General features: G+C 37.7%; 1 protein-coding gene across 4 annotated transcripts; it reads right to left on the reverse strand.

The window, feature by feature from the left end:
- Positions 1 to 9,814: 9,814 nt before the first annotated feature.
- Positions 9,815 to 31,954, reverse strand: Manea (mannosidase, endo-alpha). 4 transcript variants are annotated; one of them, XR_015687483.1, is made up of 6 exons: positions 31,683 to 31,936; positions 25,017 to 25,598; positions 21,239 to 21,348; positions 14,206 to 14,282; positions 12,434 to 13,418; positions 9,815 to 10,411 (listed from the first exon to the last, which is right to left on the reverse strand). XR_015687483.1 is itself a non-coding variant. In NM_080785.3 (5 exon segments), coding segments are annotated over 4 exon segments (1,389 nt in total). In that variant the 5' UTR covers positions 25,561 to 25,598; positions 31,683 to 31,954; the 3' UTR covers positions 9,815 to 12,760.
- Positions 31,955 to 72,089: the final 40,135 nt, after the last annotated feature.

Consider the following 72,089-nt stretch of genomic DNA (forward strand, 5'->3'; position numbering starts at 1 on the left):
GGAGCCAAAACCATCAAATGGAAAAGAGATAGCATTTTCAGCAAATGGTGCTGGTTCAACTGGAGGTCAACATGTAGAAAAATGCAGATCGATCCATGCTTATCACCCTGTACAAAGCTTAAGTCCAAGTGGATCAAGGACCTCCACATCAAACCAGATACACTCAAACTAATAGAAGAAAAACTAGGGCAACATCTCGAACACATGGGCACTGGAAAAAATTTCCTGAACAAAACACCAATGGCTTATGCTCTAAGATCAAGAATCGACAAATGGGATCTCCTAAACCTGCAAAGCTTCTGTAAGGCAAAGGACACTGTGGTTAGGACAAAACGGCAACCAACAGATTGGGAAAAGATCTTTACCAATCCTACAACAGATAGAGGCCTTATATCCAAAATATACAAAGAACTCAAGAAGTTAGACCGCAGGGAGACAAATAACCCTATTAAAAAATGGGGTTCAGAGCTAAACAAAGAATTCACAGCTGAGGAATGCCGAATGGCTGAGAAACACCTAAAGAAATGTTCAACATCTTTAGTCATAAGGGAAATGCAAATCAAAACAACCCTGAGATTTCACCTCACACCAGTGAGAATGGCTAAGATCAAAAACTCAGGTGACAGCAAATGCTGGCGAGGATGTGGAGAAAGAGGAACACTCCTCCATTGTTGGTGGGATTGCAGACTGGTACAACCATTCTGGAAATCAGTCTGGAGGTTCCTCAGAAAATTGGATTGAACTGTCTGAGGATCCAGCTATACCTCTCTTGGGCATATACCCAAAAGATGCCCCAACATATAATAAAGACACGTACTCCGCTATGTTCATCGCAGCCTTATTTATAATAGCCAGAAGCTGGAAAGAACCCAGATGCCCTTCAACAGAGGAATGGATACAAAAAATGTGGTACATCTACACAGTGGATTATTACTCAGCTATCAAAAACAATGCCTTTATGAAATTCATAGATAAATGGTTGGAACTGGAAAATATCATCCTGAGTGAGGTAACCCAATCACAGAAAAACACACATGGTATGCACTCATTGATAAGTGGCTATTAGTCCAAATGCTTGAATTACCCTAGATGCATAGAACACATGAAACTCAAGACGGATGAGTTGAATGTGAATGGTTCACTCCTTCTGTAAATGGGGAACAAGAATACCCTTGGCAGGGAATAGAGAGGCAAAGATTAAAACAGAGACAGAAGGAACACACATTCAGAGCCTGCCTCACATGAGGCCCATACATATACAGCCACCCAATTAGACAAGATGGATGAAGCAAAGAAGTACAGGCAGACAGGAGCCGGATGTAGATCTCTCCTGAGAGACACAGCCAGAATACAGCAAATACAGAGGCGAATGCCAGCAGCAAACCATTGAACTGAGAACAGGACCCCCGTTGAAGGAATCAGAGAAAGAACTGGAAAGCTTGTAGGGGCTCGAGACCCCATATGAACAACAATGCCAAGCAACCAGAGCTTTCAGGGACTAAGTCACTACCTAAAGACTGTACATGGACTGACCCTGGACTCTGACCTCATAGGTAGCATTGAATATCCTAGTAAGAGCACCAGTGGAAGGGGAAGCCCTGGGTCCTGCTAAGACTGAACCCCCAGTGAACTAGACTGGTGGGGGGAGGGCGGCAATGGGGGGAGGGTTGGGAGGGGAACACCCATAAGGAAGGGGAGGGGGGAGGGGGATGTTTGCCCGGAAACCAAAGAATTATTATTAAGTATTAAATAAATTAAAAAAAAATATAACTCCAACAAACTTACCTGCATTGATCCATAATATGAAATCAAATTAAATCTGGGTAATACACCGGGAAAGGGAATAACACTCGAAATGTATATAAGAAATACTCAAGTTAATAAAAAAAATAAAATGTAAAAAAAAAAATAGAGACGTGAAGCTAATATTTCAAACAAGGTTGACTGAAGTATGTATTCACTCTAACTCTTTCTAGTTGGCTAAGGAGTTAAAAGTATTGTCAACTCTTATAAAAGACCCATGTCCCATTCCTAGCATCTACAAGGCAGCTAACAACTTTACATAACTTCAGCTCCAAAGGATCTGTCCCTTTTTTCATGTCTTCTAATTCACACATGGCACACAGATATAAATGCAGGAAAAATACCTACACAAAGAATCCTGGCACATGTTATTTTAGTAGGTTTGTTAAGGTTTGCAAAAGTTTGAGTAGAGTGGGCACAGGTATAAGGTACATAATTTACAGTGCATGCCTGAATAAAAGTATCTTAAATGGGCCACTTTCAGAATTTATACCATTGTTATCCTAAATTAACACAATTGACTTATTGTTAAGTATGCAATGGCATTAGTGATTTTTATGTTTGCTGGTTTCATTTAGAGTACTTTGGTATTTTGGTATTGACTTTGTATAAAAGGCTCATTAAGAAAACTCATGATATAGAACTACTTGTTTTTTAAAATTTTAGTCAACAGATACAAAAAGAAAAATGTCTGTGCAGTTTAGAGTTTGGCTAGTCCTCTCTTGCTCCTGCTCCTGATTCCTCTTCCTCTCTCTTGCCCCACTGTTCCTTCTCTCCCCATCCCCCTCCCCACCTAGCTTCATGTGCTCATGGCCAGCTACTCCTCTTCTCTTCTCTTCTCTTCTCTTCTCTTCTCTTCTCTTCTCTTCTCTTCTCTTCTCTTCTCTTCTCCTCTTCTCTTCTCTTCTCTCTCTGTCACTCTCTGTCTCTGTCTCTGTCTCTCTGTCTCTCTCTGTCTCTGTCTCTCTCTCTCTCTCTCTCTCTCTCTGTGTGTGTGTGTGTGTGTGTGTGTGTGTGTGTCTGTCTTTTTCTCTCTCTCTCTCTGCCCTCATATTACCCTCTCAAATCTCCTCTCCATGTCCTGAATAAACTCTATTCTATGCTAAAAAGAAGTTGGCTAGAATATTAAATCATGAAACACATAGTGAATACACTTGTAATTGGTTAAAAAACAAAGTAGATAACAGTAAAAATACCCATAAAGAATCCTCTTTATGACACAATTTTATATGTAAAATGTCTTATGATATTTTCTTCAATTCCACACACTTTTAACCTATAATCTGTCCTGTGCATGGAGAATACCACTTATTGTAACCAGGATTTCAAGATGCATTCATTCAAAATTAATGCTAGGTCTTTATGGTTTTAGAAACATATAGATTCTTGTGATGAAGTAGGTAAAGCCATTGACTTTAGGTGTAATGACCCAAGTTTGGTCATTGGAATATATATCATAGAAAGGAGAGAACTAACTTTTGAAAGATGTCCTCTGACTTCTACAAAAGCACAGGACCTTTGTGCCTACACACACACACACACACACACACACACACACACACACACACACACACACATTTAGCCTCCACTAACACATAAAGTATGGTCCAAAAGTAATGATTTTCAGTTAGAGTGTATTTCAGATAGCTATGCCCATATATAATGCGTATTTCACTGCAAAGCACTGCTTTAAAATAGTGTTTAATTTGATTGTCTTTGAGGGACTTGGATGAGGGTAGCTGTAGAAAAACAGAGCTCTCTACATTAATCCTGTTGTAGAAGAATATAATTTGTTCAAATATTGTCTTTCTGAGCCATGATACCTTGGTAAGTTACTGTGTATGGATTCCTTGCCTACAGAATAAACAAAAAGCCTCCCTAATAAAATAAATGTGTATGACAAAAAAACACAGTTTGCTATATATTATTTGTACCTGCTAAAATTCTTATTTAGTTTCTTCCTTTGGCTTATGTCTTACTGTTTATCTCTTTGGAACAGAAATTAACAAAGTGAAGAACAGTGGGAAGGATGCCATGACATGAGATCTTCCTAATGTTATGACTTGAACATGTTGGAAATTCATGCAGAATTGGATACTATTGCTAAAGAGGAAGGAGACTGGTATGTGTGTACAACCATATATAGCATGCTTCCTGAAGCTATTTGCCTTACTCTGTAGGGACTTGGTAGTCATTGAGGATCTTGAAATATGGGGATGATATAGATCCTGAGTTAGAGATGTTTCAATTAGGCAGTCATATAGGTAACATGAACAAATTGAGATATTATAATGGTGAAAAATATATGGCTTCCTAGATTTCATCACAGATATTATGGATGAAGAGTATAATAAATACTTAAGAGGCATACTCAATACTAAATAGAATTTAGGCAGTAGCTGCTGAGAGGGGGAGAATTACTTTTCTTCACTGGCAAACGACACAGCAGGTTATCCAACCTCAAGAGTCTTCTCTGAACACATGAAAAACTCTAACAAGACTCAGTAGGCTTCTAACTCCTGAATGGGGCAGTTGTTGGTGCATGTGTACAGCATGTACAAAAACTTTCGGGATTCAAGTATTTCTTCTGGTGTTTATGAAGTTTATTCAGAATTGGAATATTGTTCCCCATTGCAAATTAAACAAAAGGTATAATGTAAAATATTTTGCATTGTTATAAATTTTTCAACATGATATTCTTTATTTTATTTCAGGTTTTAAATATTTTCTTTAGAAATTCTATTTACTTTCCTTCTAATCTTTATTCTTCTTTCAATCATTCACAGACATTTCTTTTCCATTTAACCCTTTTACCATATTTCTTTCTTCCAATAACCTGTCTTTATATTTTAAGTATTTTTACAAATAATATTTTTTTTCTAAATTTGCTTTACAGGTTGACACAAGTAAAACACAAGCAGTATGTCACATCCGTTTCATAAAACAAACACTTGGTTTTTTGAAAGTTTCACAAGATTGGATAATGATTAGCCAAATTAATAAGGGTACAGAGGACTCAAATTAATAAAAGTGGAGATATCAAAGGAAACATTACAACAGACACTGAGGAAAGTCGGAGAACCATAAAAGCATGTTTTAAATATGTAATTTTACAAAAACTCAAAATCCAGAAGAAATGGATTCATTTCTACAAGTATATGCAAAAAATCTATGTTAATAGGTTTCTCAAATGCTTTGACCCTCCTCTTAGCTCACCACCCAAAGGTAGGGGAGAAAAGACGGTAAATAGGACAGATGTGGACCTATTTAGAAAAATTTCTTTGAGGCAACTCCCACCTGTCTGTCTACCAACAGTCCAGTTCAAAAGTGTTACCAAACAGGAATCAGCAATGGAGGTTCCACCAGAAACCTCCAGTGCTCTTCTGCATCTTCATGAGCAAGGAGGAGTGACCTGGACCAGTTGAGGCACCAGTTCTTGGCCATGCCTGTCTCAATCAAGTGAAGATGAGTGAAAACTTGAGACCAGTGAAGAGCTGCACAGCTAACTATGCAAGCTCCCTACCATTGTTCATGGAGTCCCACTTATACTCTCTCCAAATATCATGTGTCTTCCCATGGGTCTTTTCTCAGCAAAACATCACATGAGTTGGCCTCAGCAAAACACCCCAAGTATCAGAACCTTCCACTTCTGGTATATATAATCGGCCAAAGTTAATTCAAAATTACATAACCCATTTAAACAAACTCGATGTTTAATGAGATAGAACTAGTAATTAAAAATATTGCATCTAAAAGAAGTCCACAGATAGGGGAAAGCAAAGCTGAATTCTATCAAGCTATCAAAGAACAGTAATCCTCAAAATAGTCTCAAAAAAATAAAGGAAAAAAATAACTCTTTTTTAAAATTCAGCTAGTGTTATCATGGTACATAAACCAGATAGACTTAGAACAAAAAGGAATTATCAGTCAATATTTACAAAAAATACACAAAAACTCCTTAACAAACACTTGCAAAATGGAATTCAAGAATATCTTTAAACTATAGAGAAGTTGAGCTGGTGAGTGTATGTAACCTTCATCTCTACATTTTAGCCTCTTTGGCCCAAGAAGGTATTCAGCAGGTTATTGAAAAGGAAATGCAGCCACAAAACCCTGGAGCTACAATATGCCCTGCCTTCAAAATGTGTTACAGTGAAGATGATATAGAACTTGTGGGATTAGCCAACCAATATTTGGATCATCACAAGGCCCATGCCAAAAGGGGGAGCCCATGTCCAACACTGCTTAGATGACTAGAAACCAAACAGGATAGCCTAGTCATCTAGGGTAGAACCAAACATGACCTGTAAAAAACAAAAATAAAACAAAACAAAAACAACAACAAACAAAAATCAAAAAGCAACAAGCAAATAAAATGATTCTTGACGATATTCTGGTACATTAATAGACTGGGGCCTTGTCTAGTCATCATCAAATAGGCTTCCTCTGGCAGCATATGGGAGTGGGTACAGAAAATACCATAGTAATGCGAGGAGATGGAGACCACCAGGAGAACATGGCCCACTAAATAGACTAAACAGAGTTCACATGGTCTCACAGAGACTGAAGTGACAAGCATGGGGCCTGCATTAGTCTAAACCAGGTCCTCTGCATATGTTATGACTGTTGGTGTTTTCAAGGGACTTCTAACAGGGGGAGTGGTGTTTCTCTGACTCCTTTGCCTGCGCTTTAAACTATTTCCTTTTTTTTGAGTTGCCATGTCCAGCCTTGATAGGTTGGCTTTTGACTTGTCTTATTGTATGTTGCTTTGTCCAGTTATACTGTTATCTGTTGAAGGACTGAACTTTTCTGAAAAGGAAATAGAGAAGGAGTAGATCTGGGAAAGGTTGTTGGTGAGGGAAGAGTGATGACGAGTAGACGAAGGGCAAACAGTGGTTGGGTTGTATCATATGAGAGACTAACCTATTTTCAGTGGACTTTTTTTTTAATTAAAAATCAAAAATATTACTGACCATGATGATGCCATCTTGAACCAAGTGATGCAGGGACAGGTTAATGTGAATAAGTCAATAAATATCATATTCTATATAAATGGACCAGTGGGTAGAAACTACAGGATCAACTTACTAGATGCCAAAAAGATCTTTGAGAAATCCAACACCATAGGGTGTTGGTAGCTCACCTTTAATCCAAACTCTCTGGAGGCAGAAGCAGGTACAACCTTTTTCCACTTTGCAAACACCTATGGTTCATCCACATTGTTATGCATCTTACTGGCTTGATACTCATTTATTAAGGGCAAATACAACCAAGTGTGGCACTGAACTTTTTACATAATTGCACTATTAATTTAAGTTTTTTTTAAAAGTATTATCAGGTAAGCACTGAAAAAAGTTATAATAAATTCAGAGCCCTTCCTGAGTTCTGGACTTGTTTTCAATTGTTATGGCTAAATTGCAAATTATTACTTTAAATTTAATTTGGCTATTGGTGATCTATTATCTATAGATGATAAATTTTTTTCTTTAAAAATTTTTTTTATTTTATAGACAAGGACTGCACAGTAACCCTAAGCTTGCACTAATGATACACACCTTCATGGTAACCAACAGCTCTCTAAGGGAATTGAAGATTTGCTCAAAGGGTGGTGGTGGGGGGGACAATGCCTGTTACTGTAAACCTAGCCAAATGATCAGTGCTAGTGAAGTCATTGTTACTGAAGAATCTACAATTACAAACTTAAGATCTTTGCTTGGTCTTCACTTAATTCACTTCAAAAGGAGCAGGCACACACATATGTTCCAGAATATATAATGTAAATTGAATTGTATATGTTATTATCTTCTCTTGGCAATCCTTGCTTTGAACTGTTTATTCGAAAGAATTTTCTAAAGGGTATTTACCTGTATAGTGAATTTTTAACTAATTCCATGTAATCTGTAGAACTTGACATTTGTTATAGATTTTTAAATAAAATATAGGCTATACACTAGAAATATGCCACATTTTGATTTCAGTAAATTTTAGACTCATGATTTGCTTTTGATTACTTTATTTTTATATCACAAGATAAATAGTGACTATGTGACAACAGAATTCTCAGTTGTACTGAAAAATGTCACTCTTCATTATTGCAATATAAAGCAGTAATGCTTATCTCACGATTTGACTAAAGCTGATTCTTTATAAATTATTAAGTGAAAGTACTGCCCTGCACTCTTAAGAACAAAAATAGATTAAGCCCAAGAATAGCATCTAGCTTTTAAATACAAAGAAAGTGGTTTTAAACTTAATTTGAAATACATTTCTCTTTCAATGGAATGTTCTGAAACATAAAGACCTTTCATCTATACCTAAGCAATTTTTTATTCTGAACTGGTATTTATAGTTATACATTTTTACTAGATTTAAGCAAAATGTTGCTTTTTGGTATAATGATATTGAAGCACTTGACTGTTAGTTAAAATACCCCAACATCTCTGTATTTATTAAATCCAGAAGTGTAGTCCTATTTAGCACCACAAGTGAGAAAAACAAAAACATGTACAAATGAGGAATCACACTGCCAGATAGGTACATGAGATGATCTTATGTAGAGAGACGACTCCTTTCCTCCCAACTCTACTCAGAGCTGCTAGAAGGCATAAATTTAGTAAAACTGCAGCACATGACATTTACATACAAACACAGCACAATTTCTAATGGCAATAATGAATTACCTGAAGAGAAATTAAGAAAGTAAGTCAGAGCTGGAAAGAACCCAGATGCCCTTCAACAGAGGAATGGATACAGAAAATGTGGTACATCTACACAATGGAATATTACTCAGCTATCAAAAACAACGGCTTTATGAAATTCGTAGGCAAATGGTTGGAACTGGAAAATATCATCCTGAGTGAGCTAACCCAATCACAGAAAGACATACATGGTATGCACTCATTGATAAGTGGCTATTAGCCCAAATGCTTGAATTACCCTAGATACCTAGAACAAATGAAACTCAAGACGGATGATCAAAATGTGAATGCTTCACTCCTTCTTTAAATGAGGAAAAAGAATACCCTTGGCAGGGAAGAGAGAGGCAAAGATTAAAACAGAGACAGAAGTAACACCTATTCAGAGCCTGCCCCACATGTGGCCCATACATATAGAGCCACCCAATTAGACAAGATGGATGAAGCAAAGAAGTGCAGACCGACAGAAGCCGGATGTAGATCGCTCCTGAAAGACACAGCCAGAATACAGCAAATACAGAGGCGAATGCCAGCAGCAAACCACTGAACTGAGAATAGGACCCCCTGTTGAAGGAATCAGAGAAAGAACTGGAAGAGCTTGAAGGGGCTCGAGACCCCATATGTACAACAATGCCAGGCAACCAGAGCTTCCAGGGACTAAGCCACTACCTAAAGACTATACATGGACTGACCCTGGACTCTGACCTCATAGGTAGCAATGAATATCCTAGTAAGAGCACCAGTGGAAGGGGAAGCCCTGGGTCCTGCTAAGACTGAACCCCCAGTGAACTAGACTGTTGGGGGGAGGGCGGCAATGGGGGGAGGGTTGGGAGGGGAACACCTATAAGGAAGGGGAGGGGGGAGGGGGATGTTTGCCCGGAAACCAAAGAATTATTATTAAGTATTAAATAAATTTTAAAAAAAAGAAAGTAAGTCAGTTTACTAGAGCTGTGATATTTTGACTGTGTCTGCAGCTGTTACTGAGATGGGAAGACATCCTTCTTAAACTGAGTAAACACCACGAGTTTAGAAGGCCAAAGGCTATGAGTGCGGCTACTCGGTTACTCTCTTGAGGCTTCTTACTTCATTATTTTACATGAATTTTCATCAGTGGTTGTATATAATCATACTGAAGCAAAACTATCAGAAAAACCATCTCCAGATTTAAAGAAAAATTGGCATTTATGTGAATATGAAACAATGTTAAGATGTTTACTTTATTGTACTCCATCTCGTGCTGACTACTACCTTTCCTATATTAATAAGAAATTAAATAAAATTGATCACAACAATGAATAGATTTATAGTTATAAACATTTACTTTCATTTATGCTTTTATTAGATAAAATTAACATCATATAATAAAATAAACCATTTCCCAATTTACACACATAAATAAGCAAGTTAATATAAAACTCAAGTAAACATTAAAAGGGTCAGATTTTACAATTAAGTATTAAAAGAAGAAATAAGGATATTGTTCTTTTCTACATTCTAAACAATTCGATGGATTAATCCAAAAAATCAAAACCCTTATAAAAATCTGATTCTAATTCATGCATTACACATATTATACATCTTTAAGTTTACTGGATTCTAACATTTCAGATTTACAAAAGAATGGGATCATTTGTTGAGATTTACTTGTGATCATTGTAATTCTAGCTGTGTTTCCAGTCAGACAGCAGAGGTAAAGGACACTCAGGAAAGAGGCTCTGAAGGCATCCTCTAACAGTCACTAGCAATGTTGGGAATATAGCACTCCGTTGGTATTTGTGTGGAACTGGCTTTAGGGTGCACAGGTAAAAACGGCTGAATATGCTTAGGTTCCTTTAAAAAATGGAACCGGATTGGAATATACCACACAATGATCTTCAGGTATACTTTAAACTCTCTCAGCTTATTTATAATACCTAGAAAAATATAAATGGTAGTTATACTATCTGGCTTATGGGATGGAAACACACTAAACATGTTTGTTATATACAAATGGACTTTTGTTCCCAAGTATTTTGATCCTTAGTTGGCTGAATATTTGGTTGTGGAAACCACAGAGGTGACTATGGTTATTTATATAATTATCAACTAGTAATTCTTATGAAAAGATAGCTCAGTGATTTGTTAGACAGACATTCTTTAAAGATAGCATCTGTCTAATTTTAAGTTCTGACTACTGATGGGGTGGAGAAGTACTGGGAACAGCTAGGGTGAGCTGTCTGCTGTGAAAGTTCTTACTGACAGTTGCTTGATCTTATTTTCGCAGACTGTTTCTTAATATCAGAATTGTTTCATAACATCCACTTTTTGTCATGGTGGACTCAAATATAAAATGCAATATAAAGAATGAAGAAAACAACATATACTATATAACTATGTATTGATAATTAGCTTTAATGTAGTAGCAAAGCAAAGAAAAAAATCTATAGGTTATATTTCTCCTTATTCCAATGGAGATGTGTAATATCAAAATATTACACTTAATCATTCTTACAATTTATCTGGAAAAATCAGACTATTATTCTCATAATTTTTATGTCCTAAGAATTTTCTTACAAATAGAAAATTTTAATTTAATAAAGTTAGTGTAACTCCTGAAAAACACTTTAGTCTACAAGCATTATTTTAAAAATAAGTCTTAAAAAAGCTCTGTGTGGGTATCTGCAAACATTCAAGAGTAAGAGGGAGACTGAATATGACATGAGGTGGGTTTGAATGTCCAAGTGACCTTGCCTGTTGACCTTTGCTTCCCACCATGTTTGAGACAGGATCTCTTCTTTGCTGCTACCTACAGAAGGCTAACTGGTTCCTACACTCCTGGGCTCTGTCTTGTCTACACTGCAGGAGCTGTGGAATAAAACATGTATGCTACTGAGCTCATGTTTATGTGAGTTCTAGGTGTTCAGACTCAGGCCCTCATACTTGCACAACAAGAACTTTTCTCACATATCACTCACCCTTACCATCAAGCTGTGTCCTCTCTGCTCTGTATTTTAAGATAAATTCCAGAACTTACTTGTTTCTCAATGTCTATAGGCTATGAAGACAGGCATGCTTGTTAGTGTTACTTAAATGATTCTCGCTGTAGAACTAAGAAATAACAGTTGTGTAAAATTATGTATACTAGCTGGGCTGTTTTTTTCTATTTTAATTATAAATATTGAATTCAGTCAATTTTTATTTTCACTTTTTACAAAAATTTATTTTTAGCATAGAACTTACCAATTTGTAACCACTTGACAGCTATGGATCACTAACTTAACTTTCTTTTTAAACCAATAGCCACTATATAAGGGTAAGACATTAAAGTGAGGACATTACTGAAATACATGATGTTACTTTAAAAGTATCTCTATTTTTGAAGTGATATGCAAATTTTCTGTATTACAGTAAAATTAAATTAAAATATTGAAAGGAAAACACTTTTGAGTATTAACATTATCCTTTCAAAGTCCGTTCAGTAGTCTCTGGTGAACATTAAATTTTAACCACTCTTAAACAATTATTTTTCTCATATATTAGAAACAGTCATGAACATTTAACAAACTACCTATTGTTTCTAGTTTTTAGTTCAGCAGAACAATCCAGGAGCATTCAACATGCAAAAGCACTTAGCACCATAGGCACCCGAGTCTTCGAACACTGACACTGATGGATGCCTACACAGGCATTCTTCAACAGACCATGGCTAACAGAAACAGAAAAATGTGATAAAAGGACTTTTTACTTAAACAGGTCTGTGTTCACAACAAACTTGAAAAGTGAGCTGGATCACCAGGGGAAGCCAACCAGACTCTGAATATTAACAAACTTCACCAAAGAGTCCAGAAATGAAGCACATTCACTTACTGTCCTTTAGGTCTGAACTTCTGTTGCCAGATGTACCTAACATGTACATACTCCTATGTCTTTGGACCCAGAATACAAGTATGACTTACCTGAACATTAGCTGTTAGCTGCTTTTTGTAATGTAATACAATCATTTTCTTAATGTGAAACAAAAACAAGGCAACTCCATTAAGATTTCAATAATAGTCAGAAATTCAGAAAACTATACCATCAGGAATGTTACTGACAGAACTTATCTTGTTAGATGTTTCTGTAAGGTACTGTCCATTGTAGAAAAATGAATCTTTTAAAAAGTAAAAATGAAATAACTGATAAAGGTTACAGTAGCAAGCACACATTGATTTTGACAGTTTTCATAGCTCATAATATAGTGTGTTGACTGAAGCTAGGAGTCTTGACAGACTATAAGAGGTACATTATGAAGCAGGCAGCTGTTGATCCAATGCATACGTCATTCTTTCCTTACTGTATTTTTCAGACCATTTTCGAGTTATTTCTAGGTAAAGACTTGGCTTATGAGGCCGGTAATCCAGGTATACCGTGTTAGCAGTTCTTTTGGGGACAGCCTTTTCGATTTGAGTCCCTTCATGCCACTCATTGAAAGAGGTGATGGAGATTAAACTGGGCTGGGTCTGGAGTGCAGCGCTTAGTCCAACTTCATAATATTTCCCATTGATTCTGTTCCGGGTGTTCTGAGTGTTCCATGGACGGATGCTTGTATCTATGTATCCTGGGCCTACACTTGGGATAAATATCATGTTGTTCTTTTCACAAAATGATTTCAGTTTATTCCAATTCTGATGAGATGAGCCATATGTAAAGCCATTTGTGGCAAAATATGTGTAAATTCCATCAAAACCACTTTGAAGAATATCGTATTTATGCTTTTCTTCTACTAGAAGTGCAATAAACAAGCCATCATAAGGAGAACCGCGAACACTCTGAGATCCTGAGGGTGTTAATAGATTGGCCCATGTTTTAGGCTTTGTGATATAAGAATCATAGATATAAAACATGGGTAGAGAATGCCCCATCCTGGTCTTGTACCTATAAAAGGCTGGATGGTTTCCATACCTACAATAAAGATACATTACAAAGTAAGATGAGCACTCATAGAATATGTCACAATAAAACTATTCACCAAAATGAGTCTGATCTATGAAACTTGAGCATATGCTTACCAATCTTCAGTGAGAATTTTGTAAGTATAATAATGCAAACATATTTTTAATTTTACATAATATGAGACACTGGGAATTTTACCAGACAGGAGGTTAATTAACTCAATTTCTCAAAGTTAAAAAATGGTGATTAAAAACATAGAAAAACTATTATGATCTCCAAAAACAAACGGTTTTATCAAAACAAAACTGTTTAATCTTATGTGAGATAGGTGTCTGTTTGTTGCTGAGATGATTCTGATAAGAAGATAACATACCTCAGAGAATCATATCAGTAAAATACTTTACCAGAATGAAACTAATTTCAAAATTCTTTAGTCACCCCACATGCAAATGAAGACATGTATGCAGACATTGCTATATAAACTCAGTTTACATCTCATCTGAACCTTCTTTTAAAAGACAAAATGTATATTCATATGATTTTAAAAACAGAAACATAAAATGAGTATAAATGGAAATCATAAATAGCATGAAAAGCATACAAGATACTAAAAATATCAACCTTTAGTCATCAAAAAGTAAACTGTAAGAACCTGTGAATGTTCTTCAGTTTACTTGTGGTAAAATTATCATAAACAACAGGTCATAAACAAACTCTCAGATACCACTTAAATGTACTCATAACAGTAGTTATCACCAGATCACACAGTACACATATGAACATTGAAGAAACTCACTTGTCTATAATATACTTCACATTTTGATGCATGTTTTGGTCATCTCGATTGCTATATGGTTCTATGTGAAAAGTGACCTGAAAAGGAAAAATATCAATTAAAAAAGCATTATCTATGTCAGTACACTTTGCATAATTAATAAGTTGTCAAGTCAACATTAGGGTGAATACTTACAGAATCCAGTGGTTACCAACTAAATCTTCCTAGATGAAACTTCCACTACTATAAGGAAGTGAAGCATGTCATATGCATGAGCTCACTTAGCCTTCATTACTGCACTGGGTAGTCACTGACTCCATTGTCTTAATAAAAAAGTAAAATGTATAGGCCTAGCAAGTTGCCAATAGCCCTGAGTTTGTTGCATACAATGTGGGGTATTTTGCTGAAAGCTTTTGTAGCATAGTATTTTTATGAGGTAGACTGCAAAAGACTATACTCTTTTGAAGACATAAGAATATACTCTACATTCTGTCATAGTTTTCTTTAAGATAAGAATAGGCAAAAAAAATGCCCAGGATTCAAAATACTCTGAATTCGTTTCTTTGGGATTTGACCATTACATTTACACTTAAAGAGAAATAATTGCATATTCTATGAAATCATAGTTTAATTTTATTAACAGGGCATCCTGTGAATATGCACTTATTCTTTTATTATTCAAAGAATAATGTACATAAAAATACTTTTTAGGCAATAATATCTGAAAGCTTCACAGAGCACAGCGATTTTCATATTGCTACTGCTAAGGCCCATAAATCACTATTATAGTAGGAGAAAGCAGAAACTAAAGCTGTCGAATATACACAGATTTAAAATCTCTACCTAAAACTATCAGTTGTACATAGTCAACTTTATAAAATTATGTTAAATGATAAACAAGTTTGTTGCATTATCTCTACCTAGTATGATATATAGAATAAGGAATAAAGTACCTTAAATGATAATCATTAAAATTATTCTTAAATTCACTGATCTATCCAGAGCAAGTACATTTTATTGCCACCTAAAGAAATTATTGTTGGAATTTTACATTGTAAGTGTGACAATGCTTGATGGACAAAAGCCATGTTACTATAGCTTAAATTTTGCTTCTTTTTCAATTGTACAAATGTAGTTTTCTTAATTTTCATAGAGTTAAATTTAAGGTCAGGTTATTTAGTAAATCAATCACTCTTTCCTTATGAGAGCACGATGATGGAAGGTGCCTCTCAGTAACAAAACTCACGTCAAGTCACCCTTGGAATTTGCTTTTAAAATTGCAGACCATAAAAGATCACCTTCTTCCACTAAGTGCAGATCAAGGCACTTCAGTAAAGTCAAAGTCATACATTTATATCCTCTCAACTAATTAATTATATATTTTAAATTAACGACAGGATTTGGTCACTATTTTTCTCTTCCTTTCAGAAAAATATATTATACTAACACTAAAATAAAATCTAAAATGATAGAATTTGACATATAAAATTAAATGTTTGCATTACTTTAAGAGAATGTGAATCCTGTAAGAACTTTATTCCACACTACTGATTTAGGCTTTACCAAACTCCTTTGAGCCCTGTAACCAAAGCACTTTCCCATGTGAGCATCTAACTGTATTCTCACTTTGAAAAGCGGCAGAGTCCTTCAATTGGCTTCACCACGTCTTCTAAAAGCCACTGTTTCAGTTTTTTCCCTTAGCCGGTGTTACACAGAGAAGACTTAGTGAGCAGAAATGTGGCGGAACCTTCCCCTAATATTGTAGAAGACCAATCACTGGGTGAGGAGTAGGCGGGACTTCTGGGTTGGAAAGAGAAAGAGGGGAGGCAGGAGAAAGATACTTCCTTTTGGACAGGAGAGAAGATGGAGAGACAAAATGTAGGTAGGGGGAGGCCCCGGTTCAGGTGGAGGATCTGTTGGGGCATAGTACCAAAGGATTTATAACTTAGAACTGCTTACAAATTAATATGCTAGTTGCTGTGCCTTGCAACTGTCATGGGGTGACTCAGCTGGGTTCCAGAGAGAAAGGTACTATAGCCAGCTGAAAAGCCTGGGTTTGACAGAAGTGCACCCCAGCTAGCCTTGGGAATTGGAAGCATGGGGCTGGTGTGGCAGCCACTTGCCATGGGAGCTTAGTGAGCCAGGTAGACAGATTTCAGAGCTCTGGGTCAGAGAGTCTGCTGGGCTGAGAACAGGCCAGGCTGGCCCGTTCACCAGTGCCTTGCTAGCAGTAGTGTGGGATTCTGATTTATATTTCACCCAACACAGAATGCATTCAGCTTTGATTTTTATAACGGTGGCACACCTACCCTAATGGAATAACAGTTCCAAGTTATAAATGTATGCTATAGAAAATAATACAAATTTATATATTAAAAAATCATCTTTGGAAAAACCACATCACTACTTAGATTTTACTGCCTTATATTTGGTAGAACCATCAACAGTAATGCAAAACAAGTTACTAATTCTTTAAACATTTTTATTAGGTTTGCTTATTTATAATTAAAAACACGCTTCTAAAATGACTTAGTTGAACTAATCAAAAATGCAGTTACAAAGCATTTAGTAACTAATGCTATTAACACATTATGTAATTGAAACTAATAGGCTATAAAAAGCTTAAGCAAAGGGAAAGTCACGAACAGAAACTCTATTTCTAAGCAAGTAATAATAAAAGTCAAAAACAACGTTTTTTAGCCCTCCAAATGCAGAACAGTAAAATCAACCCAATCAGAAACAATTAATATAGGATAATCAATAAACTATTTTCAAATTAAGTTTGTTAAGTTAAAGAGCTACTGAGGGTAAGCAATTAGTATTATGTAATTAGGGAAATCTGAACAGCAGCAAAAATTTTTGTTATTAAATTTAATCTCTTCCTGATTATTCAATATCAAATCTGATATATGGAGAGGTCAAGTATGTAGTTATTGTTTACAGAGGCAATTACTAAGGTCTTTAGTACATAATTTTTCCATATAAGAGCTTTTAGTAGAATTAAAAGCAGTCTATTTTCATGTATCATAAGATTTTAACAACTGTACCTTTAAAAGCTTCATTAATGCTAAAATGTCCATTTCTGTTTCCTCTCAACACAGAATTGGGGCACTGACTGGACAGATCAGGGGCCATGGATTTACTTTGCATAAAAAAAAAATCACTGAGTAATTCAACCTCAGCTGTAATTCCAGAACTTGAAGACTTAACTATCTGCAGACTCCAAATGCATAGAACTTGCTGAATGGCTCTAGGAAGCACATTTTGTGGCAGCTCCTGTCATTTAGAGATACTATCTCAAGGCTTTCTTTAGGGCTACAGAAATATATGCTGGACTGAAAACTAAACTAAACAAACAAACAAAAACAAACAAACAACAACAACAACAACAAAGAACAGACAAACAGAGACATACAAAGAGTATGAAGCAGATGCTGGGAAATTACCCTCAGCCTCTAATCTAAAATATCACATATTATGTTGGTACAAGGGGAAACTGCAATCAAATACATTCCTCTGAAGTATAGAAAACAGTACATACTCCAACCCCAAGAGAGGAGACCCAGAGAATCCCAGAACCCTTCATGGGAGTTCATCTCAACTAAAACTCTGTGGTACAAGGAAGGTCATATTAAGACCACGGGCTCAGGCAAGCTGAACCTCAGCAGGACTAAAATTGTTAGCTGCCAAGATCCACAGGGATGGGATAGTACAGCCATTATGCAGGTCTCAGCGAGTATCTCCTGCATAATCAGGTTTGAACTGCACACATAGGTCAGCAGCTCTCTGACCAGCAAATTGAAATGCACAAAACTTCTCAGGCAGATGAGGGCTTTCCTTGATGCTTTCTAATCAAAGAAGAAATTTTAACTGGATTTTTTTATTTTAATTTTTTAAAATCTTCATTTGTACACAAATATTTGTTATCTTCATATTGCTTTATTAGATTTAACATCTGTTTCTATTGTTTCCTCTTATGTATTTCTCTAACCTATAAACCACGTACTTTTGCATTTTCACTTTATTTTATCTTCTCTGTCCCCACCCCTTCCTCTACTTTTAATTGCACTTTTTTAATCTTTAGGGTCTGTTTTCCCTAACAATTTCCCAGTTCCTCCCTGATATTTACTACTTTATATGAATTCTTTTTCATATTCAACTTACTATCTTTCCATGCATCCCCTTAGTAGGTAATATCTTAGCAAATACGATCCTTGTGCCTATATTCACTATGGTCCTTAAACTTAAAGGAGCTAGTTGTTTTTCCCTATTACTGAGTTTTCATAATAGGTCTAGCCATCAGTGAAATTTTTCCTGCAATGCTCTATTATTAAAGTTATGCTGGATATTATAACTGATGCTCCCTGAGGACAGGAGCTATACTACATGCCTAATACAGGAGCTCTGGGGGAAAGGCATCTTAACCCTGTTACAAGCTAGTCCAAGGAGAAAATTTCCAATAGAATTTCAAACTTCAATGCAAACAATAAAGGAGATACAACACACACCCACAATGATCTAATATCAGTTACACAAATACTGACAAAGAAACAAGAACCAGGAAAAGTGAAGGTAACAAGACCCCACTCAAATTCAGTTTCACAGTGTTAGATTTTCTAAAAAGAGAAACCAGAATGAAATACCAGATGAGGAATTCAAATAAATGATACAAAAAAAATTGAACAAAATCTAAAGGGACAAGAATAAGCTCTCGAAAGAATTAAAAAAGAATGCAAATGAACATCTGGATGAAATAAGGAAGTCAATGAATGAGATGAACACAAATTCAATGAAGACAAAGAAATACTAAAACAAATGATAGAAAAAAAGCAAATGAAAACCTTGGAAAAGCTCACTCGAACAAATTTAATGGAAAACTATTGCTGAAGAAAACATTGGCATAATTCACTGAACGTGGAAAATCATGAAGAAGTTGAGCTGGTGCCTAACTAGAAGCTTTACCCTTCAATCCTAATGTTTATTGCACTGGAAGGCATTCTGTAAACTATCAGAGGGAAAAGCTAAAAGCCCACATAGCTATAAACCCTGCAATCTACAATGGTGACCATCTGCAAGGGTGACCATCTGCAAGATATACTAGTACAATCGTGGACACAAACACTGTAGAAGTAACCAACTATTCTGACTGGATTCAACATGCACTCCCTGACATGGAACCCATGTCTGGCAACAAAATTAGACAAAAGAAAACGTAAGAGATGTATAGGCAAATATCTGAAGAAAACCAGAGCCAGGCAGCAGTGCATGCCTTTAAGTTAAGGACTTGTGAGTCAGAGGCAAGTGGATCTCTGTGAGTTAAAAGCTAACCTGTTCTACACACCGAATTCTAGGACACGCAGACTACACAAAAACACTTGTCTGAAAAAAGCAGAGAGAGAAAGAGAGAGAAAGAGGGGGGGCCAGGTGACAGAGACAGAGAGGTGGTGGGGAGAAAAAAACAGAAAAATCTTTTAAAAATATTGATCTATTAACAATGCTTTTCCTTATTACCCAGACTTGATTACAATACTGTACTATTGAAGACACTACTAGCTTGAGTTGTACAATATAGAGAAATCAAGCTGGTATTGAAAGCTTTGCCCCTTCTAGATAATAGTGCTGAAAGTTGCTATGCACACTAGTGGTTGAGGCAACAAACAACAAATCTTACCCAGCTATGAACCCTGTGAGCTATAATAATAACCAGTCTGAAAAAACATACCCACTGGTGCAATAACGACATAAATGCCATGAGAGAACCAACAACTCTTCTGATTTAAAGCCCACTCTTTAAGATGAAACCCTTACTAGGAACTTTATAGGACCAAGAACTTAGGGTTGAATAAGCCATAGTCTCTGATGGAGAACATACTACCATTATTCTGCTAAGTAGGCATAATATTAAACCAAACTCCTCATGACTTCTTATTATACCCATAGATTAGTTCATCTGTAACCTTCAGAGATGTTTATTTCTACAGTATATGGTGAACTGGTCAAGACCCAGAGAATAAGACACTATAAAATGCTGAGCCTTACTTGAGACATCTATGTCATTCATCTCTTTACTGGAAGAAAGGATCAATGCAGAAGAAAAGGTAGGAAGACTCTAAGAATCAGAGGCACAAAACAACTAAAGGAGTACTTTGTGGTTACAACAGAAATATGAATTGGATACAATATGTAGGCACCCATGAGATCTGTGCAAGCTCACGCTGAAGATAATTAAGGCATTGAGAGGGAGCTGGACGTCAAGTCCTATATATGGCTGAAGAAGTATTGGTAACTATTAGCTTCTGAGAGAGCTGCAATCAGTTTTCATTAAGAGTATGCACCCTAGTAGGTCAATCAAAGTCCAGTTGAAGGCCAAACATCGAAGAACATCAAGAAGTTGACTTGACAAGATAATTAAACTGGGAGGAGGAGGGAGTTGAGTGGGTGGAAACGGGATAGATCTGATAAGAGATAGGGTGAATATTAACAAAATGCACTATATAAAATTTAAAACTTTATATAGAATTTTATTTTCTAACCATTTTATAAAGTGTAAAGTTATACTTTTAAACATAGTAATTTTGGGTATTTAGGGACTATTCAGACATGAATTTTACTAATTTCTATATTTTCTTCACAAAGAAACCTGTCCCTCGTCACTCCTTCTGTTCCTTTTAAAACACATAGTACAGGGCAAACAAAGTAGTGCATGTCTTTAATCATAGCACAAGAGAGCCAGAAAGCAGGATTACTGTGAGCACCAGATCAACCTGGTCTATAGGTTTCAAGCAAGCAAGAGCTACATAGGGAGTCCCTGTTTAAAAATAAAACAAAATCTAACACATGAGTACAAAACATGGTTAGAAAGTTAGTAAGAAGTATACTATAATTGGATATGTTCTGAGATTTAAATTATTAAAACAACCCTTTAAGGCACAGTAATCTGTGAAAACATTTCTACATATATCAAATTTTAATTAAAATGAGCACATAAAATATTACTATCATGAAGACAAGAGGATTAACAATGATACTGATAGTTTGAAAATAAATTAAATACCTTCAGATTATATTTATGAGCTTTATCCAAAATAGTTGGTACCAAGTAATCAGTAGCTTCTCCATTCTCGTCACTTGCATCAGGTGGGTACCAAGACAGGGCCAGTACTCCTAATGGGAAAACATAACAAAGAACAAAAGCAGCAGTGATGCAGGTATCAAAAGCTAGCAACATGACTTCTGAGTACACTCAAAAGCATGATGCAGTTATTTGCTTACTTTATCAAATATGTATGAACAATTTTAAGCAATGGTATCTTCTAAAATTATTATACTACACAGTTTAGAATAATGAAGGCTCTCAGCAAGAAAGTATGTGGTGGTCCTTATATATTATCTCCATCAGTTCCCCACCATCTTCCCAAGACCTCCACATTCACACTTTCACTCCTATACAATATTTACTATATTTGATGGGCAGGTATCATCACAGTGTTATTAACTAATGACTGCAGCTTTTATTAATACTGTGAAGTTCAGTGGACTTTAACAAAAATGTAAGGTTATAAACTAACCATTACAGTGTCAGACAGACTAGTTTACTATAAACATTAGTCTTCCTGCCTGTTTACCCCTTGTCCCTTCCATTTACACCCAGCAACACTGATTTTTCACTCTATAATCCTGTTTTGTCCAGAATGTTCAAATAGCTTGAATCACAAGGTACATCGCCCTCTATAACTGGACTCATTTGCGTAACTACTTCTGTTTTAGCTCTTTCATGTTTTTTATGACTCAGATTATCTTACTGCTGAGTACCCATTGAGTGGATGTTTATCCACTTTCCTACTAAAGGACACACTAGTAGCGTTTCAATTTTGGGTAATTATGAATAAAACTTCTATAACTATCCACATGCTGTTTTAATACATAAATATCACTTATAAGATTTTATAAAAACAAAATGGAGTGTTTCCCTATAGTATCTACTTATTTCTATGCTAAGAAATTACAATATAAGTATTAGAAAAACTAGTCTACAGAGAAATCATTAACAGTGGAGAAACTACTTAAGACAAATACTTCAAAGCTTCAAATATAAAAAAAGATATAGTAGAAATTATGCATACCTCAATGAATTAATATATTTTTAATATAGGGGAAGAAATAATAATATATAAAGGAAAGCTTATGCAAATTAAGAAATCAAGATTAGAAATGGCTCAAAATCCAGTCAGCCAAAATCCAGTACCACCATTAGCTGAGGAGCTAGTAAAATGTTAAGAGTTAGTTTTCTACAGGCATGTGGTTTCCTAAGAGGTTAACCATGTTCCTAGTAGATAGTCCTAGCATGCATATAGAGCAACACTAATTGGACTCAATGAGTTAATTTATAAACAGAATACATAAGGTTGAAAACAAAAAGTAGTGGTGGTTGGAGGGATAGGGGAGGAACTAGAAGGGAAAGAATGGTGAATATATTTGATTAATACACATTAAATGCACCAGTGCAATTCTTAACCAGTAAAGAAAAAGAAACTGCTGGAGAGCTGGCTTTAACACATAATTTTGTTATAGTGAGAGTATGTACTGACAAATTATGAATAGAGGACCAAGGCGACACTCTCGTTAGAGTTGATGGGGAAAAGGCTATCTCGGTCCTCTATCCAAACAATAGCACAAGGATGTAACACAGAATAAAGAACTGATGGTGTTAGGGATCCACGGAAGTTATTGCTATTGAATAAATGAGCTGCAGCTAGATAAGGATGTTGGTGAAAAGAAATGCTGGAAGAAAAGAGATCAACATTTAGGCAGCCCACTAGCCCAACTTGTAACAGCATCAAGAGCAACAATAAACAGTTTCTCAGCATAGAGCCTAGGGAAGAAATTTTCTTCTCAGAAAAGTCAGTGACTGTAATCATACATAAGGGAAATAGTATGTGTCAAAAAGCCACAAAGCATGTGAATGTTGAAAGTAGTGCCTTCTTCCACAGTTCAAACCAAGATTCTATTTATAATAATTATGCAAAATGTTCTAACAGCTACTGATGTAATAGCAGAGCATTACCAAGTATAGACAACAGATAATGTCATGAAGACAAAGACCTACTCCATGAGAAAGAAAGGAAGGTTGTAGCAGAAGGATGACTAAGCTAGTAATGGAAGTGATCACGGAAGTCAGTTTCCTTGAGAATGCCTAGAAGGAGTCAGGCAGCTCTAGGAAGCAGCAGCCTGAAGCCTGGTTCTCAGTGCTCAACTCCCTCTGCTGCACTTTATGCAGATATTTAAGTGAGTCAGCCTCAGCTTTCTTAACAGCAATGTCACTCAAGAACCTGTCTTCTTCCTGAGTCAAACAGCATTGAAGAATAATGAATAAAATGCAAGCAAGCACAATGCACAGAACACAGGAAAGAAGGTTTCAGGCTTTATTAGTGGAACTCAAAAGGACAACAGACCTGGCTATGTGATGTCTTCAGGCTGGCCCTAGAGACTCTAAACCATTTCTCAGGTACCAGATTATATATTGTCATTGTAGGGTTTTATGATTATCTAATGGCATTTACCTGGAAATCCCACAAAGGGCTGAGATGAATGAAGGGCACTGGTGAGAAGAGAATACCTGATCACATTTTCCCAGTTAAATTAAAGGTATACACTGCAATGCTACAGAAAATTAAACAACAAATAAGAACAAAGACAGTATGTACTAGGCCAAAAGAAACTTACGGGAAGAAATAATTCAGATATTCCATGTCATAAGGCACATAAAAGATGAGGAAAGGAGCATAAAAAGAACAGATGGAAAGGCAAAGTAGAACACTAAAAGTCATATTACATTTAATAAAAATAAAATTGAGAAATGATTTGAAATGGGAGAGTGAAAGTCACAATGTCCAGTCCTGTGCTACAGAAAGCATAAAAGAAATGGAAATGTCCATTGTATAGCTGCAGAAGCAAACACCCTCATCATGTAATGAAATGTAATCCCCAGGAAGATGACTAAAACCAACGTTAACAACATCATAAAGTACTGTGCTATGCAAGTTAAGACAAGCAAACAGGACAGCTGACTCATTTTGCCATCATAAAGGAACAATCACAAGCACTTCAAATCAGATCCAGCTGCTGAAGTGGAGTCAGGGTCAGCAGTAAATAGGGCGATGATGATGATGAAATGAGTGCAGGGGACAAGGTCCAGCTGCACTGAACTAACGACCTTTCACCCTCAGCCTTCCAAGTGCTGAATGGCAGGCATGTTCCACCATGCATGGTCAAGGATGAAGCCTTCTGGCTTACAGAGATATGTTATTTCATGGGTACACTGATATAAAAGATAAAATAATTCTTTATATTTTATGTAAGTCATTAAAAATAAAATTGTGAATTCAATAGAAAATAATAAATTAGTATAACAAAAATATGTCAAAATTAATCGATTAAACAAAATATGTGAAAAACCATTAAAAAGTTGTTACCTCAATTTTTAAAAACATATCACCTAGGTCTGGTAGTGTACGGCCATAACCTCAGCTACCTGAAAGGTTAAAATAGGAGGATCGGGCTTCAGTCCTAAAAGACCCTGCCTCACAGTACGGTCAGGTGTAGAGGGTTGCATAGCACATATGAAGTCATCAGTTCAAGTCCCAGTACTCCAAAAAATTAACAAAACAGAACAACAACTCAAAGGACAACAAAAAACATGAACAGGACACACATGCAGTTTAATCAAGGGGTGTTAGCTAAGGCTGTAATTAATAAAAGAATGATACTCATTAATACTTTGATTCTCCACCCAAATTATTTATATATGCAAATAAAGTAAACTAATTACCAACCAATGGAGGCTGAGCGCATTTGTTTCATGTGAGTTTCTATGACAGAAGGGTCTCGGGAGCTGTAACTTCCTAACTCAGGATAAAAACTGGAGCCAATGTCATCTGGAGGACTATGTCTTCCTTGTGGATAGTTCTTGGCTATTCTAGGGTCCCAGTGTTCCAGGACTGGATGGTTCCAGTGTACGTATTTACCATCGAACTGTGGGTTTCCATACCAACTGTAATAAAATGCATGTACAAAATAGTTCAGTGGAGGCAGTTCTTCCAGGTTCACCTCAGAGGCTCTGGGTGGGTGCACAGTCACACCAGCCCCTTTCAAATCCTTGGTGTTTGTTTCCATGTCGATTCGATCACTCCTTTGGAAGTCGGCTTTGTTTTCCAAGTGGGTATTCGGTGGACGGAGTTCTGGAAGGAGGTCAAGTCCAAACGGAGGTCCAAAGGATGCTGCGTTTGGCCACAGCATCTTTAAGCCCATCATCAGAGAGAAAATAAATACAATAAAAAGTGACAAAATGATGCAGGTCCTTCTTCGGAATTTTGCCATGATGACATACTTTACACTCCAATCTAGTAAACGCTTTGCTGTAATTCATTGAGAAAAGGATCATTAGTAATTGATATCAACGATGTTTTCTAAGGAATTTAAAAGAACTAAAATACAGTTACAATTTAAAAATATATTACAATTAAAAAATAAAATTTAATAATTATTAAATACTGTCAAATAAAAGAAGATGCACACGTGGACACTCAGAGATGTACACACACACACACACACACATATATATATATGTATATATATATATATATATGTATATATATATATATATGAAGTACTGACTGGGAAATATACATCCTTGCCAATAATACTTAGATAAAACTATACGAATCTGTTTAATAAAATTAATTATATGTTCATCATGTGAATAAATAAATATTGTGCATATATAATACACAAAGTGAATAATCGTATATATGAATAAATTTTAACTAGCAGTTAAGTAAAAAAAGTACTTTTGAGTCATTTAAATAAAAACAATAAAGTCCAGTGACAACGTTTAAAAAGATGATCCTTAAGATAAAAAAAAGGTAAAAATTACAAGAAAGGAATAATTATATATTTTAAATTTTATTTGTGAAGGGAATAGAATCAGAAAAAAAAAGATCTTAATGACAGTAGTGGGAAAAAATTAGATATTCTGGCAACAAACAATGACTATGTCCCTCAAAACCCACGAGTCAGAAACATAACCCCTAATTCAACACTGATGAGAGGCACACTCAGTTGGAGATGATGTTTCCATCTATCATAAATATTTTTATCAAACTTTTATCAAAAGTTTTAAATTTTACATTACTGTTTTAGGTTTCCTGATGGCACTTTCAAGTGGATTTCTTTTTGGTGGATCTCTTCCTTTCTTGTACCCCAGCCGCTGTTCAAACCCCTTGCATCCCTGAATCCCTGACACCCCAGGTTCCTTTCTTTACCTCCTTCTTCAACACCTTTCCATTCTTGAATTTTCCTTTGAAGTTCTATTTCCTATATCCACTTATCCCACTTGTTTACATACATACAAACATACAAACATACACACATACACACATACATACATACAAACATACATATAAACATACACACATACAAACATACAAACAAGTATATTTTACAGATATGCATACAAGAATGTGAGATTTTTGAATTGAGTTATATCATTAAATACTTTCCAAATACTTCAATTTTCCTGCAAATTTCCTCATTTCATGTTTCTTAAAGACTTCATAAATTCAACTGCATACATGCACCACACCATGAATAAATTAATAGTGCTATGGGTTGATTTCTATCCTGAGCATTTCCCATTCAAGGATACAGCATCTAGATGTGACCAGACAGAGTTCCTCCCTAGAAAGCTGATCCTACCTGATTTTAGACTTCCCAGTGTCAAGAGCTGTGCAAAATGAATTTCTCTTCTATATAAATGATCAAGTTTTCTGAAACCTTTTGTAGCAGTACAAAATGGACTAATATACAACATAACAGATGAGAAATATGTAGAAGTTTGATGGGACAAAGGATTGATGAGTATTTCATTAACATATACTGAATTCATAAAATGGAAAAGATGATAGTTGACCTACTACCATACACCATTATAAACAAGTGATCAAAATAGATTAATTTGGGACATATTTGACAATGGTTCTCTAAAGAAGATGCACTAAAAAAATGAAATAATCACTGCTGTGAAATTTTGTTCAAAAATTAACTTCATGAAGAAATTTCTAAAAGTATATTAAGCACATTCACAAACAGACACATGCACACACATGCACACACACACACACACACACACATGCACACACACACACACACACTCATCCATGTTACACAATGTGTATAGTCTGTTGTCTATATTGGAGTTCAATATCCATCATTCAATTAACCACAGATCCCTACTGACAACGAAATTCATATGTGTCGAAAATGTACAGAATTTTTCTTGTCATTATTTTCTAAACATAGAATATTGACTATTTCGACAACATTGATAGTGATTTTTATCATCTAGACATGATTAAAAATTTGCTGGAGGAAACATGTAAGTTATATTTAGTTTCTTATATAAACTTAAACATCCATGAATTTTGTTCTCCAGAAAATTCCTAGAACCAATCTCTTCAACTTCAGGAGACAGCTGTGCATATATATGACAACACAAAGGAATTATATAATTGCACATATGATTGAAACTGCAGGAAAAAATATAAGAATTGAATTGTTTTCACTATTTTGGCAACTTTTTTTTAATGGTGAAAACAATTTTTAAAGGAAGGGAAAAAAGAATGCCAGTAGGCAAGTATAGAGTATGAGAACTTAACATAAACTCTGCTTACTTCTGGAAAGAATCAGTTCTATACAGTCCTTCAAGCTCAGCACTGCATGACACCAGGAATGCTGTGGGAATGTGACAGGCCTATTCGTTGGACAGCAATGATGGAAGAACACAACCACGTTGGTTTGCTGTTACAACGTGGTGTCCTGAATTTATAAACTATAAATGTAATGACATATCCTTCCTTCCCTTTGATTAAAGAAGATAATTTTGATGAGGCATGAAGCAGAAAAAAATTATTTTGGGATATGATCTTGACTATTTTAATCAAACACAAAATATAAATATGCTTAAAGTATGTACAGTTGCTATCTCTAAGTGAGGAAATATAGTAATCCCTTCTGTGTCTTCTAAATTTAAAATATAACACTTAAAAAAGAACTGTGTGTTGGAGTTAAGTATTTTCTAAGTAGGTAAGCAGTGGTATTCAGTGCTGAAGAAACACACAGAGAGAATGAGTGAGTGAATAAATAACGGAGAGCTATAGACTTAGATGTAACTACAGGATTAACTTTAGAAATGCTAACTCAGTAGGCTGGTGAAATGGACTGGTCAGGGTATACCGCAAAAAAACCATTAAGGTTGGAATTTGAAAAACGTGCTAATGATACACTTGTATGACCCTGGATAGCTCACTAAGAGATAGCTCACTCTTTAATAATGTGAAGTGTTTTGTTTTTAGATAAACTTGTTCTGTGGACAATACAAGGCAAAAGAAAACAAAAAAGCGAAGTATTTAAATTATACACCAAATATTCAAGATTCGAAGTAAATGAGGAAAGAAACATAAAAAACACTAAAGATGTATATACGTGTATATGTGTGAGTATGTGTGTGTGTCTGTGTGTGTATGTTTCTAAATTTTTTTACATCCATCGACTTATGTTGCTCTAAATCAGAGAGCAGTTCACAGTAGTCAGTGAGATTCATTACTGTTGCTGGGAATTAACGACTGAGAGCACTTAGCTGGAGATGGTACTTCTCTACTACCTGCCCTTACCACATTGGAATATGGAACACCGCTGAAGAACAGGGAGAACTTAAGAGCCAGAGAATGGAGAGGACGGAGGGAGTGCTGTGAAATGCTATCCTCCGGATATGAACTCATAGCAACTGTAGCTAACTGCACAAGAACAAGAGAATTAAAATTTTCCAGCTTGGAGCAGTGTTCCCAAGGCCTAAAATCTAGCTGAGTACTGCCAGTAATTGATGATGGCTTAGAGAGAGGCAGAGTGACAGATCCTTGGGGGTGTGGCCACTCTTAGGTTGCTCATACCTCAGGGAATGACCCCACACCCATGAGTTCTTGTGCAGCTTTAAATAGAAATCAATTAATTAATTATGGAGGACATAAAGTTGGGAGATGTGATAGCTAAATTCTGGAAAACGTTGGAGTGGGGAGAAGTGGGTAGGTAAGATCGTCATATAAATACACATGAAAAGTTCAAATAAGTAAAAATTACTATTTAATTTTTTGAGCTCTGTAGTTATAAATCCACATGCCTGCCTTTTCCTTGTCTTGCCTGACATTTCTATACTTCTTTATCTGCTCTAGTCTTCTCACTCATCCGATTCCTATCAGGATGAAGGCTTATTTCACATCTGAGAAAGGCTCACTAAGCAGTTATGAGCCATGAGTGATTGCTCATGAGGAAACTATGGTTAGCATGAAAATAATCAGAAACTAGCACATGGGGATGGATGTGCCGACACACTTTATTTCCAGAATCTGTGAAACAGACTGGCAGATCTCTGTGAGTTTCCAGGCCACCCTGGAACTTCCAGGCTAACTGGGGATACATATTGAGGCTCTGCCTATCAACTAATTGATGAAATACAACCACCCCAGCATATGGGATTGAGCATGTAGTTTAGTAGTTAGAGCATTTGCATAGCATGATCGATTACTTGGGTTCTAGGTTTGACCCTTAGATCTCCTACGGAAAGCAAGCAAACAAACAAATACAGCATAGGCCTTATTTTCTAAAATAACATTCAAGGTTCAAGTCAAAACAAAAATCTGTATTTTTCTTCCTGATGTCTCTCCTAAAGACTCCTGAGCAGAAAACTCTTTTGAAGCAACAACGCTCCCCTTTAATGTTGGCATTTCTTACACTGTACACTGCACCAACCTAACTGTGTAAAAGTTTTTGAGTATAAATGCTAGGGTATATATAAATGTATGTAAGTATATATATGTATGTCCTAAATAGAAGCATATATACCATATATATGTATATTTATATATACCCTAGTATATTTATGATCTACTAGATCTCAACAAATATTGCAACCACTGATCATTACTCAGCTTACTTAAGTTTTGGCCCACCCTTTTCTGACACTGGCATGTAATTGAGAAGTATCTCTATAACAGATTCTACTACACAGATGCAGATTAGATTTGGGTGAGGTACATAATAAACAACACCATAAAAAATCATGAAGATTGAATAATTTTGAACCCCATATAAACAACTTAGCATCTTAAAATTTGTGACAACACAATGCCCCTGAAGCGTGAAACGAGCAGTGCTCTTGCAGGAGACAGGCAAAGGAACTTACTTAACATTTAACTAAAGAAAGAGGTTTCCTAAGTTCCTTGTGAGAAAAACTGCCAAATCAAAGTCAGATTCCATTTTAAAATTAACAATTAGATTATAAAGTCTCCTCCTGCCTTTTCTTTTGTGCTGATGCTATTTTCTGTCTAATTTTATGCTAGCGGAAGTACCTAGAGTTAGATAAGCTAAGGCTAAGAACACACAGCTGAAACTTTCATAATCTTGCTCAGGTCAGTTTCATTGCAAGCACTGGTAACCTTTTGTACTAAAGTTCAGTCCGACATAACCTCCTTTTCCATTTTTATCTTCACAACCGTCAAAAAAGCAGAACTTCATGCTGCAGGTGATGAAACTGAGCAGAGAACATCTCCCAAGCTTTTGGGCTAGGAAAGAGCCGAGTACGCTATCACCGAGCACCTTGCAAAGGCAAAATACAGTTTCTGGAACTTAGGCTCCTGGCTCCGGCCTAGTCTATGCGGCCTCAAGTATAGAAAAGCAAACTACCACGACTTTTTTCACCGGGAAGGTGACTTAGAAGAAATGATCATGATCGGTGGTTCCCTTTGCTTCCACTGTGCCTCATACTTAAGGAGAAGGCAGCTAGCTCATTGTGTTTATTTACTGATCACATACTCATTACTTATTATAGGAGAGCAGCAGCTTTATAAGTGTAACTAACGTGAATTAGTTTCATCAAAACCTAGAGTAATTTTGCGGGTTTTTTTTTCCAAGCTGCAGCCTACTCGTTGCAATGTGAAGAAACCAACCAGTCTTATTTGTATTTCTAAGCTCTGACAGACTCACAACAGCTCTCACAAAAGCCTCCTTGTAATTAATTCCTTTTTAGTACTTCTCCTTCTCCCACTCTATTATCTATAAGTCCCTGACGCAACAAAACGAAAGTTTTAAGCGCTCGTACTCCCTAACTTGGTCCTCCGGAAACAGAAGAGAACCTGGCCACATTACAGGGGCAGTGGACAACGCAGAGCCCAGCCTGTTAAAGGAGAAAGGAACAAAGACCTCAGAGGATGCACTTGTCCTGGCGGCCTTCGGGTCGCAAGCTGGGCTAGGAGACGGCCGGGTCCAGAGTCTGCCAGGGGCCTCCACAGCCACTCGCAGGTTTGGGGCTCAGGACCAGGCGTGAGGAACCGCCTCAGGGCAAACTTGGGCAGCCAGGCAAGGGCAGATTCGGGCGGGGTGCAGACACTAACCTAGAGGCGGGGACCGGCGCGGAGCCGGGCTGCTGGGCTGAGCGGGACTGGATTCCTGAAGGCCCGGGGTCAAAGGGTGCCGCAGTCAGGGGGCCCACGATTGGCTGACGGGCAAGCACGCAGGTGATAGCTGCGGAGTCCCTGTGGGCCTTGGCACCGGGACCACCCAACTGCTAACCCGCGTCTGGCGGAAAGAATCGCGAGTTCTGTTATCGCTGACAGTGCTCGCCACAGGCCCCAAAGTCCCGCCTCCCAAAGGACAGCGCGGGGCGTGGCTCCAAGGGGTTGCGGCTCTGAGAGGGAGTGGCTTCTGGGCCGGCCTATGAGAGGCGGGGCTTTCTAGGCGGGGCTTTCTAGGCAGGGCTCCGAATTCCTTCACGGGTTCTGGAGTCTACAACAGGGTCATGGTGGAGGAAGCTGGAAGAGTTAAGTCAGACAGTATGTCTCTGTTTCTCCAAGGGGAAACGAAAGCTCTTTTATAGTTTCGCCTCTCAAGATAAGCCACGAACCTCTAATAGAGGTCAAATGTGTTTTGCGTTTCACTTTTAAAAAATCCATTCAAATGTTGCACCTATTTACAATTCATTTGGTCATTTCCCAAGTTTTAAAGTTGGAAACACGTTTTAGTTTATAAAATAGATATTTATTTCCGAGTCAGAAGTAGGCAAGGATTTCTTAAACTTACAAGTATACTAGGAATCGGTACAACTGTACAGTGCAATTGTGTAGTTGCACAATTATAGACACGGAGAATAAGTCAGATGTAAAACAAAACAAAACAAACAAAATAAAAAACACTTGCAACAAGGCTACATCTGGGGTTTCTATCTTACATCAGCCTCACCTACCAAGAGGATTCCATGTTTTGTTTTTGTTACATGGTAACAAGGCAATCTTGACTCAGGGTATAGAACTTGGAGACCTGCTACTGTGAACAGTATTATAACGGCTCCTTTAAAAAAAGAGCATCAGGATTATAAAAGAGATTTGAAGTATACATGTATAGAATAATGAAAGAAAATACCCTAGTGCTGGCTGCAAAAGCTTAAGCCAAAAGTCTTGTTTTCCTATGACTACCACGCAGTGTGCCGTGTTTTCATTATCTTGCATTTTAAAAATAAGTTTTGAAAATACATAGCTTCTTAAAAATCATATCTTCCTGGCTTTGCATGTTAAATAAGTGAAAATTTTTCTGATTTTGTATGCTAACAGGTTTGCTTCTAAAAAGCTTTAACTTTACTTGTGAGAAACTTTATACACAGTAAAGAATGAACACTACTGACAATAGGTCAGAGCACCTATGCACTAAACTGTATGTACATATAAAATCTGTGACTTCGTTCTTCTTATTGATGTTATTTGAATTATGTTAGCTAAAATTGGGTCTTTATTCATTTTTACAAATTTTAGAAAAAACTAGCTGTTGATATCAGGAACTGCTTTTGCCTTCAGCATGATGTCATCTGTTCACCTGCAGGAGATAGGAGACCTTCACATCCGTTGTCATGGCAACAGCCATACATTCTCAGCATACATTTGGTTCAGCTCCCACCTTCACCTAGGAGCACTTCAAGGTTCAAATAAAAGGCAGATCTTTCTGACCTCTCTCTTTTCTTTTTTCTCTCTTCTTTTTTCTCCATCCTCACCTCCCATGCCCTTTGTTCTTAATAAATCTCCTCAACGTGAGATGAGACCGTATTGGCCTGGAGTGTTCCGTTAAATTTATAGATTTTTACAGTTTAGAGACATACCCTCTGTGAACATGCTATGTTTATAGATTTACATTTGAATCTCGTATTTTCCCTAATGAGTCTTAGTTTATGTTAAGTTTTTGCAGATTTTTATTACACACATTCTTCACATTTTTTGCTAAATTTAAACATAACTTTCTTTAAAATACATATTGTATAATCTGATGCTCTATGGTCAATGGTAAAATGCATAAGACCCTGAGATTAATTCTGAGCACTGAAAACAAAATTCTAGCAGATTATATCATTATTAACCCAAAGGAGCATTGATTTTATCTGTATTTCATATCCATAAAATGTGCTAACATTTTGGTGTGTTTGCTTTCCTTTCTGTTACATATCCAATCAGTGCAGATGATTGTTTAATTTCTAAATGTGAAACTTTTTTTCTTATTTAAATCATCTTTTCCCCTTTAAAACAGATTCACACAATCTTCAGTATACTGTCCCATGGCCCTAGTAACAGCTTTGTTATAGTATTCCTAATTTAATTCAATATCATTTAAAATTTTTCATGAATTGTGAGATGTGGTATGGGCTTTTCATTATATAATTTGACTGCTTCTAAGAAATTGCCTTACTAGATATCCTATTTTACGTTTTTGTATAGCATAAATACTTGCTTAGTTGATCAAATTAATTTTTACCTTATATTGAGATAGTCATAATTTCCTGCTTCTATACATTTATGGTTATATGATGTTGACTCCAAAAAAGGGGCTCTAGTCTATAAATATTTATATGTATGTCCACTTGCTTTTTTAAAAAAAATGTCTTTTATTACTGCCAAATCAAATCAATTAAAGTAGATTCACACTGCATCACCCTGTTTCAGGGGCCAGCCCCGGAGCTTGTTGGTTCTTCTTGAGGCAGGGGAGGGGGAAAAACTTCTTCAGAGGGTAAGACTTTGTCTTGGGAGATACTGGGAGTGGGGGTGGAGGGGTAAGACTTTGTCTTACAAAGTATTTAGGGTTGCTGTATAATAATAAGTTTACTTATCTAAGTTACTATGCTGCTGTAGCTGGCCTGCCTTCTCTGTTCCTCTGAAGCTAGAAACTGCAGTCTCTGGCACTTAGCTCCTCATTCTAAAACAGCAGGAGATAAAATAAAGGATTAATTGCTACAGCCTTTTTCCCTTTTGTCTAGATGCCTCTTGCTTGTCAGGCTAAGGGGAAGATTGGAGCAATAAACTTCTATTGAACCAAGAGGAGTGAATAGGGCTTGTAGAATGAAAAAGCTTTTACATAGGCAAGTATGCATAAACTTATATAAGTTTGTATACAGATTTGTGAATGAATATTTATACATTTCCACTCTCAGAAGTTGGGCCCACTTTACATACATTCTCACAACTACATTCCTACACATACACATGCAAACATTCTCACAATTACATACTTACACACACATCCATCCTTACGTATGCATATGGAGCAAAAGACCAAGCACGAGGGCAGAAAGAGCTCACTCATTCTGAATGAAAAATGAGCTCCAATCTTTATTGCATAAAGAAAGAAAAGGCTTCTACCCTTTAATGCTAAATGAATTAAACCCAAGTTTGTAAGAAAAAAAGCTTGTTCCTTTTAATAAGACTAAGCCTGCCTTGTTATTAAGAAAGGACCTGCTCTGTCCCCTGATAAGGAAAAAGCTGCCTGCTTCTTCTGTTCTCTGCAGCTCCTTTTTCCTTCTTTCCCTCTGCATTCTGCACATTACTCTCTTAGTATTTTTTTGTTACCTATAGTCTCTAAGTTATCCCACTCTGCATTCTCCTTTATACCTTGCTCTCTCTTCCTGCTCTGATGGCCCAATAATGCTCTTACTCTCAATGCCTTTTTTCCCAATGCTATGCCTATACTTCTAAGTTCTTCTTGTTCAGTTCTCTCTAAAAGGTGTTCTTTCTAAAAAGTTCTCCTCAGCTCATTTCCTCTCTCAGCTCAGTTCTGCTCAGCTCAGTTTTTCTTAGCTCAGTTCTGACTCTTCTCTTTGTCCTCAGCACTTAAACGTCTTTCAGAATACACGATCACATATTACAAAGTAAATAGAAGTTTACAACAGAGAGCGTTTACATGCATATCCATTAGGAGTAATATCTGGCTAAACATCTACCACCTGTCTCAGCTCTACAGGTTCACTGAAGGTTTAAAACCATAACTAAGTTATTAATGAAGTTTGTATAGATAAACCCGGTCAATATTTTATTCTCTGTCCTAGCACCTATAATAAATCATTAGTTCCATTTTTATGACCTTTGGTTAATTGTTTTACAACCTCTTACAATGTGCACTGAGTAGGAGAAAGTCGGGTTACCATCTAAGAGCAATTAACTGGTGACACTTGAGAGACTGGCAGAGTTCTTACTGCAGTTTTGACTATCAGAAAAAGACTTAATATCAATTCCATTACAAAAGAGCTTAATAATCACTGTTATAATTTTAGGAATTCTTATAGGATCATACTAAGACTTAAGAAGTTATCTATTTATCTATATAGCATCACTACAAGGCAGTACATCTTCATAGATCTGCAGAGATCAGCTACAAAGGGCTGTGCTTTTATTAAATGATTTTTATATGTGTTTAATAATAACAGGAAAAGCATTTTAATAGCAGGAATCTTTCCTAAAATGAATCCCTTACAGCCTTGCTTAATAAGGGCAAACTGGTCGCAGATTATGTAATAAGCCAAGTCAGGCCATCTCAGAATGGCCACCAGCTAGCTGTTAGCTTACCCTGTTATGGCTCCTGACACCCTGTGTTTTTCAGATTTGTGCAATGCTGTTTTAAAAGGAGTTATAATTGTGGGTAATGTGTTGTCCTGCAACTCTGAGCAATCCTTTCCTCCCCTGCTGTGCTAAGAAGGTTGAGATGGATAGAGCCAACATTGCCAGTAACCTTTTTTTATTCCATAACACTTTTCAACATATTTCATGTAGATGATGTATTTATTTTTCTTTCTGAATCCTTAGTTTGTTTTTATTACCATAAATGAAGTGATATTTATGCCAAATTTTAATATATTCAAATATGCAGTGATCATAGTTACTATAAAGTCTAATTTTCTGTTTCACATAATTTTAAACAGTACAGAATTAGGTGGGTACATTTCTAAATATTAATTATATAAATCTCTAAAATAAGCAAATAACTAATACCTAGTAAATTAATGAAAGTTCTTTAATAGAACTTCTTCATGGAAAGTTTATGTCCGTGTGTTCACATAAACACATAGAGCATGTCTGTGAGGATGAGTTCATTTTGTCCTATTGTGACTTTTGCTCATTGTCCTGTTTTCCTTCCTTCCATTTTTCTTTTTTCTTCCATTTTTTATTAATTAAAACTACAGGACTAAACAAAATGCCGTGCATTGAGTAGGTGAATTACTAGAAGAAAACAGAGCTGTGTGTGCCTTCAGTGTAATATATCAGGAGTGATCCATCATTGAGAGAACCAACAAGTCATAGATAGGCAATATTATTAAAAAATGGAGGATGAAGAGAAACAATCCATACTTTTCCTCATAAATTCTTTTAATGAACTAGCCTAACACAGGAACCCACGAGCGACCTTTGGTACTTAATACTGCCATTTTATTACTATAACAGTTTTAAATACCATAATATAAATACTTGTGGTTTCTCTTATTCCATTACAGAAATGCCAGTAATCATTTTCACTGAGCATCAACAATGAACAGTCTTCTTATTTCCTTCACCTAGCCAAATGCGTACATTTTCTAACATCATTTTCTCATCCCTATTTCAATGAGTCTTACCCTTTCTCCTGAATATCGACACGCCTCTCATCTACTTTGTTTTCCAAAACCTGGCCACAAAGTGTCATTTTAATAACTTTAAACTGTTTTGTTCTTCTGATCTGGAAAGTAAACTCATATATCACAGAGAAGCGTGTAGCCTGAAGTACACTGTGCAGGTGAAGGAGAGTGTTTTAGGCAATGGTAATTGCCAAGAACCAAAAGAGCTACACACAAGAGTACAGTTTGGGTCCTTCCCTTTTATTGTTGACCATTCAACATTGTTCTTACTAACTTAACTTCATCTGCATATTCTGCCTTCTATCCTATTTTATCCCTCTACCTAACCTATTAACCACTACTTCTTTAAATCTCCCAAAGTAAGGAGCCACTTAGGACATATTTCCTAATAAGTAGCAACAAAACAAAGCAAAGCAAAACAAAACAAAACAAAAATCTCCAAGGAAAAGCCTTTTATTATTTATTTATTGGAAATCACAGTGAGCTACTTAATGTCATGTCTAGTTTTGTTTTGTCCTTACGTGTCATGTTACATATTTTTGGGTCTTTCAATTCCAGTTTCATTTATAATTTTGGCATCAATTATATTTTTTTCTGTTCTTTATGTCCTATTTTGCTACATAAATATTTAGAGAGTTATATTACAGAGTTTGGCACATACGACTCTAAGAAGTCCCTGAGTAGAGTTCCACACTTTCCCCTGAGTGACAATGCAGTCCTTCTTACTATTCTAGTCTTTTGTTAAATGTACTAGGAAATCTGGAGGATGACCACTATTCTGGCCACCAGGAATCCAGTTTAACTAAAATAAATGTACTTGCAATTGCTAATGGGACCAAAGAAGATGTTGGCCTTTGAAAACATGACTGAGTCTATAAGTGAGATAAACTCTCAGATTTTACACTGCTCACCTTTAGATAAGTTTTTGACCAAAGGGTTAGGATTTTGTAAGAACAGACTCCCAGCTGAGGAGTAAATTCATTATTGGGAACTCAGAACTGTAAAGGCCAAACCTCTCTAGTAAACATTCTGTGATTCCTGCATTTGATCAGGTCAGGGTTTTTGTGAGGGATGGAAGTTGCAGTGTCACCCTTTTGTCCACAGTGATGAATGACACAAAACCCCTGGCTGGATAATAGATGCAGGTAGAATTGAATGTGCTAATGACTAACAGGCAATTTCTCCCTTGGAGATTGTTCTACTCAGAGATAATGACTGCTCGGTAGGTGCATACTTTCAGTCGGAAGTTGAGCCAGCAGGAAGATATTACATTCTCTGAGTGGGGAGTTACTGTGAACGTCCATGCAGAGCCTCTGAGCATTTTAAGGAATGAAACTTCATGTACTCAGATGCTGCAAAAGTGTCCTGCCACATTCAACCAAGTTGCAAGTGCTGTACCACTTAAAATGTAGACTTTTTCTTCTCAAGGCAATATGACTAGAGTTTCTTCCTTTCCAAGGGATCACAGATTACAGAGTCAAATGACCCTACTGTATCTTCTGTTATGAAAGAGAATGAGATTGTAAAGGCAGAAAATTAAAATAAGCTTCATTATTTCTCAAAATAGATAGCTCTATTGTGATCTGTTTCTATAACAGAGACTCTCAGCCTCTTCAAGATGATTTTCTGAGTCTATTCATTCTAAAAAGGTAGTTTATAATCCCTTTTATTAAAACAGATAAAGAGTGTAGATTTATTTGCTGGAACTTCTTTGTTAAAGAATGTTGTCAAAAGTCACATACGCCTTGCATTGTGTGCCTTTAAAAAAGAATCTATGATGTTAAGCTCCATGAATACATTTCTAGAAACTGATTTACGACTGGGTCTCCAAAAACCAGCTCCTAGTAAGTGTTTATAGTAAGGTGAACAATGACTCCCAATATACACAGCTCATAATCACCTGAGCCTATAAATGTTTATTTACCAAAAGGAACATTGTCCACATGTTTGCCAACCTTCAGATGTGGATTAAGCTCTTAACAGAGAGCCTTCTTTTATGTGCATGAGTATTTTGCCTGCATGTATGTCTGTGCATGGCTGGTGCCCCCAGAAACCAGAGAAAGCATTGGATACACAGTATCCAATGTATATCACAGTCATCTCTCTCCAGCCCCAACCAAAGGATAATTTAAAGAGGAAACAAGGTAACCATTGCTGTGAAACACTATGACCCTGCTTTGAGAACTGGGAACAGGACAAGGAATGTGAAAAATGCAGCTTCCCCTAGCTGTAGCAGGGATGTGAGCACCAGAAGCTTCAAGTAAGCTTTCTAAATGCTGAGGTGTCCCATCAGAGAGCCCAGTCCTCTCAACCCAGCTTTCTGTCCATGTGTCTGTTTGTTCTTTATTAATTCCATCGAATTCTTTGTCAGGCTGAGTCCCTGGTAGTAATGTAATTATTTGGCAAATGGTGCCTAAACAGCAACAGAAACCTTGGACTCTAGCTATGGAGTATCCTCATCGGTCAGATGAGGGAATTTCTTGAGAGTAGCATGATTATTCAGGTAAAAGAACCAATACAGGAAAAGGAAGAAAAACAGGGAAAGGATGAAATAAAGGCAGAGAAGGAAAGAAGGAAGAAGGCACTAATAAAGAAATACAGGAAACAATAAAATATTAGGTGTAAAGCATGGGACAAATGAAGTCCTGGGATAGGTAGAAATGTGCTGGTGCTTTTGGGGAGAGGTGGAAGAGACCTCAGAAGTGTGGTGAAGGCTTTTCAGCTTCATAGGTTTCTGAGCTGTGTTCAGGGGTCACTCCTGTGATCTTTTAGAGAAGAAGTTGTGAATTTGGCTACTTGAAAAATAAATAATAGGAGAAGCATTTAGGGACGCCATATTTGCTTTCAGTTTAACCACTTTCCCATTACATTTGGCAAAAACATGCAGTGCACAGATGGCAGAGGCATAGTGGGGGTCTGGCTGTGTAGGCTATATGCCAGCTCCTCCATTTTCAGAGGCTTATTCACAGGCCTTTCCTAGTAAGTATAATCTCCAGAGCATGAACATGGAGGTGGTGGTGGCCTAGGTAGGCAGGAGAGCCACACTGGTGCCTGTGCCTTTTCTCCTCACTGTTGCTGCAGTGCACCAGCAACTGAACGCCGATAACAAGGAGTTGCTGCAGTTTCTCCTTCAGAGGGTCCAGTTCACTCAGTCCCAGATTGAGTGAACACTTGTCTTTATATTCATTACCTTGCTGCCCTACCTAGTCAGGTCTGTTCCTGGGATGATGTTAGATATAGCAAGTGCTGATGTGGCTTTGGGGAAAGTGGAACATTTCTTCAATGCTGATGAAAGGGAAATTGGGTAAAGGCATTGAGGAAATCACTTTGAAGGTCCTCAAAAAGCTAAAAATAGATAGACCACATGATCCAGCTCTGTAACTCTTGGGCACCCAGCAAAAAATTCTCTATATTATTTGTTCACTGGTGTTTGTTGCTGCCCATGTGCAATAGTTGGAAATGAAAACAACCTTGATGCCCAAAACTGAAGAATTGATAATAAAAATGTGGTACATTCACTCCTGTTCCCCACCCCAGTACCTGATCATGTTCCACTTTTCCCCTCCCTGTTCGCTCTCCAACCCAGGTATTTTCCTCAGCAGAAAGAATGGAAACAGGCAACTTTGGGAGGTAGGAGGTGAGGAGACCCTGCAGAATGTACCAGAGACCTGAGAGGAGAGAGACGCTTAGAACTCAAAGGGCAGGACCATGGATGAAATGCCCTACAGTGGGGTGAGGGAACTTGTAGAGTCCACTTCCAATAGAAAGACAGTGCATCAAGTGGAAGGATGGGGCTTCCATCCAAGAGTCAAAAGAATCTGACCCAGAATTATTCCTGTCTAAAAGAACTGCAGGGACAAAAATGAAGAAGAAACTGAGGGAAAGGAGGTTCTGTGACTGGCCCAAATTAGGATCCAGCTCAAGGGGAGGCTCCAAGGCCTGACACTACTACTGGTGCTATAGTGTGCTTTCAGATAGGAGCCTAGTATGACTAGCCACTGAGAGGCCCAACAAGCAGTTCAAAGTGTTAGATGCAGATTCTACCAACCAATGGACAGAAGCTGGGGACCCCTATGGTTGAATTAGGGAAAAGCTGGAAGAAGCTGAGGAGAAGGGAGACCCCATAGGAAGACCAGCAGCCTCAACTAACCTGGACCCCTGAGATCTCTCAGACACTGAGCCACCAATCAAGCAGCATACACTAACTGATATGAGAGCCCAAACATATATACAACAGAAGACTGCCTGGTCTTGCCTCCGTGGGAGAAGATGCACCTGACTCTTGAGAGACTTGAGGCCACAAGAAGTTGGAGGGAGGTGGTCAGTGAGTGGGAGTGGATGGGGACATCTGCTTGGAGACAAGGAGTAATAGGATGAGTAACAGTCAGATGGTGGACTGGAAGGGGGATAATGACTGCACTGTAAAAAAGACTAAAGAATAATTAATAATAATAATAATAATAATAATAATAATAATAATAAGCTGTAAAAATGTGGTACATTCACATAATGTATTTTTTCAGCTATGAAATAAAAGTTAAATTACAAAATTTCAGGTAAATGGAAAGAAGTAGAAACATCCATCATGAATGAAGTAATTCAGACTCAGAAAGACATTCACATGTTTTCCATAATTTGTGGATATTAACCTTAGCTATATGTGATATATCAAATGAATATATAGCATATGTATGTCAAAGTTAATATATATTCACTTAAAATACCATATAGGTCAGGAAACTAGTAATGAACTAATGAGGGGATTGGAAGTTTACAAGCACGGCAGAAGAACCCAGTCATAAAAAGAGGGGGGTAGAATAATGGGACAGGAAATTTGAATGAAGTGTGAGTTCAGAGGGAATGCTAAAAAGTATTACTGAAGAAACTTCTTAAATATATATATACATACAAATATTCATATATATACATACAAAAAGATTTTAATGGAGTTGCCCTATAAGACAGCAGCAATAAACCCTGTGGGAAAGAGACCTCACCGCCTGGTCAGGTGGGCACTCCTGAGGCTGCAGAGCGGAAGAGACCACCAACACTGCTCACCCCTGCCCACATCCCTGGCCCAAGAGGAAACTGTATAAGGCCTCTGGGCTCCCGTGGGGGAGGGCCCAGGAGCGGCAGGACCCCTGCCTGAGACACCACTGGAACCTGAAGGAAACAGACCTGATAAACAGTTCTCTGCACCCAAATCCCGTGGCAGGGAGAGCTAAACCTTCAGAGAGGCAGACAAGCCTGGGAAACCAGAAGAGACTGCACTCTGCACACACATCTCGGACGCCAGAGGAAAACGCTAAAGGCCATCTGGAACCCTGGTGCACTGAAGCTCCCAGAAGGAGCACAGGTCTTCCTGGTTGCTGCCGCCGCAGAGAGCCCGTGGGCAGCACCCCACGAGCGAACTTGAGCCTCGGGACCACAAGTAAGACCAACTTGTATGCTGCAAGTGACCTGCCTGGTAAACTCAAGACACAGGCCCACAGGAACAGCTGAAGACCTGTACAGAGGAAAAACTACAAGCACGAAAGCAGAACACTCTGTCCCCATAACTGGCTGAAAGAAAACAGTAAAACAGGTCTACAGCACTCCTTACACACAGGCTTATAGGACAGTCTAGCCACTGTCAGAAATAGCAGAACAAAGTAACACTAGAGATAATCTGATGGCGAGAGGCAAGCGCAGGAACCCAAGCAATAGAAACCAAGACTACATGGCATCATCGGAGCCCAATTCTCCCACCAAAACAAACATGGAATGTCCAAACACACCAGAAAAGCAAGATCTAGTTTCAAAATCATATTTGATCATGATGCTGGAGGACTTCAAGAAAGACGTGAAGAACTCCCTTAGAGAAACACAGGAAAACATTAATAAACAAGTAGAAGCCTACAGAGAGGAATCGCAAAAATGCCTGAAAGAATTCCAGTAAAACATAAATAAACAAGTAGAAGCCCATAGAGAGGAGTCACAAAAATCCCTGAAAGAATTCCAGGAAAACACAATCAAACAGTTGAAGGAATTAAAAATGGAAATAGAGGCAATCAAGAAAGAACACATGGAAACAACCCTGGATATAGAAAACCAAAAGAAGAGACAAGGAGCTGTAGATACAAGCTTCACCAACAGAATACAAGAGATGGAAGAGAGAATCTCAGGAGCAGAAGATTCCATAGAAATCATTGACTCAACTGTCAAAGATAATGTAAAGCGGAAAAAGCTACTGGTCCAAAACATACAGGAAATCCAGGACTCAATGAGAAGATCAAATCTAAGGATAATAGGTATAGAAGAGAGTGAAGACTCCCAGCTCAAAGGACCAGTAAATATCTTCAACAAAATCATAGAAGAAAACTTCCCTAACCTAAAAAAAGAGATACCCATAGGCATACAAGAAGCCTACAGAACTCCAAATAGATTGGACCAGAAAAGAAACACCTCCCGTCACATAATAGTCAAAACACCAAACGCACAAAATAAAGAAAGAATATTAAAAGCAGTAAGGGAAAAAGGTCAAGTAACATATAAAGGCAGACCTATCAGAATCACACCAGACTTCTCGCCAGAAACTATGAAGGCCAGAAGATCCTGGACTGATGTCATACAGACCCTAAGAGAACACAAATGCCAGTCCAGGTTACTGTATCCTGCAAAACTCTCAATTGACATAGATGGAGAAACCAAGATATTCCATGACAAAACCAAATTTACACAATATCTTTCTACAAATCCAGCACTACAAAGGATAATAAATGGTAAAGCCCAACATAAGGAGGCAAGCTATACCCTAGAAGAAGCAAGAAACTAATCGTCTTGGCAACAAAACAAAGAGAATGAAAGCACACAAACATAACCTCACATCCAAATATGAATATAACAGGAAGCAATAATCACTATTCCTTAATATCTCTCAACATCAATGGCCTCAACTCCCCAATAAAAAGACATAGATTAACAAACTGGATACGCAACGAGGACCCTGCATTCTACAGGAAACACACCTCAGAGACAAAGACAGACACTACCTCAGAGTGAAAGGCTGGAAAACAATTTTCCAAGCAAATGGTCGGAAGAAGCAAGCTGGAGTAGCCATTCTAATATCAAATAAAATCAATTTTCAACTAAAAGTCATCCAAAAAGATAAGGAAGGACACGTCATATTCATCAAAGGAAAAATCCACCAAGATGAACTCTCAATCCTAAATATCTATGCCCCAAATACAAGGGCACCTACATATGTAAAAGAAACCTTAATAAAGCTCAAAACACACATTGCACCTCACACAATAATAGTGGGAGATTTCAACACCCCACTCTCATCAATGGACAGATCATGGAAACAGAAATTAAACAGAGATGTAGACAGACTAAGAGAAGTCATGAGCCAAATGGACTTAACGGATATTTATAGAACATTCTATCCTAAAGCAAAAGGATATACCTTCTTCTCAGCTCCTCATGGTACTTTCTCCAAAATTGACCATATAATTGGTCAAAAAACAGGCCTCAACAGGTACAGAAAGATAGAAATAATCCCATGCGTGATATCGGACCACCACGGCCTAAAACTGGTCTTCAATAACAATCAAGGAAGAATGCCCACATATACTTGGAAATTGAACAATGCTCTACTCAATGATAACCTGGTCAAGGAAGAAATAAAGAAAGAAATTGAAAACTTTTTAGAATTTAATGAAAATGAAGGTACAACATACCCAAACTTATGGGACACAATGAAAGCTGTGCTAAGAGGAAAACTCATAGCTCTGAGTGCCTGCAGAAAGAAACAGGAAAGAGCATATGTCAGCAGCTTGACAGCACACCTAAAAGCTCTAGAACAAAAAGAAGCAAAAACACCCAGGAGGAGTAGAAGGCAGGAAATAATCAAACTCAGAGCTGAAATCAACCAAGTAGAAACAAATAGGACCATAGAAAGAATCAACAGAACCAAAAGTTGGTTCTTTGAGAAAATCAACAAGATAGATAAACCCTTAGCCAGACTAACGAGAGGACACAGAGAGTGCGTCCAAAATAAAAAAATCAGAAATGAAAAGGGAGACATAACAACAGATTCAGAAGAAATTCAAAAAATCATCAGATCTTACTATAAAAATCTATATTCAACAAGACTTGAAAATCTTCAGGAAATGGACAGTTTCCTAGACAGATACCAGGTACCGAAGTTAAATCAGGAACAGATAAACCAGTTAAACAACCCCATAACTCCTAAGGAAATAGAAGCAGTCATTAAAGGTCTCCCAACCAAAAAGAGCCCAGGTCCAGACAGGTTTAGTGCAGAATTCTATCAAACCTTCATAGAAGACCTCATACCAATATTATCCAAACTATTCCACAAAATTGAAACAGATGGATCACTACCGAATACATTCTACGAAGCCACAATTACTCTTATACCTAAACCACACAAAGACACAACAAAGAAAGAGAACTTCAGACCAATTTCCCTTATGAATATCGATGCAAAAATACTCAACAAAATTCTGGCAAACCGAATCCAAGAGCACATCAAAACAATCATCCACCATGACCAAGTAGGCTTCATCCCAGGCATGCAGGGATGGTTTAATATACAGTAAACCATCAACGTGATCCATTATATAAACAAACTGAAAGAACAAAACCACATGATCATTTCATTAGATGCTGAGAAAGCATTTGACAAAATTCAACACACCTTCATGATAAAAGTCCTGGAAAGAATAGGAATTCAAGGCCCATACCTAAACATAGTAAAAGCCATATACATCAAACCAGCTGCTAACATTAAACTAAATGGAGAGAAACTTGAAGCAATCCCACTAAAATCAGGGACTAGACAAGGCTGCCCACTCTCTCCCTACTTATTCAATATAGTTCTTGAAGTTCTAGCCAGAGCAATCGGACAACAAAAGGAGGTCAAGGGGATACAGATCGGAAAAGAAGAAGTCAAAATATCACTATTTGCAGATGATAGGATAGTATATTTAAGTGATCCCAAAAGTCCCACCAGAGAACTACTAAAGCTGATAAACAAGTTCAGCAAAGTGGCTGGGTATAAAATTAACTCAATTAAATCAGTTGCCTTCCTCTATACAAAAGAGAAACAAGCCGAGAAATTAGGGAAACGACACCCTTCATAATAGACCCAAATAATATAAGTTACCTCGGTGTGACTTTAACAAAGCAAGTAAAAGATCTGTACAATAAGAACTTCAAGACACTGAATAAAGAAATTGAAGAAGACCTCAGAAGATGGATACATCTCCCATGCTCATGGATTGGCAGGATTAATATAGTAAAAATGGCCATTTTACCAAAAGCGATCTACAAATTCAATGCAATCCCCATCAAAATACCAATCCAATTCTTCAAAGAGTTAGACAGAACAATTTGCAAATTCGTCTGGAATAACAAAAAACCTAGGATAGCTAAAGCTATCCTCAACAATAAAAGGACTTCAGGGGGAATCACTATCCCTGAACTCAAGCAGTATTACAGAGCAATAGTGATAAAAACTGCATGGTATTGGTACAGAGACAGACAGATAGACCAATGGAATAGAATTGAAGACCCAGAAATGAACCCACACACCTATGGTCACTTGATTTTTGACAAAGGAGCCAAAACCATCCAATGGAAAAAAGATAGCATTTTCAGCAAATGGTGCTGGTTCAACTGGAGGTCAACATGTAGAAGAATGCAGATCGATCCATGCTTATCACCCTGTACAAAGCTTAAGTCCAAGTGGATCAAGGACCTCCATATCAAACCAGACACACTCAAACTAATAGAAGAAAAACTAGGGAAGCATCTGGAACACATGGGCACTGGAAAAAATTTCCTAAACAAAACACCAATGGCTTACACTCTAAGATCAAGAATCGACAAATGGGATCTCATAAAACTGCAAAGCTTCTGTAAGGCAAAGGACACTGTGGTTAGGACAAAACGGCAACCAACAGATTGGGGAAAGATCTTTACCAATCCTACAAGAGATAGAGGCCTTATATCCAAAATATACAAAGAACTCATGAAGTTAGACCGCAGGGAAACAAATAACCCTATTAAAAAATGGGGTTCAGAGCTAAACAAAGAATTCACAGCTGAGGAATGCCGAATGGCTGAGAAACACCTAAAGAAATGTTCAACATCTTTAGTCATAAGGGAAATGCAAATCAAAACAACCCTGAGAGTTCACCTCACACCAGTGAGAATGGCTAAGATCAAAAACTCACGGGACAGCAGATGCTGGCAAGGATGCGGAGAAAGAGGAGCACTCCTCCATTGTTGGTGGGATTGTATACTGGTACAACCATTCTGGAAATCAGTCTGGAGGATCTTCAGAAAATTGGACATTGAACTGCCTGAGGATCCAGCTATACCTCTCTTGGGCATATACCCAAAAGATTCCCCAACATATAAAAAAGACACGTGCTCCACTATGTTCATCGCAGCCTTATTTTTAATAGCCAGAAGCTGTAAAGAACCCAGATGCCCTTCAACAGAGGAATGGATACAGAAAATGTGGTACATCTACACAATGGAATATTACTCAGCTATCAAAAACAACGATTTTATGAAATTCGTAGGCAAATGGTTGGAACTGGAAAATATCATCCTGAGTGAGCTAACCCAATCACAGAAAGACATACATGGTATGCACTCATTGATAAGTGGTTATTAGCCCAAATGCTTGAATTACCCTAGATGCCTAGAACACATGAAACTCAAGACCGATGATCAAAATGTGAATGCTTCACTCCTTCTTTAAAAGGGGAACAAGAATACCCTTGGCCGGGAAGAGAGAGGCAAAGATTAAAACAGAGACTGAAGGAACACCCATTCAGAGCCTGCCCCACATGTTCCCCATACATATACAGCCACCCAATTAGACAAGAAGGATGAAGCAAAGAAGTGCAGACCGACAGGAGCCGGATGTAGATTGCTCCTGAGAGACACAGCCAGAATACAGCAAATAGAGTGGCGAATGCCAGCAGCAAACCACTGAACTGAGAATAGGACCCCCGTTGAAGGAATCAGAGAAAGAACTGGAAGAGCTTGAAGGGGCTCGAGACCCCATATGTACAACAATGTCAAGCAACCAGAGCTTCCAGGGACTAAGCCACTACCTAAAGACTATACATGGACTGACCCTGGACTCTGACCTCATAGGTAGCAATGAATATCCTTGTAAGAGCACGAGTGGAAGGGGAAGCCCTGGGTCCTGCTAAGACTGAACCCCCAGTGAACTAGACTGATGGGGGGAGGGTGGCAATGGGGGGAGGGTTGGGAGGGGAACACCCATAAGGAAGGGGAGGGGGGGGGGATGTTTGCCCAGATACCGGGAAAGGGAATACCACTCGAAATGTATATAAGAAATACTCAAGTTAATAAAAAAAATAAAGTATAAATAAAATTAAAAAAAAGACAGCAGCAATAACACTGCAAGATACAAAAGAAAACTATTGAATGGTTACCTCTTTTTCAGTTGTTGATTAGTGAGGTCCCAAGTGTCGCAAGTGATATAGAGTTTTGCTCTTGGTTGCAACTGAGAACTTGACAAGGAATAGGTTGTTTCAGAAGATACCATACACTTTCCTCATAGAACATTGAAAACAAGCTGGCAGTAACCTGGGAGCTTTATCCTTGTTGACTATCTTTCATAGTGTTAGAGCTATGCACTCCATTGAGGATAAATGATACTTGTTAAGTACCATTTAATAGGCAGTGATAGAACTTTGCACACAGCTGAGGCACGAATTAAGTTTATCTCTCTTAAATATACGCAGAGAACTGTACGAATTACAATACTGACCAACCTGACAATTCCACTGCTGTATTTGTAGTTTGACTTTGGTGCGAATAACCAATCACTTTCTGATGGAATTCACGGTCTGCTCCATAAAACAGAGTCCATACTTGGCATCAAGGCCAGGCCAAGAATTTGAAGCTAGATAGCTTATAGACAAACTAAAATTAGTACTATGTGAAGGAGACAGAGTCCTAAACTAATATCAAATCCTAATGACTTATTATCATACTGTAGATTAGTGTATCCCTTAATCCTCATAAGAGAAGCTTCCTTTTTAAATAAATAGGAGGTGGTTACCACAGAGGCCCACATCTGTTCAAGATGCAGGGAATAATGGACTGCAGAGTGCTCATTGCTAAATGGAGCATCTGCAATATTTTCTCCTTCAAAGGCTCAGGGATCATGGCTGAAGAACAAACAGAAAGCTATTAAGTAACAGCATGAGTAGATTACAATAGAACAGTGTTTTCTTTTCAGAGACAAGAGGGGAAGATACACAAGTGAACTTAGTGTTTGTAATAGCTCGGAAAAAAAAAAACCTATGCAAGCACTAACAAGACAACATTTCAGGACAGACTGGGGAAGTGTTTCTGAAGTCCCACCCCTAGATGAGAAGCTATTGGTAATGAATAGTTGCCGTCATAGGGAGGGGGTTTTAATTAAGGGTATAGACCCTTGTAGGAAGAATGAAAATGAGTTCTAATGAATGTGTACACACAAAAGTACTTGGTCAGCAAAAATTTGATAGCATGGGTTTAAAAACAAGTTCAAAGTTGGGTAGGTAGGGAAGGTTGTGAATGTGGAAAGAGTTGGGTCAGGAAGGTGAATATGATCCAAATATATAAGAACATCTCAAACAAATAATAAAAATATTTTAAATGGGGGCACAAAGGGGAGTGGAACGACAAGCAGATAGGAGAGTCACTGAGGTGAGGTAGATTAAAATATAATACACGAGATTCTTGAGGACTTAATAATATATTTATCAATCTTTTGTTTAGAAAGTGATGTAAAATTATATTCTGAGGGCTAGAAGCTGAAGAAGAAGAAGGGAATAGATTGGAATCTGAGCTTCTGAAACGAGTTTTCCAGGATACACTCCAGTTTCAGCCCAGTAAACCAGACAAGGTTCCTGGCCCCCAGAAATGAGTAGAATAAGTAACACTTATGATATGAATTTTTTTATTAATTTATGGTATCACAAAAAACGTAAAGTTTACTAAATATATCTTGAAATAATAATTTAAAGAGCGGGCAGTAATAAACCACTTCATTCACTGTAATTTGCTGAGGTTCACCTAAAAGTGTGAGAGAAAGAAGATCATTGTACTACATATTTGTTCCATTAAAATCTTTTAAAAAGCTTTAACATTTATTCATTCATTTTATGTGCTTGAGTGTTTTTTTTCTGCAAGTATATATGTTTATCATGTATGTACTTTAGGTCCTCAGAGGTCAGAGGAGAACATCAGATGCCCCTGACCTACATAGTAACTTTGTGGATTCTGGAAACTGATAGTAGGTCCTTTGTAAGCAGTGAGCGTTGGTAATCACAGATCCACCTTCCTGACTCCTTAAACGCTGCTACTGGTGAGAAAAAAAAATCTCATCATGTTAATAATGATTACATTCATATAAGCAAGTGTTTTATTGGTATTTGTTTTGGTTGTTTCATTTGCTTTATGTTGGTAAACATTGTTACCCTGGGTAATAGAGGCACAGCTCAATTTCATTCCCTAAAGGAGGCTGAGTAGTTCTCTTTTCCCATAGGATCTCCCTTCAGGCAAAACTAAGATTCAAGGCTTCATGACAGAAAATAATTTCAGGAAGAACCAATATAAAGAGATGGAATTTGAAAGACATTTTTAATATAGACTTTAAAGAAAGAGTCTCACAGAGCACAACTCAAGGATAGAATGATATATATCCATATGTAGATATGAGATTTGTAAGGGAGTCTCAAGTAATCATATTTATAAATAATATAAAATGGTTTTTTTTTGTGGCTTTCAAGTTACATCTCTGATGGATGGGAAGAACCCTTGTCCTTGTTAACAAAGGACAAAAGATGTAGGTTACACAAGAGTTAAGAACTTTCTTTTGTTGCATGAGGTTATATGGTATATTTATGAGAGGTGTGGTTTAAATCCGGGAATGAGGGAGAAGTGCTAGAAACTCAAGTGTATACATCATTTTGGTCCCGAGTAATCATAAGACTTCTTTTGGAAAAACATAAATTGTCTCCGTGGACAATTTAGAAATTATTAGCACTATAAAAATCTTTTGCCTTTCCTAGTAGAAAAAGTAGGACACATCTTGAGACTAGTCACTTCTTTCTCAGCTTGCTTTTCAACCATATTGTACAAATTCCCTATTTTTCTAACCTGCCTTAAGATAAGTTAAGATGTTAACTTTATGATTAATGGTTTCTTTTTATTTTTTATTTTGGGGCATCCTACTGTTAGACTTTATTAAATTAAAATAAATTTATGTATTCTAGGAGCTGGCCATTCTCCCTAACCTATAAAGATTAACTCTTATTATTAATTATATCTAGAGCAATGTTTTGTTCATTTAATTATATTTGTACATGTCTCCATATTAAAAGAGTTACTGTAGGACAAGTGTTTCTTCATTTATATGTACATTTTATGACATGTAGAATAATTTCTTTTTTTCAATTTTTTTTTCATTTTTACACTCCAGATTTTATTACCCTCTTGGTCCTCCCTCTGACATTTCCACATCCCATACCTCCCCCTTCCCCCTGTCTCCATGAGGATGTCCCACCCGACGCATCCCATTCACCCTACTAGACCTCTAAACTTCTAAACTTACTGGGGCTTCCAATCTCTTGATGGTTAGGTACATCTTCTCTGACTGAACCAAGACCCGGGAGTCCTCTGTGTATGTGTTAGGAGCCTCATATCAGCTGGTATATGCTGCCTGGTTGGTGATCCAGTGTCTGAGAGATCTCAGGGGTCCAAGTTAATTGAGACTGCTGGTCCTTCTACAGGGTTGCCCTCCTCCTCAGCTTCCGCCAGCTTTCCCTAATTAAACCAGAGGGGTCAGTAGCTTCTGTTCATTGTTGGGTGCTCATTTCTACATCTAACTCTTTCAGTTGCTTGTTGGGTCTTTTGGAGGGCAGTCATGGGAGGTCCCTTTTTCTGAGTGCTCCATAGCCTCAGTAATGGTGTCAGATCTTGAGGCCTCCCCTTGGGCTGCATCCCACTTTCAGCCTGCCACTGCATCTTCTTTTCCTCAGGCTATTCTCCATTTCCATCTCTGCTTTTCTTTTATACCAGAAGAATTATGGGTCAGAGTTTTGACTGTGGGATAACAACCCCATCCCTTACTTGATCTTTCTCCTGAAGGTGAGCTCAACAAGTTCCCTCCCCCACACTCTAGGGCATTTACCACCCCTGCCTTGAGTCCTGATTGTCTCTCACTTCCCAGGTCTCTGGTACATTCTGGAGGGTCCTCCCAGGACTTTTGAGGTCTCCTGTTTCCATTTCTTGCACATAGGAAGTCTTTAGAACATTTTGGTTAACTGAATTTGTCTAATATCAAGAAATTTATTCTTTATTGCCTAATTAAGGAACAAATCACTATGTGTAAATGTGCATGTGTGTATGTGCCCTAGTTATTGTTAACTGTCAAGTTAACACAGCCTAGATTCACTAAAAAAGGGAGTCACAATTGAGAGACTAACCAGATCAACATGATCTGTAGGAATGCATGTGAGTAAGTGTCTTGATTGTTAATTGTTGTGGGAGAGTCCAGGCTACTCTGGGTTGTACAATTTTCTGAGCAGTTGGTTTTGGCTAAAAGCTATACCAATCTTGGGCATAAACCCAAAAGATGCCCCACCATGCTATAAGGGCACATTTTCCACTATGTTTATAGCCACCTTATTTGTAATAGCCAGAAGCTGGAAACAACTCAGATGGCCCATAATGGAAGAATGGATAAAGAAAATGTGGTTCATTTACACAATGGAATACTACAACTATTAAGAACAAGGATATCATGATATCAAGGATATCACAGGCAAATGGATGGATCTAGAAAATATCATCTTGAGTGAGGTAACTCAGACCCAAAAGGAGATGTATTACTTGTAAAACCTAAAGAAAATTACAAAGCAGCCTGTAAGATACCCCTCTAACGAAACTCCCCTACCCCCCTAACGGAACTCCCCTGCCGAGGAATTCCATCAGTTAATACTCAACTACCCCCATTGTGGTTTTATGGCCAAGGAATTCCATCAGTTAAACCTCACTCATCCCCATTGTGGTTTTATGACCTAGTTACACCTGTCCTTACAGCCCCATGACTAACAGGAGGTATTCTTATGGCCAGCGGGACCGCTGGAGGCTTTGCACCGCCCAGAGAGGTCACCAGAAATAATGTAACCACGATGTTGACCAATGAAGTCAAGGGGCGGAAGAGCCCAACCAATCCTTGTATGCCTTGATGTGCCCTCGCTATTCCTGTGGCTCTTGTGGTTTTTGTGCTTAAAAGTAGCGTGAATCTGTAGGGCATGGTTCTTCTCCCTTGGTTCCCGTCTGAAGGCTGAGGAACCCTTGCACGACGGAAATCGAAATTAATAAACCTCTTGCTGATTGCATCGAATCTGATTTCTGTTGTCTTTGGGGACAAGCAGATCTTTGGTGGTGGTCCTTCGGGTCCAACATACTCACTAATAAGTGGATATTAGCCAGAAAAGTACAGAATGCCCAGGATACAATCCATAGAACTCAAAAAGGTTAACAGGCTGAAGGGCCCAAGTAAGAACACCTCAATCCCTCTTGCGGGGTGCAGGGGGAGGAAGCAATCACGGAGGGGGGTGCAGAGGGAGGGAGGAACCTGGGTGGGGGAGCAGAGGGAAACATGGTCAGGTATTGGGTGGGGGTAAATAGAACTGAAGCCCTGAGGGCCAACAGAAACAACTGAAACAGGCAACTTTCCAGAGGTAGGAGGTGGGGGAACCCTATAGAATGTACTAGAGACCTGGCAGATGAGAGACTCCCAGGACCCAAAGAAAGGGACCTTAGATGAAATACCCCACAGTGGGGAAAGGCAAGTTGTAGATTCCAACTCCAGTAGAAAGATAGGGTATCAAGTGGAGGGATTGTGTGTAGAAAGATAGGGTATCAAGTGGAGGGATTGTGTGTAGAAAGATAGGGTATCAAGTGGAGGGATTGTGTTGCCATCCCACAGTCAAGAGCTCTGACCCAGAGTTGTTCCTGCCTGAAAGAACTGCAGGAATGGAGATGGGATGAAGACTGAGAGAAAGGAGGTTCAGTGACTGGCCCAAATTAGGATCTAGTTCAAGAGGAGGTCTGGGGCCCTGACACTTACTGGTGCTGTGGTGTGCTTAGACAGATGCCTAGCATGGCTGCCCTCTAAGAGGTCCAATAAGCAGCTGGTAGGGTCAGAAGCAGATACTTACACCCAATCAATGGACAGGAGCCAGGGATCCTTGTGGTTGAATTAGGGAAAAGCTGGAAGAAGCTGAGAAGGAGGGCAACCCCTGAAGACAACATTCAGTCTCAAGTATCCTAGACCCCTGAGATCTCTCAGACACTGAACCACCAACCAAGCAGCATATAAGGCCCTGACACATATACATCAGAGGACTGCCTGGTCTTGCCTCAGTGAGAGAAGATGCACCTAACCCTTGAAAGACTTGAGGCTCCAGGAAGTGGGGAGGTCTGGTGAGGCAGGAGTGAGGAGGCATGGACAGCCTCTTGGAGACAGGAGAGAAGTTATGGGTTGAGTAACAGCCAGAGGGTGACCGAGGAGGGGGATAATGACTGGACTGTAAAAAAAAACAAAAACAAAAACAAAAAACAAAAAACAAAACAAAACAAAAAACAACAAAAAAAAAACAGATTTAAAAAATAATAAAAAAGGCATCTAGCTAAGCACTGGTTTGTAAGTGAATCAGCAAAGCATTCCTCCATAGTTTCTGCTTTAAAGTTCCTGTTTGAGTTCCTACCTCAGCCTTCAATGATGACCTGGAATCTGGATTTTTAAACCAAATAAATGTAACAGGCCAGAGTCTATTGTCACAGCAATAGAGATATAACTTTAACAACGCTTGGTTACAGAACTGGAATGCTGTTGTAAGTGCCTCACCCATGTGTATTTTTATGCATTTCCTTTCCTTTCTTTTCTTTCTTTTTGTTGAGGGTGGGTTGATGATTGTGGAGTATTTTGGAACTTTGACCTTGAAAAAATCATAAAGTGTTCAAAGGTAAATGGCAATTCTGTGGGAGCTTAAAAGATAAGAATTCTGGGGGAAGTGGACACAATAAAAGCTTGAAGACTTTACTGACACAGGATTGTGGCCATTTTTTTTTGTTATTTTGTATTAATAATCTGTGCTTACAGCTAAGGCTGAAGCATAAAGCATGATTAATAAGAGTGCTGGACACTGCTTCCAAATTTGCACTTACTCTGAGGAATCACAAAAGGCACATGACATTCCAATTAAAGTACAGGCTTATGAATTCCAGGTGATTGATGATGTTTTTTCTAAAGTCTGACTTCCAGTGGGGCCAGTATATCTCTGAACTCATCTTATGTTTATTTCTCCAGTCCTTGAATGTACAGTTGGAATAAATATGCTTAGCAGTTTGCAAATTCCCACACTGGTTCACTGGCAAGTCTAACAAGGGCTATTATTCTTGGAACAGCCAAATAGAGGCCTCTAGAGTTGTCTTTGCCATGGAGAGTAGCAAACTAACACCACTAAAGCATATATAAAGGGCTCGGTCTTACTTGATTCTTCCACAAGGTGTCCACCATATTAACATTATGATGATTGGATCAAAAGAGCAGGAGGTTGTAGCTACTTTGAACTTTGTCCATGAAAGCCTCATTGAATGAAATCTTCTATGCTTGCCTGAGGCAGTAGTATTTCCTCAAAATCAGTAAATAGAGTTAATTCATGAGGGAGAGGACAGGTTGCATTTAAATTGTGCCCAAATTTTGTAATCAGCACATAAAAGTTGGTCATGTAGTACTGGTATTGATGACACATAAAGGACCATAGACAGCCTCTGGGGCCTGATGCCCTATCTTAGTCTCTGTGAAGAGGTTTGAAAAGGACATCAGTGAAGGTGTGGCTTAGATTCAGTGGAGATGCCATGATATTAGAAATGTTAAGACTGTGGACATCAGCAGGTGTTGAGTAGTAAAACTTTATTTTCATTATTATATCGTGTGATAAAACTGGATTTAAAATTATATAGAGGTGGGCCAAAAAGGCTTTTGGTTAGGAAGACAAAGAGAACAAAATATAATGGGATCTATATAAAAAATCACATTAAATACATTATGTTGTATACTAGATTTTGTGTGTGAGTACTTGTATATGTTGTATGTGTTGAGGGTTGTCTGTTTAGGGGCACTTGCATATGTGTGACATGTGTGCAGAAAACAGACAGCAACATTGTATGTCATCCCTCGAGAGGCTTTGCAGAAGTGTCTCTCATTGGGTTGGAACTTGATGAACAGATTAAGCTAACCAGCCAGTGAGCCTGTGGGAGAACCTTGTCTCTCTTTTCACAGTGCTGACATTACCAGTATGTATCACTTTGTCTGACTTTTTTCATGTTCTGAGAATCAAACTCCAGTCCTCATGCTTGCCCAGCAAACACTATACCACCTAAGCTCCTTCACTATCCTCCATGTGCTAACTTAAATATTAATTGAAAATGTAGTAATTAATAATCTTCTTTAACTATAATAAATATATAATTAATACATTACTTTACATCTGTGTGATTTATATTTAATTATTTTCAAAGAATTTTAGATGTATTACTTTTTAAATCCCCCAAACACCACTTAAATACCAACTAAGCAGAAAAATATAACATTACTGTAGATTTAAACAGAGAAATATTTAGGTTCAATAGCTCAAAATTATGCACAAACTAAACATAATTTGTGTTCTGGATAACATGCAAATGCTTCATATTTCTGTAGCATGATAAGTTTAGAAAGAGAGGTCAGAGATATATGGAGTCAGCCATAATAGGTACATTTATCTTTATCTTATTATGAAGTTCTATAAACTTTAGGAAATATTGACTATATAAGCATGAAAGGGGAATACACTCAAATAAGAGAGCTCTTTAATTGTATGTATGGTTATGATTTACCCTAAACAACAATTGGTGTAGTATGTAGGTGAGGATTGAATGTAAGTGCAAGAATTGGTTTCACATATGCCTCATCACCCTATTATGTTATTTTTGTAATAAAATATTGTTGCTTTCATGGAATAAGATAATAGGTTTCCCTTTCCTCTCTTCAAACCCCATCAGTTGAACAGGTAACAAAGCTGACACTTTCAAGGTCTTGAACTTACATTCCAGGGGAATGATCATCCTGAGCGTTTTGGGGGGATCTGGTTGGGAACAGCACAGCTGCTTGAGAACTCTTGGCTGAAGACCAGTTCTCTTTTGAGACAATTTCTCCTTTTCATCAAAATTGCTATGATTCCTTTTTATATCTTGATAAAAAATTGAAAAGAAAAGGTAACATTAATTGGTAATAAAAGAATAAGAAAAATGACTGTAATAAAGAGGACAAAACAGAAGCTTTGCAGTTTTATGAGGTCCTATTTGTTGATTCTTGATCTTAGAGAATAAGCCATTGGCACTCTCTTCAGGAAATTTTCCCTTCTGCCCATGTGTTGGAGGTTCCTCCCCACTTTCTCTTCTATTAGTTTCAGTGTATCTGGTTGTATGTGGAGGTCCTTGATCCACTTGAACTTGAGCTTCGTACAAGTAAATAAGAATGGATCAATTGCTTTCTTCTATATGCTGACCGCCAGTTGAACCAGCACTATTAGTTAAGTGTATATTAGACCAAAAGCTTGGCATACCCCAGATCAAATTCACACACCATATGAAGCTCAAGAAGAAGGAAGACCAAAGTGTGGATGTATCAGTCTTTCTAAGAAGGAGGAACAAAATATTCACAGGAGGAAACTCAGAGACAAAATAAAGAGCAGAGGCTGAAAGAAAGGCCATCCAGAGACTGCCATACCTGGGTCCATCCCATATACAGTAACCAAACCCAGATAATATTGCAGAGGCCAAGAGGAGCATTCTGACAGGAGCCTGATATAGCTGTCACCTGAGAGGCTTTCCTAGAGCCTGACAAATACAGAAGTGGATGCTTTCAGCCACTCATTGGACTGATAACTAAGTCTCCAATGGAGAAGTTAGAGAAAGGAATGAAGGAACTGAACAGGTTTGCAAACCAATAGGAACAACAACAATATCAACCAACCAGACACCCTAGAGCTCCCAGCGACTAAACTACCAATTAAAGAGTACGCATGAAGGGACCATGGCTATGGCTGCACATGTAGCAGAGGATTGCATAATCTGGCATCAAGAGGAGGAGAAGCCCTTGGACCTGTGGAGGCTTGAAGCCCCAATGTAGGGGAATACCAGAGAGGGGAAGCAGGAAGGAGTGGGTGCATGGGGAAGCACCCTCTTAGAAGAAGTAGGTGGGGGGGGTGCAATAGGGTGTTGCCAGAGGGAAATCAGGAAAGGTGGATAACATTTGAAATGTAAATAAAAATATCCAGTAAAAGAAAAAAAATCATAAAACACAGAGCAAACAAGAGGCCTGGTTTGGAAAGAGGAAAATCAGTCTCAACATGTGGTTAGCTTCTTAAAATGTGAAGGCAAAGTGGCTAAAGGTGTGATTTCATACAGTAAAGATGCTTGCCACCAAGGCAGACAACCTGAGCTTGATCCTTAGGGACCAAATTGTAGAAAGAGAGACTCAAACTCCCAAATGTTGTATGTTGTCCTCCGAACTTCACACCAGCATGTCACACACACACTCATACACAGACACGTGCACGTACACACACATGCACATGCGAACACATATATAAACTATTCCAAACGTTATAAAAAGGAAAAATGGTGCAAATTTTTTGAAGAAGCATTATTTTTCTGTAGCTGTTGTAAATAAAATAGTCTGATTTGGGAGTGGAAATGGTAATATAAGCCTTTAATCCCAGCACTTGAATGGCAGAGGCAGGTGGATCGCTGTGATTTCCATTCCAGACTTCATAGTGAGTTTTAGGACATCCAGTATTACATAGATTCTATGTCTCAACCACCAGACAAACAAACAAATAGTCTGGTTTGGGCGGTCTGACCAGTCAAGTAGATTAATGTCATAGAATAGGGAACATAGATATTGATTTCTAAGCTCTCATGGACACATGAAAAAATGTGTTATTTCAGTTCACTGGGGAAAACATAGATTGAAAAGTAAATCATTTTACTTAAATTGCATAATGAGCTTAAAAAAAGAAAGTGCAGCTAACATCTGGTTTTAAGTTTCAAATCTCCTTAAAGACATAAAAGCCAAACACAAGTGGCTGATAGGCATCAAAAATACTAAATGTATAATCAGCTTCATGAGTATATGTCCAACGGAATCATTCAGGACTCTGACTGAGTGAAGACCCCATGTTCTGATGTCTCAGGTTCAAACTCACGATGATTTTTGAACCAAGCAAGCCTCAGTTTTCATACTACTTTTTTTTAATTTTTTTAGTATCATTATACATTTAATATATTCACATATACAAACACATAAATTTATAATTATATTTTATATCTCTATACCTGTATGGAGGCACAAAAGTCTGTGTATGTATGTCCATGTAAATGTACAGCTATGGAGGTACATTTTTACCTTTTTTTTAAAATTTATTTACTACTTAATAGTAATTCTTTGGTTTCCGGGCAAACATCCCCCTCCCCCCTCCCCTTCCTTATGGGTGTTCCCCTCCCAACCCTCCTCCCATTGCCGCCCTCCCCCCATAGTCTAGTTCACTGGGGGTTCAGTCTTAGCAGGACCCAGGGCTTCCCCTTCCACTGGTGCTCTTACTAGTATATTCATTGCTACCTATGAGGTCAGAGTCCAGGGTCAGTCCATGTATAGTCTTTAGGTAGTGGCTTAGTCCCTGGAAGCTCTGGTTGCTTGGCATTGTTGTACATATGGGGTCTCGAGCCCCTTCAAGCTCTTCCAGTTCTTTCTCAGTTTTCATACTACTTAAATATGCAAATGATGTATCAGTGCCCGCCTTGCACATAGACTTTAAATTACAAATTAAAACTTCCCTTAAAAAATCAAAATGCTGATGTTATAGCATGAGTCAACTGGTTTTAAACTCTTTGGCATCAGTTATCAAAATTTAAGACTAGTTACTTCCATATAGAACTTTTTTGAAGAATAGGTCTGTCGGTATTTAATAAACAAATATGTAAAACAAAGGACATGTATAATAACTTTGCTCATAATGGCAAAAGTACAATCATAGATCATAAAAATTGATTATGGATTGATGAGTACATTTATATATCTGTATTGTTATCCTTAAACATGAAATGTTACATAAGTTATTTCTACCTTGAAATGCATTCACATAAGATGCAATGAAACTGATATGAAAAGATATCTACAATTGATTGTCTAGTGAGAAGTTGGCTAGCATTAAGTAGATGATATGTTTAAGGCCTTGTAGAAAACTTTTTACACATATGTATAAAATGTCTGGCAAGCAGAAAGGTGGGGTCTTGGAATTGCCTCATAAACTACACAAACACTGATCTCAGTAAGAAAGTTACAGTTTATTGAGCACACATGGTCGTCCAGGGCCATGATCCAGATTGGGGAAATGAACCATGACCCAGAATTAGGATCCTGCAGGGCTTTTATTCCATAATTGACAAATGTCTGTAAAAAGTTATTTCACCAATCAGAATTTAAGAACAAGGAATTTCTTGAGGAACATGTCTTTGTTATACCTTTATCCTGTTCCCATTGGTGCAGGGAGTCAACTGTGCCCTGTCTAATACTCATGTCCTAACTTGGCTCTTATATTAGGGTCTATCCCAGGGGCAGCTTATACAGGAAAAGCTTATACAAGGTGTAGAGAGTGCTGTTGGGTGGCTTGTTCAGGTCCAACCTTGGGTAAATATACAAAAGAGTTCTGTTGACTTTTACAGCGATTTGTTTCCAAGGGCACAGAACATAACAGAATATGTAAACAATCTTTGTATTAGAAAGCTTCCTAGGAGCAACAGAAACATGAGAAAGTTTCCCTATAATGAAAGAGTAGCCAAGTAACTGTTACCTAGGCCTTAACATCTTACTAGGCCTGAAGAAACAAAGTTTCACAGATATGAGAAACAAAGTTGTAAAAATAACTGTTTTGAGAAATACATCTGAGGTCAGGTTGCCTGATGATATGACAAAGTTTTAGTGGTCAGAATGACCAGACTTTTCTGACCATAAGTTAGGACAAAACAAAGATAACTGTTCTGGGAAAGACCCCCTACCCCTCCATGTGGTAAATCCCGAGAACAACCACAAGACGTCATCCTGACCCTGCCCGACCACCCAGCAATCTTTATAAGTCTAAAGGAGAAAGTGGGAAAAAAGACATACTGACCCCCAAAATAAACCGAAAATAGTTTTAGCTATTTAGAAGGGTAGGACAGAGGGAACATAAGTTTAAAGCCAGCCTTGATAACTTACAAAGTTCTGCTTGTTTGTCTGTTTGTTTATTGTGTGGTATATGTGTAAATGTGGTGTGTTAGAGTGTGCTACATGTGTATAGGTGTCCATGGAAGTAATTATAAGCTTCCTGACTTAGGTAATAGGAACCAAACTTGGGTCCTCTGGAAGAGAAGCATGTGATTTTAATAGCAGATTCACCCTTTTTTTTTTTTTGGTTCTTTTTTTGGGAGCTGGGGACCGAACCCAGGGCCTTGCGCTTCCTAGGTAAGCGCTCTACCACTGAGCTAAATCCCCAGCCCCCAGATTCACCCTTTTGACCTGAGACTGTATTCCAAAAATGTGAAAAAGAAAGACTCTCAAAATAGCTCAGCTGTTAAGACCACTTGGATCTCTTCCAGAGGACCTAAGTTTGACTTCCAGCACCTTCCATGGCGGCTCATGGCCATCAGAACTTCCGTCTCAAGAAAACACTCTTTCAGTTTCCATAAGAATTCATTCATGTACTGTACAAGCATACATACAGGCAAACACTTTAATATATATACTGAAAATAAATACATCTTTTAACAAACAATTAAAACTCTTGCAAAGAAGTGTTTAGCTTGCTATAAATGTCTCTGTAGGATTCACAGGGCACTGACCCCAGTGCTGCACAAAATAAAACCAAATCTACCACATACACTTAGAAAAGTGGATTGAATTTTGTTTTTGAAAACTATAAAGGGAGTAGAATGTACAAAGATTTTGAGAAACATAAAAAATTATGTCAGGTTTTATGTCACTATAGGATAGAAATGTTAGTCTGGAGCCAGAGCGAAGGAAAACACTGTGAAAGATAAGTTATTTGAGTTCAAACTTAATTAAAAAGAGAGGAAATTATACCATAGTTAATGAACTGTAAAAGATTTTAGTCTTTCACCTAAAATAAGAACACACAGACTATAGTGGAATCCAGATGATGGATTACAATCATTGAGGCAATTCTCCACGTTGATTAAGATAAATACATAATCTCCAATAAATTGCTTCCTGATATCCCTTTAAGTTGTTTTACTTGAAAGAGATTCTAAATAGAGAAAAATAAGCATCATCTGAAGTAGGTGCAGAACCACCTGCAGCTAGACTCTCTAAGGCTGATGATTAGAGACACTTTAGTCAAGTGTCTGATGTAATGCATCACATTGCTGTCATCATCTCTGATTGGAAATGGCTTCTTGGAGGTAATCCAGGAAGATGTTACAGTTGTATGGAGAGGTACCCCAGTGCAAACTTTATCTGTGTGTTTGACACTAAATGAACATATTAATACACCACTGCTTAAGATATATTGCTAGATCTGCTAGTAGACCACATGGTTCTCTTCCAAAGGACCTGTTTGACTTCCAGTACTCACATGTTGGCTCACACCCTCAAAATTCATCATAAAAGCTTATTCTTGTAGTAAATGGTAGTTAGTACAGAGACCCACAGCAGGACAAAGGAAAGAATGTGAGAAACTTCGCAGTGTTCATCTCTAGTTGAGGTGTCTCTATTACACCCCTCCCTGAAAGTCTCAGAAATGTATGCAGAAGAGGAGTGAGAAGATTGTAAGAGGCAATGATGGTACATGACATAGAAAAATATTCAAGAGCACAACCGGGTCCATATGAATTCACAAACACTGTAACAGCATGCATAAGACCTCTACAAGCTCATGAAAGGCAAAATGCCCAGAATGAATGGAGGGAACCTACACACAAATCTCACTTTTAGCCAAGAAACTGTTTGCAAATAATAGTTGCAACAACAGGGAAAATCAGTGTTCTTCAGTGAAGTGACACTGCATAAATCAACCAGAATCCAGTTCATGCTTCATGCTCAAGAGTAGTTGGCCAACACAAATCAGAATCTATGTTGTGTGTGTGTGTGTGTGTGTGTGTGTGTGTGTGTGTGTGTGTGTGTGTGTGTGTAATAGAGAGAAAAAAACCTTAAGTTGAGAAGAGACATGATCTGGGTGGGAAAATATATACAATTTTCACAGAATGAATAAAAATCACTAAGAGTAACGGTAACTGATTTAATTGTGTTATACATAATTCATTCTATTTTTACATATGATAATTTAATCTATTTACAAATTCTCAGACTATTTTATTTAAAGATTTATTTTTATTTTACATACATTAGTGTTTGCCACCATGTAGGTAAGTATGTGTATCATGTTCAGCTTCGAGTTTCTGGAGGCCAGAAGAGGACACTGGATCTTATGGATCTGCAGTTACAGATAGTTGTAAACCTCCATGTGTGTAGTAGAAATGGAACTCATGTCTTCTGCAAGAGTATCAAGTAGTCTTAACCACTGAGTCATTTCTTGAGTACCATCAATTTTTAGTAAAAATATCTTCAAACACTTCTGTGTACCTTCACAACTGAGACATTGTTCAGCGAGTCTCCTAACAGAAGCTAAAACTGTTGTTTACTGAACTTTAATTCACCTCAGCCAGTTGTCGGTATCTAAGAAAAATATTAGTAATTTCTGTTTTTTTTTATTATTGTTTAATTTATATTTCGAATTTCAAATTTCTTTCTCAGTTTCCTGTCCATAAGCCTCTATCTCATTCACCTCCCCTTCTTCTATGAGGGTGTTCCCCTTCCCCTAAACCCATTCCTGCCTCCCCAACCCAACAGTCCGCAAACTGGGGATCCAGCCTTGGCAGGACCAAGGGATTCTCCTCCCATTGGTGACCCCATGAGGCCATCTTCTGCTACATAATCAGCTGGAGCTATGGGTCTGTCCATGTATAGTCTTTGGGTATTGGTTTAGTCCCTGGGAACTCTGGTTGGTTGGTATTGTTCTTATGGGGTTGCAAGGCCCTTCTGCTCCTACAATCCTTTCTCTTATTCCTCCCAAGGTGACCACATTCTCATTTCAATGGATTGCTGCTAGTATTAACCTCTGTATTTGTCATGCTCTGGATGAGACTCTCAGGAGTCACTTCCTGGCTTCATCAATATTATCTAGTTTTGGTGGATATATATGTATATATATATTATATATGGTGGATATATATGTATATATGGATATATATGTGTATATATATATGGTGGATATATATATGCTGGAACACAGGTAGTACAGGCTCTGAATGGCCATTTCTTCAGTCCCTGCTTCATACTTTGTCTCCATATTCCCTCCTATGAATATTTTTGTTCCCCCTTTTATGAAGGACTGAAGCATCCGAATGTTGGTCATTCTTGAGCTTCATGTGGTCTGTGGATTTTATCTTGGGTAAGTCGAGCTTTAGGGCTAATATACACATATCAGTGAGTGCATACCATCTGTGCCTTTTTGTGATTGGGTTATCTCAATCAGGATATTTTCTAGTTCCATCCATTTGCTTATGAATTTCATAGTGTCATTGTTTCTGATAGCTGAACAGTACTCCAATGTGTAGATGTGCCATATTTTCTGTATCCATTCCTCGCTTGAAGGGCATCTGTGCTCTTTCCAACTTCTGGCTATTATAAACAAGGCTGCTATGAACATAGTAGAGCAGGTGTCCTTGTTATATATTGGACCATCTTTTGGGTATATGTCCAGGAGTGGTATAGCTGGGTCCTCAGGTAGTACAGTATCCAGCTTTCTAAGGAACCTCCAGACTGATTGCCAGAGTGGTTGTACTAGCTTGCAAATTCACCAACAATGGAGAAGTGTTGCTCTTTCTCCACATCCTTGACAGCATCTGCTGTCACCTGAGACTTTTATCTTAGCCATTCTGACTGGTGTGACATGTAATCTCAAGGTTGTTTTGATTTGCATTTCCCTGATGACTAAGGATGTTGAACATTTCATTAGGTACTTCTCAGCCATTCGATATTCCTGACCTTAAAATTCTTTGTTTAGCTCTGTAGTCCATTTTTAAATAGGGTTATTTGTCTCTCCGGAGTCTAACTTCTTGAGTTCTTTGTATATATTGAATATTAGCCCTCTCTCAGATGTAGGATTTCTAAAGATCTTTTCCCAATCTGTTGGTTGACATTTTGTCCTAATGACAGTGTCCTTTGCCTTACAGAAGCTTTGCAGTTGTATGAGGTTCCATTTGTCAATTCTCGATCTTAGAGCATAAGCCATTGGTGTTCTGTTCAGGGAATTTTCCACAGTGCCCATGTGTTCGAGATTCTTTCCCACTTTTTCTTCTATTAGTGTGATTGTATCTGGTTTGATGTGGAGGTCCTTGATCCACTTGCACTTAAGCTTTGTACAGGGTAAAAAGAATGTGATGATTTACATTTTTCTACATGTTGACCTCCAGTTGAACCAGTAACATTTGTTGAAAATGCTATCTCTTTTCCACTGGATGATTTTAGCTCCTTTGTCAAAGAGCACATGACCCCAGGTGTGTGGATTCATTTCTGGGTCTTCAATTTTATTCCATTGATCTACCTGCTTGTCTCTGTACCAATACTGTACAGTTTTATCACTATTGCTCTGTAATAGTACTTGAGGTCAAGGATGGTGATTCCCCCAGGAATTCTTTTATTGTTGAGGATAGTTTTTGCTTTCCTGGGTTTTTTTGTTATTCAAAATGAATTTGGAAATTGCTCTTTCTAACTCTAAGAAGAATTGGATTGGAATTTTGATGGGGATTGTGTTGAATCTGTAGATTACTTTTGGCAAAATGGCAATTATTATTTTATTAATTCTGCCCATCCATGAGCATATGAGGTCTTTCAGTCTTCTGATTTCTTCAATTGCATTCTTTGGGGACAATACAGATCCTTCACTTGTTTGGTTAGAGTCACATGGAGGTATTTTATGTTAATTGTGAATATTGTGAAGGGTGTCATTTCCCTAATTCCTTTCTCAGCCTGTATATCCTTGGAGTAGAGGAAGGCTACTGATTTCTTTGAGTTAATTTTATATCCAGCCACTTTGCTAAAGTTATCAGGCTTAGTAGTTCTCTGGTGGAACTTTTGGGGTGGCTTATGTATACTATCATATCATATTCAAATAGTGATATTTTGACTTCTTCTTGTCCAATTTTTCTCCCTTTGACCTCCTTTTCTTGTCTGATTGCTCTGGCTAGGACTTCGAGTACTATATTGAATAAGTAAGGAGCAAGTGGGCAGCCTTGATTAATCCCTGATTTTGTTGGAATTGCTTCAAGTTTCTCTTCATTTAGTTTGATGTTGGCTACTCATTCACTGTACATTGCTTTTACTATGTTTAGGTATGGACCTTGAATTCCTGACCTTTCCAAGACTTTTAACATGGTGGGGTGTTGAATTTGTGAAATGCTTTTTCAGCATCTAATGTGATGATCATGTTTTTTTTTTTTTTTTTTTTTTGAGTTTGTTTACATGGTGGATTGCATTGATGGATTTCTGTATATTGAACCATCCCTGCATCCTGTGTTAAGGCATACTTACTTGATCATGATGGATGGTAGTTTTGATGTGTTCTTGCATTCAGTTTGCAAGAACTTTATTGAGTAATTTTGTGTCGATATTCATAAGGGAAATTGGTCTGACGTTCACATTTTTTGTTGGGACCTTGTGCGGTTTAGGTACAAGCATAATTGTAGTTTCCTAGAAGGAATTCAGTAGTTCTCCTTCTGTTTCTATTTTGTGGAATATTTTGGACAGTATTGCTATGCAGGCTTGATAGAATTCTGCACTAAACCCATCTTGCCCTGGGTTTTTTTTTTTTTGTTTTGTTTGTTTTGTTTTGTTTTGTTTTGTTGGCCTGGGAGACTTTTAATAACTGCTTCTATGTCTTTATGAGTCATGGGACTGTTTAGATGCTTTATCTGATCCTGATTTAACTTTGGTACCTGGTATCTGTCTCAAAAATTGTCCATTTTATCCCTGTTTTTCAATTTTGTTGAATATGGTCTTTTGTAGTAGAATCTTATACTTTTTTGAATTTCCTGTTTCTTTTGTTATGCCTCTAATTTTTTTTTTCTGATTTTGTTAATTTGGATACTTTCTCTGTTCTCACTGGCTATTCTGGCTAAGGTCTGTCTTGTTGATTTTCCCAAGGAACCAGCTCCTGGTTTTGATGATTCTTTACATAGTTCTTTTTGTTTCTACATGGTTTATTTCAACCGTGAGTTTGATTATTTCCTGCCTTCTACTCCTCTAGGGTATATTTACTTCTTTTTGTTCTAGAGCGTTTAGGTGTGCTATCAAACTGCTGACATATGCTCTCTCCTGTTTCTTTTTACAGGCACCCAGAGCTATGTGTTTTCCTCTTAGCACAGCTTTCATTGTGTCCCATAAGTTTGGGTATGTTGTACCTTCATTTTCATTAAATTCTAAGAAGTCTTTAATTTCTTTCTTTATTTCTTCCTTGACCAAGTTATCATTGAATAGAGCATTGTTTAACTTCCATGTATGTGTGCTTTCTGTTTTTTTGTTTTTGTTGTCGTTGGTGGTGGTGGTTTTTCTTTTCTTTTCTTTTTTTTTTTTTTGTTAATGAAGATCAGCCTTATTTTGTGGTGATCTGATATGATGCACAGAATTATTTCTATCTTCTTGTATCTGTTGAGGTTTTTTTGTGACTGACTGAAATCTCTTATTATTATTGTGTGAGGTACCATGTGTGCTTTGAGCTTAGTAAGGTTTCTTTTCTGAATGTAGGGGCCCTTGCTTTTGGAGCATAGATACTTGGGATTGAGAGTTTATCGTGGTGGATTTTTCTTTTGATGAATATGAAGTGTCCTTCCTTATCTATTTTAAATGACTTTTGGTTAAAATTTAATTTCATTCATTATTAGAATGTCTACTCTAGCTTGTTTCTTTGGACCATTTGCTTGGAAAATTATTTTCCAGCCTTTTATTCTGAGGTAGTGTCTGTCTTTGACACTGAAATGTGTTTCCTGTGCACAGCAAAATGTTGGGTCCTCTTTATGTGTCCAGTCTGTTAGTGTATGTCTTTATATTGGGGAATTGAGTCCATTGATGTTAAGAGATATTAAGGAATAGTGATTTTTGATTTCTGTTACTTCTGTTGTTAGAGGTAGAATTATGTTTGTATGTCTCTCTTCTTTTGGTCTTATTGCAAGGTGATTACTTTCTTAATTTTTCCTATGGTGTAATTTTCCTCTGTGTTGGAGTTTTCCATCTATTATCCTTTGTAGGGCTGGATTTGTAAAAAGATATTGTGTAAATTTTGTTTTGTCATGGAATATCTTGGTTTCTCCATCTATGTTAATTGAAATTTTTGCTGATATAGTAGCCTCAGCTGGTATTTGTGTTCTCTTAGGGTCTGTTTGACATCTGCCCAGTATCTTTTGGCTCTCATAGTCTCTGGTGATAAGTCTGGTGTAATTCTGATAGGTCTGTCTTTATATGTTACTTGACCTTTTGCTTTTACTGTTTTTTAATATTCTTTCTTTCTTGTCTGTGTTTGTTATTTTGTCTATTATGTGACAGAAGGAACTTCTTTTCTCATTCAATCTATTTGTAGCTCTGTAGGCTTCTTATATGTTTATGGGCATCGCTTTCTTTAGGTTAGGAAAGTTTTCATCTATAATTTTGTTGAAGATATTTACTGGTCTTTTAATTTGGGAGTCTTCACTCTCTTCTATACCTATTATCCTTAGGTTTGGTCTTCTCATTGTGTCCTGGATTTCCTGGATGTTTTGGGTTAGGAGTTTTTTGTGTTTTACATGTTATTTGACTGTTGGGTCAATGTTTTTTCATGGTATCTTCTGTCCCTGAGATTCTCTCTTCTATATCTTGTATTCTGTTGGTGATGCTTGGATCTATGACCCCTGATCTCTTTCCCAGGTTTTGTATCTCCAGTGTTGTCTCCCTTTGTGCTTTCTTTATTGTTTCTATTTTTATTTTTAGATCCTGGATGGTTTTCTTCAATTGCGTCACCTGTTTGGTTGTGTTTTCCTATAATTCTTGTGTTTCTCCTTTGAGGGTTTCTACTTTTTTACCTGTATTGTCGTGCATTTCTTTAAGGGAGTTATTTATGTCCTTTTTCAAGGATATAAGATGTGATTTTCAGTCCAAATCTTGCTTTTCCAGTTGTTGGAATATCCAGTATTTATTTTGGTGGGAGGACAGGTCTCTGATGATGCCAACTAGTCTTGGTTTCTGTTCCTTAGGTTCCATCAGGTTGTCTCTGGTCTTAGCTTGTCTTGCTGTCTCTGACAGTTGCTTGACTCTCCTGTAGCCCTGTGTGTCAACTCATGTAGACTTGTTTCCATTCAGCCAGATCTGAGAACAAACTGCTGCTCATGGCTTTGTGTGTCCTGAAGCCTCCAGGTGGGTCACTTGTAGCAGAAGAGTTGGTCTTGCCTCTGCTTCAGGTGTGTCAGCACTCCAGGTGACTGGCTTTTGACTTTCATTGTAGGTAGAAACCGCTAGGGTCCTGCCCCTGTCTGCTCCTAGGGTTCCTGTATTCCGAGGGCATTAGGCAGATTACTCTTGGGCCAGGGATGTGAGCAGAAATGGATGTCTCCACTGAGCTCTCAGGATTGTCTGTACTTCTGAGAGTCCAGCTCTTTCCCACATAGTATTTGGGTACAGAGAGCTGTGGATGTGGTTTAGCTCCAGGTGCAAACAGAAATCAGAAGTTTCTTGTCCCAGATAATTTCTGCCTTTGTGTGTCCTGAGGCCATCAGGTGGGTGGGGTGGAGCAAAGAAGTTGGTCTCCCCTCTGCTCTCAGTTGTATAGGCACTCCTAAGGAGAGTGAAGGAAGGGATGGTAGAAAGGAAGAAGACATATAAAAGAGTGACTAGATCCTCTTAGCTGTCCCATGAAAAAGCAAGAGTCAACAAATGGGAGAAATAAAACATAAATTTATACTATATAAAAGATAATGATTTGCTTCAGGATTTTCTTGGGAAATTCACCAGAATAAATCTGCTTTAAAATATATGTTTAGTGTAAACCCACTTCAACTGTTAAGAGATTGATTGATGGAATAGCCAGAATGAGAAATAACAAACCCCTTGGTATCATGGTCCAGGAATTGCCTCCTAAATACCAACCTTATCCAACAGGACAGTTCATTGAGCATAATCCCAGGACTGGTTAAAGAGAGCCATGATCCAAATTCAGGAACTGGACTGTAACCCTGAGCTAAGGACCTACAGGACTTTTAAAGCCTAAGATCTATAAATATCTGTGGCAAGTTATTCCACTAATCAGGATTTAGGGATAGGGATTTTCCTGGAAACATGTCTTTGTTGTACATTTATCATGCTCCCATTGGTTGGGGTATTCAACTGTGGCAGGGGACTTGCCATGTCTAATATTCTTATCTTAACTTCTCTACAAGGCTGGGACTTGTCTAACATTCATGTCTTAACTTGCCAACCAGGATGTCAGTTACCGGTTACCTGTCTCTTTCTGCCAAGTAGGTTATCAGTTTCCAGGGAGGTCTTGGGAATATAAAATTTACTGGAAGACTATTCAAACTGGAAGTCTTGTTTCAAAGAGTTTCTTATATTGTTGCTGGTGTCTATCTTATTTTAAGGTCCATCCTAGGGGCAGTTTATACATAAAAATTTATACACACATGCAGGAAGTGCTACTGGGTGGTTGGTTTGGGACCAAACTTTTTGTGGATAACTATACAAAGCAGTACTACTGACTTTTATTGTGATTGGTTTCCAAGGGCACAAAACATAACACAATATGTAATCAACTTGTCCTTAGAAAGTTTCTTAGTAACAACAGAAAGTTTCTTACCAGGCTAGCCAGGTACAAGTTACTTAAGCCTTAACATTTACCTATGCCTTAACATTTTAACTAGGCCTTAACAGGTACATTTCATAGGTAAAATAACCTAGTTATTTTTGGTAGTGTTGTGTCAACGTGACATAAACTAGGGTCATTAGAAGGGAGACTCCATTGAAAAAATTGTCTCTATAATATTAGGCTGTAAGCAAGCATGTGAGACATGTTCTTTTTAAATTAGTGATTGATGTAGGAAGACTTTGCCCATTGTGGTTGGTGCTATATTGTGCTAGAGGTCCTAGATTCTGTAAGAAAGCAGCTGAACAAGTCATGAGGACCAGGCCAGGAAACAGCATTGTTCTGTATATTCCTCTTTATCAGCTCCAGCCTGTAGGATCTTGTCCTGCTTCATTTTATGTTCTGATTCCTTTTGATGATGAATTGAGATAGAAAATCATAAGCTGAATAAAGGTCTCCTCCTCAACTTGCATTTTTGTCATGGTGTTTCATCACAGCAATAGAAACCCTGATTAAGACAAATCTTATTTGGCATTTTCTCATTTTCACATATTAGATAAGATACAGAAAATTGGAATTTAACTAACAGTGATTGAAGTTTGACAATGATCTAGGTTTAACTGTAATGTTGGAATAGAAATTGCTCCTAAGAGTTAGAAGAGTTGCATTTGGGAACATAGAATATACAACTGTAAGATAATAACTGTAAGACTTTCAGGGGATGCCTACTGAGAGGGACACATTTGTCTTCTCTGCAACATGAGGAAGATAAACAGGACATTCTGAATATG

This window comes from Rattus norvegicus, chromosome 5 (genome assembly GCF_021556685.1).
Source record: "Rattus norvegicus strain SHRSP/BbbUtx chromosome 5, alternate assembly SHRSP_T2T, whole genome shotgun sequence".
NCBI lineage: Eukaryota > Metazoa > Chordata > Mammalia > Rodentia > Muridae > Rattus > Rattus norvegicus.

Excerpts from the sequence above, each read along its gene's own strand:
- Manea (XM_087660194.1), bottom strand. The coding sequence starts at position 25,560 with ATGGCAAAATTCCGAAGAAGGACCTGCATCATTTTGTCACTTTTTATT. Across the intron at positions 14,283-21,238 it reads CTCATAAATATAATCTGAAG|GTCACTTTTCACATAGAACC; the intron begins GTATTTAATTTA and ends TTTCCTTTTCAG. Across the intron at positions 13,419-14,205 it reads GTGAAGTATATTATAGACAA|GTATGGAAACCATCCAGCCT; the intron begins GTGAGTTTCTTC and ends TCTTTATTGTAG.